The sequence below is a fragment of the Poeciliopsis prolifica genome, unplaced genomic scaffold (genome assembly GCF_027474105.1).
Source record: "Poeciliopsis prolifica strain line A6 unplaced genomic scaffold, Auburn_PproV2 SCAFFOLD016, whole genome shotgun sequence".
NCBI classification, from domain to species: Eukaryota; Metazoa; Chordata; class Actinopteri; order Cyprinodontiformes; family Poeciliidae; genus Poeciliopsis; species Poeciliopsis prolifica.
The window spans coordinates 9,066,895-9,135,482 of record NW_026562391.1 but is presented as its reverse complement, the minus strand read 5'-3'; the positions used below and the strand labels follow the sequence as shown (position 1 = coordinate 9,135,482).

Below are 68,588 nucleotides of genomic sequence, written 5' to 3'. Positions count from 1 at the left end.
GGAGCTGTGTGAAGACAAGGGGAAAGCAGAAATTGGGCAGCGACTCATCTCTGCCTCGCTCTTCCTTCGCTTCTTATGTCCTGCGATCCTGAGTCCTTCTCTTTTCGGACTGACACAGGCATATCCGGAGCCGAACACCCTGCGGACCCTCACCCTTACTGCCAAAGTTATCCAGAATCTGGCCAACTCCACCTTGTGAGTCGCATCTAGTCATCTAACTCATGCTGACAAACTCTACATGAGTGAAAGTTGAAATGTTTAAGCAAATGAAATGTTTTGTGTGGACTCAGGTTTGGGGAGAAGGAGGAGTACATGCTGTTCATGAACGAATTCCTGGATCAGCACTGGGATGGGATGAGGTGTTTCCTGCAAACCGTGTCCAATCAAGACACTGAAATCCCGATGACATCCTTTGACGGCTACGTAGACTTGCCCCTGCGTCTGGCTGTGCTGCACGGCCTCCTTGTGGACATCATCTATAAGAAGAATGAGGTGGGACGAAAAGTGATCCCCGTTTGGTTGATAATCATGAGCAAACGAGAGTCCATTATGGACCAGATGTTATTTTATTTTATAAAACTAACTTCAAGCTTTTCATTTTCAGGACACAATTGACAAGCTGCATCCTCTGCCTTCAATCCTGAACCAGATAAGTGATTCACTGGGTCCTGAAGCACCTCGGATCATTGTGAACAGGTAAGTTAGGGGCCTTGAGCCTCTTCCGTGAGCTTTATGCTGCTATTTTGACCGGCCTCTATTTTCCAGCGATACAAAACCATCCAAACCGGTGTACGTTCCTCCACGAGAGTTGAGAAAGTACAGTCCTCTGCAGTCTTCCCTCCAGAGACTGCCTTTGGACTCCAAAGGCCTACAAGACAGGTACTACATGACATCTGTGAACTTGTTAAATAATTCACAAGTAATGAAGATTATTTGAAATGTATAAAACTTATCAAAGGACTAAACGAATCATTTGAATAATTTGAAAACTGTTTTTTTTTTACAGTACAGTAATGGTTGAAATGGTGACATTATGACACACTGATCTGTTTATTTCGCAGTGAAAGCAGACCACGTAAGAACACGAGAGAGAGAAAACCAGTCGCCAGAACCCAGAGTGCTCCACACAGACGCCCCGGTCACGGCAAACAAGCCCTGAAGAGGCAGATCAGTTCCGAAGCTCTGCCGACATCAGACCACGAAGAGCAAGAGGCCGAGGTCAACGAGCCAGTTATCACGCGACCAGATACCGTGAGTAAAGCCTGGCCTCAGAGTGCGATACCTGCCAGTAAATCGATGCTATTTGACGTTTTCCAGAGATATTTTTTTGTTTTGCCAGTAAAACAAACCCAGCCGTCTCCTGTCTACTTTGTGCAGAGTGAAAGCATCAGGCGTGCTCCAGCACCAGTTCCATGGATCATCGTCAATCCCAACAGGGAGTCCGGTGAGATGAAAGCCGAGAACGAGCAGTTCAGCTTACTGGACCGGGTACGTTTCAACCATCCATCCGTCCCCAGAACTGGTTTCACACCGGGTTTCAATTTCCTGTATTTACATAAAAGTGTGATTCCCCTCCAGCACGCCCAGGAGCTGTCAGAGCTCCGTCTGGGGATAGAGCAGGTGACAGAGCGGGAGCTGGACATGGCCAAACGTCTCGAGGACTTCATCAGCCAAAGCCAGGACCAGAATGCAATGCTGCAAGCTGAGGTGTACGAGCTGAAGAACCTGCTGGCGGTGCGAGAGGAACAGCTCGCCAGTGCCACCTTCCGGTGAGATTGTATAAAATATTTTTGTTGCCTGCTAAAGCAATCTGGGATCAAATTGATGAGACAACTTCCCCACATGTTTTCTAGCTTCACCATGTTGCATGTTGCTGACCTCTCTGTGTTTGTTCCAGGTTGGGAGTGATTGAAGAGGAAAGGGAAGAAGATGAGAGAAGGCTCGGTGTTGCACTTGCTGCAGCCGAGAGAATGAATGTGCTGGTAAGGAAAGCAGAGACACAAGTATCAGTCAGTGAATTTAATTTAGATATTAAAATTATCTTCAAAATTAGAATGAATTTGAATGGACTTAAGTCAAATTTATTTGGTTAGCTGCACACAGTTTGAGCAAGAAAGCATGCAAATGCAGCATTTGTCAGTCCATCGAAATGCTAAACAATTTTTTATTGTTAAATGTAGGATGTTCTCAAACACGACTCAAATACATATATATATATTTTGCAGGCGAGCAAAATTTAAGAGAAGGAATTTAGCTCAAAGCTTGAAAACAAAGAAATAAATACAATACAAAATAAATATATAAATACAAATGGGTGTGTTTCAAAAAAATTTGTCTAGAAGCTTTACAAAAATGTCTTCTTGATCTTTTCTGGTGTCATGCATTCAGGTGCCAGGGGAGAAAGACAGAAACAATGATCTGAGAAACAAACTTTTACTCTCAATACAACTACTAAATCGTAGTAGTTGTACTGCAACTTGAAAAATTGCCTTTTTCCAAGACATTTTTTCATTCAAACACAAAACAGAACAATGTTTTCCTGGCAAGTTGAAAATATTCAAGACAGCTGCCAGTCTTCATAGAGGTGACTCGGACTCACATGGTCACATTCAAGTACAATTAGTAAACGAGTTTAACCTGTTTTGAAAGGTTGCCAGGAATTAGCCACTTCTCTGTAAGAGGAAAATGGCAACACCACTTACATCTGCAAAGCTGAATCTGAACAAAGGAAAGAAGTGTATGAAAGATGCAGGCATCATAATGGAGACTTGGCCTCAATGCGATCCACTATATGTTTGACAAAAATGAAGCAGCAGAAAAACCTGAAATCAATACTCAAGCATGGTAGTGAAGGGGTGGAGATATGGGCTCATTTTATAGTTTCTTGTTGTATTCGTTGGACCTGGATCCTAGAAGGAATTTGGTTTAAAAGTTTCAATTATATTTAAGAAGACGGCCATGTTAGAACCCGAGCGGACGACTCTTTCTTTAGTACAACTTTAAATGATGACCGTACATTAATGGCTGCTTTCACTTTGTTCTCAGGAGGAACAGTTTGCAGGCCTGATGAAGGACCTGCAGCAGCTCAACGAGGCCTACAGCAGCAGCAGCCAGAACAAGTCGGAGCACCCTGAAAAGCCCCACATCAACAGCACCTGAGCCCGGACAGACAGAACAAATATACACTTCTCATTTTGTGTAAATGCCTGTGCTAAACTCAACAAACCCACAAGGTTCATCAATATTTCCGCTTCTTTTTTGTACCGAAATGTCAAATATGTTTTACATATTTGACATTACATATATAAATATGTTTTATATATGTTTTGTGTGACAAATAAAAAAAAACAACTACAAAGAGACCCGTTTGACATTTTTAAATCTGACCCCATTAAAATAAATGCAACTTTATTTTTTGCTTACTATTTAAGTTCAGAAGAACATACAGGAACAGTTACTCTGTGATCCATGACTTTGTTTTCCCTTTGTTTCTGTGGCATGTAGACTAAATATAACCCTGACACTGAGTCTTATTTCTCTAGAATATCCTCTGTTAGAAATCTATAGCTGTATTTCAAAAACCTTGGTTCAGTCATCTGCTTCTGTTTTGTTTTGATAAGTCAAAATAAGTTTCAAACGAGAAATTATCAAATAGTTACCCACAAAAAAAGGCCCTGAAATAGCCCTTTAACATAGCAGTGGATTAAAAACTACAAATGAGATGTCGGATTAAACACCATTAAAATGTTGCAGTGTTTGGCCATATAAAGTGTCTATTGTTTGTTCAACACAAAAGTGCTACTGTTTGTCTGTAAGAGTGGGCATGTAAATGACTGCGGTTCAGGGCACAACAGACAGAAAACCTTTTGGAGAATGCCATCCCTCAACATCAGGGGTGGGCAATCCTGGTTCTTGAGGGCATGGCTCCCTGGGCCAATCAAATCACAATCACCTCCAAAGTGCAGTCAAGTTCTCCAGAGTCTGGCTAATGACCTCATTATTTGACTCAGGTGTGACCGGCCCACCCCTGCTCTACCTGATGCCGCCCTGGGTGGTGTGCCATACCTCCCACTTACCATTACACAGCAAAATTTGGCACGGCAGATGATGACGTAATTGGTCATATTTTCGAGGAGCCAATCACTTGTGTATGACTGCAACCCGCAGAGTTTTGAGTTGAGCGTTACGCCACACCTGCTGTTCAACAAAAGGGAGGAACTTTGCGTCGCGGTTCCACCCTAGTCTGAGACGGACTGCCGTGAAACCCCGACCAGAACTGAACTGGGCCCACCAACAAAAACCTTACGGTACAGTAAGAGACGTTTATTCTTCGTTAGTTTAACCTCGGTGCTCGCTTTCTGACGCCGTCCGGTCACGACAGCGTTCAACTAAAGGAGTTAAAGCTCCTAACAAGAACGACATATATTTGAACGCTTGTTTAAAAGCAGCCGACTGACACGAACTCGGTGCGTAGTATTTAAATTTTCTAACTTTTCTTGGTGAACGAGTCCCTACCAGCCGTCGTCTCTTACTTTCGTTTCTTTCCGGCGCCGCCTTTAAGTTTCGTTTTCTCCGTCTCTGCAGCGGCAGCTGCTGGTTTCACGATGGCCGAAGCCGACGAGTCCGAATTTTCCCTCATGAGCCTGGAGGACGAGCTGACCTGCAGCATCTGTCTGAGCACCTTCGACTGCCCGGTCACCATCCCCTGCGGACACAACTTCTGCCAGAACTGCCTGCTGGCCACCTGGAAGGACTCCTACAGCTGCCCCCAGTGTCGCACCCTGTTCGCCACCAGGCCGGAGCTGAAGAAGAACACGGTCCTCAGCACCGTGGTGGAGACCTTCCGGGTCAGGACCGGCAAGACCGAAGGGGCCGCTGCGAGCAAACCCGAGAAGAAGAAGAAGGACGTGGTCCGCTGTGACACCTGCATGGAGGCGGAGGCAGCCCAGACCTGTCTCACCTGCATGGCCTCCTTCTGCGAGGAGCACCTGCGGCCCCACCGGGAGAACCCCATTTTCCGCCTCCACCAGCTGACGTCCCCCGTCGGGGACCTGATGGAGCGGATCTGCACCGAGCACCACAAGCTGATGGAGCTCTTCTGCAGCCAACACCAGCGGCCGATCTGCAGCCTCTGCCTGCAGCAGGTCCACAAGGGCTGCACCTTCACCACTCCGGATGAGCAGCGGAGCAAGAAGGAGGTAGTTCAGTCTCATGCCAGTGCATCTTAGAAATATTCCTGGAATCATGAAAAAATAATTCCTTATATTCTCTGAATACAGTTTGGATGTGATGTGATCCAAAAATTCTGTTTTTCCAAAACGAACGATCACATTGACTAAGACAAAGCATTCAGAATTTAACACATTATAATCTCTACAGTCATAACCACTGTGCAGCAGATTTAAACCAACCACATGGAAGGTTTTCATGTTAAATAACCTCGTGGTTCACAGAGTGAACATTTCATTTCCCCTTAAGATCAGTAAAGCGTTTTTTTGAATTCGAATTGGATTTGTACATGAACACATTAACAGAAAGCTGAGTGGAAGGAAAAAAAGATGAAGATGCGCAAGTGTCGGATGTAAACAGCCTTGAGATGATTGTGAAGCTTAGTTTATTTACAAACATTTCTCTGCCGTAGTCATTTTTATCAGCCTGGAAAAATATGCTCCTGCTTTTATATAATAAAATTCCACTGCAACAATAGTGTTTAGTTTGCTTAAAAAGTAGCTCTGGTTGAAAATCAGAACTGCGTCTGCAAATTAGGAATCAGCCATTAACTGTATTTTTATATTTTGCACTACATCAAGTGCCTAAGTCTAAACATTAGTTCAATAATTTTTGTTTTAAAAAATATTTCAATTTAGAAGTAGCTATAGAAGATTAAACGAGCAATTTATTAACATTTGAAATCATCTTGTTAAGTGTTTATTGAAATATTTCATGGTTCACCCATGAGTTAGCTTAAACTGACTATGGGCAGATAGGTTAGAGGTCAGAAGGTGAATCACCTGAGCAGAGACTATGCGGTGAAGCAGACAATACACCAAAGTCAAAGACTTATGAGAGCAACCTGAGTTTATTACGTCATTAATGATTAACAAAGTAAATAAGCAGTAACAAATTATTAACTACTGAAACTCACCCGGTTGTTGTTGCACAGCTGGGATCTGATCATGTGCTGTTGAATTATTGACTTTGAGGTTAATATTTAATGCAATCAACTCTTTATTTCAGTCACAATGTTGTTGAATCCGAACAGGATTGACGAGTCAAATAAGCACTTCACCATGAAATGGGGAAATGTTGCAGCTACATAAACTGAATGCATATTTATCCAACCATACATAATGATACATGATGTGAATGAATGAGTCGTGTTTTCTCTGCTTACAGCTGGACCTGAAAGAGAAGTTGGTTTTTCTGGATGGAAAGCTCTCGAAGAATGAGAGTGTAATTTGTCAAATGAGGATCATGCAGAACAAGCTAAAGGTTTGTATCATTTGAATGATTAAAGCTTAAACGAAGAGCTCTAACGCTGTCGATTTCAGTTTGTTCTGCGGCTGTGGGGTTAATTTCTGCTGCTGTGGTCTTCACAAGGAGTCGGCCATCCACAGGAAAAGTGCCTTGTCGGCTGGGTATCAGCAGATGCGCGACATGATGTCCAGAGAGGAAGGCGAAGCCCTGAAGGCAATAGACAAAGAGGTGGAGACTGGCGATGCCAAAATCAGAGGTCTCATCTCAAAGTTCAGCGAGAACGTCGACAACATTGGCAAAGCTAAAGAGGAAATCCTCTGTCTGCTGGGCCAGTCCCAAACCCTGGCCTTCCTGCAGGTGGGATAACAGCAACATGAAAAATGAACAATGTGGCTCATTAAGTTTATAGCAGTTTTTCTTTTTTTTTCCCCCTTAAGTATTATAAGCTCATAGAAAACTGTTCAAGTCATAATTTTAAAATGAAAATTGTCTGACAGAATCGTACAAGCAGCTAACCGAACCATCATAGTTCTTGGGTTGCTGCAGATTGATGTGTGAAAATGGCACAAAGTCCTAAACCTAACTGAGAATCTTCGGTAAAACTTAAGTATTAGGTTTTACCAATTGGACTCTGAGATATTTTGGGGAAAAAATGGGCAAAACACACTTTGGTCTTCATTGCATTGTGATGAAGACATGTCACCATTGTTTCCCGAACAATTTATTGCTTTAATTGCAACACGTTTTTGACTTGCGTGGTTGACGTAACCATGTTAAGCCACACAACAATTAACTTCAACTTTGTGCTGGTCTCATAAATAAAATCACAATAAAACACATTGTGTATGGTTGTAATATGGTAAAATGCAAACCAATTTAAGGAATACATTTCTACCAAGTGAATGTTGTACACAAACATTCCCTTTTCTTCTACCCAACCATCTTCTTCATGCATAGGATAAAAAGAGAAACAAAATGCAAAATATTTCCTGCATGCACATGATGGCTGGTCATCAAAATACACATTTCTGAATGAACACCTCTCTGTTTTTCTGTCCCTGCAGACTTCATTTAACCTTCCCCAGGCTGTAAGCTTTGACCCTTACGCCCCTCGAATCACTCTGGATTCCAAGAAGGTTGTGCAAGTCGAGGCCTTTGCTTTGACATTTAAGAACTACCTGATAGAGCTCTTGAAGCAACCTGTGGAGGCCAGAATCCCGAAACTCATAGCAGGTAATTATGCAAGCACAGTTCTAAGCTGGTGGCTTCATCCTGTGCAGTTACATGATGAAAGCAAGTGAAGTAAATATCCAATTTTATTTCAGACATTAATACTGGCACATTTGCAGCAGGTGAGTGGTTTAAATATAAGAGGAAAAAACAGGAAACCAATCAAGACAAATACAAATGGTGCAGTGATTTAGTGAGGCGGTGTCTTGGAGGAAATGCATTTAATTATTTAGATGAAAGCATAAAAGGCTAAGTAACTAAACTCATGTTTCAGGTGAAAGAGCAGCTTCTGCCTCTGGGTTTCAACCTACAAGTTTTGGAACTAATCTGGAATCTGGTGTGTTTATTTCTCCAACACCTGTTTTCAATCTGCCAATTTATGTATCTGTAATCTATCTCATTCCAAAGAGATGCAGAATGAAATTGTATTTGTCATGTTTGTAACTTTCTTCAGAGCCAAACATCTCCCCAGTGAACCCTCGACTCCCCAGATCCCACAGTCCAGGTCCTCAGGCCAAACCGGCCCCAAAGAAGAAAACTCAAAGTAAGAAAAATCCAACTTTTTCCCTTCATTACGCAAACTACATTCCTAGAGTAATTTAATCAAACGGAAACTGAAATTGTACACCACTGGAGTATGTTTGTTAAGGTGAGATTGAAAACCTTGCCCTTTTTTTCTGCATTTTATCAGGCAAAACGATAAAGTCCCACATTTTTACATTAAAACTACAAGCTAATGGCTTTTTCTTGAGATTTTGTGATATACCAACACAGGTAGTACATAACTGTGAATCTTACAGCGGTTTTTGTTATAGTTGAGATGTAGAAAATTATGACTTATTTCTCTCTAGAAGCCGCAAAAAACCCTTCTCTGACCACCGAAAATAATCCAGGCAATAAGAAACTTGGAAAATCTATTGAAAACTTGCTGGAGTTTGGTGTGAAAGAAAAACCAAGGGGACGTCCTGCTGCTGCTGAAAACAAAGAAGTAACTGGTAGGTACCAGACTTAGATGTTGCAATGTGAATAACTGATAAATAATAACCTGTTTAATACAAAAGGATATTTCAGGTGTATGCTGACAAATAAGAACGTTCATTTGTTTCAATAATTCCATCACTGACACCTTCCAAAGGAAGTGTAATCCAAAAAGTTCATACTGTGTATTGTTCTAAGAAACTGGATTTTCATTAGCCATTTGCTAGAACCTTCAACAAAACACTTGAAATATAGAGCCATTAGAAACAGGCTGATACTTTTTGAATTGAATTGCTCACATAAAATTGACTTTTTGATGAGATTCTAATTTGAGATGCATTTGAAATGTGTTTTCCTGTCTCCCGTAACAGAGACTACAGACATTCCCTCAGAGATAAGCTCTGCTGAGAAACGAAGTGACCTTATGAAATGTAAGGAAACAAACGTCTTTCCCTCTTGTCCAATCAGCAGGTGTTTTGTCGTTAAAATTGTCTTTTGTTCCGTCTCCACTAGATGGCACTGTGCTCAATTTTGATCAAAGAACAGCCCATAAACGCATCGAACTAAGCGAGAATTACACTAAGGCCTCAGTGTCCGACGAGCACACAAACTACCCCGACTGCCCAGAGCGCTTTGCCGTCTGCTCTCAGGTCCTGGCCTCCAAGGGGTTCTCCGCAGGCCGCCATTACTGGGAGGTGCGACTGAGCAGCAACAACTTCATCGGCATCGGGCTGGCCTATGGCAGCATCGACCGCAAGGGCCCCACCAGCAGGCTCGGTCGCAACAGCAAGTCCTGGTGCGTCGAGTGGTTCAACGTGAAGCTGTCGGCCTGGCATAGCAGCTCTGAAGTGGTGCTGGTCAATCCGAACCCGAAGCGCGTCGGGGTGCTGTTGGATTGTGAGGAGGGCAAGATTACGTTCTATAACGTGGCAGACAGGGCGTATCCCTTCCATTCGTTTAGTTTTCAGATCACTGAGGCCATCTACCCAGCCTTCTGGATTTTCTCCAGTGGCTCTCACATCACTCTGTGCAAGCTTCAGTAAAGTTCGACATGCAGTTAAAATGTGAAAACTGCATGCGTTTACAATGAAGCATGAGAAAGATGGCAGGCTGACTGGTGTGTCATTCAACACTGGTTAGTCTGGAATGAGGATGTGGAAATAAAACATTAATCTAAGTAAGGATCCTTATTAGCCCAACTAAAATGTTGGGTTAATAATGATAATGTCAGATTTAAACTACATACCAAGCATTGCCAGTATATTTACTTGATACTTCATCATCACACTTTAATCACAACACACTTCATCATATTCAACAATTTCGCTCATTATTGTCACTTTCTCCGAGGTGCCAAGATTCCTCTTGGTTTAAAGGTGTACTACGCAGCTAATATTTCTAAACTCAAAGTTTCTAGTTTCCATTGAACTGTACTTTGCAAGACAAAACTCATTCTGAGATATCTTATTGTTTTAATATCACAAGATCCAGAAACAAACATATGTACAAGTTAAGTGAAAGCTAAAACGATATGAAAAAGTGGGGAGTCAGTGATGTAGTGGTCAGTTGGTTTTACTTCAAGTCTTCCCCAGATGAATTGGCAACAAGACGAGGAGTTCCTGCACAGTTGGACACGATGACACATTAAGGTTAAGTTTAGCTATACCTTGCGTAGTATACCTTTAAACACTTCTTTCTTGGTTATTTTATTTCCCTAGTCAGTAAAGATGGTCCATGGTGTTCTCACCTATATGTGGATCTTCTTTATTTTGGTTGGGCCATTCCTTTATGCCCTGTCATCAGGTGATTCTTACAAAAGGATTATTGAGGTTATGATTCTGTGCTGACTGACTAAGCAGACAGATGAAAGCCTTAATACATAAATGGATGGGAAGGGCTGAGGGTGGATCATAATAAAGCGCTTGGCTCTTGGTGGATGTTGTGGGAGTTTCTGTTTTGGTCATATGGCTGAAAGAGAAGCTGGTATTGGTTTTTGGTTTAGAGTAAAAGCTGCCGAAGCATTTTACTCAAGTGTTTGGATTTGGTGATTGGGACTAGATTCTGTGTTTTGTTCCTAATTATGGGATGTATTTAAAGGAAAACATTTGATTTTTAAAACATCCAATGTAATCAAGGAATAAGACTTGGCTGTCTTTCAATCAGTGTGGATTGGAGATGGACACACTTTTCTCTTTTTTGTTTCCTAATCTGAAACAGAAAATGTACAGCAGGACAGGAGCTGAGCTTGTGGCAGTGGACCAGATTATTATCTCTTAAAATATGATAATCTGGGTTCAGATTTGGATTTTCAGACCTGTTTACAGAATTCCTGCACGAGATCAGAGAATCGCTCGCAATATTGTGAAATACTGCAGTGATTATTTCAGTTGCGACAAATCCACAGTGATTTTACCACACTTCAGGTTAAGGAGTGTACTGATGGATTCAGAAACTTTAAACGCCCCGTTTCTCTGGTGTTGCTCTGTCCTTTTAAGACATCCAGCAGCAAATCGTTTTGGACAAACACCTGTAAAGTCTTTACTTTTGATTGCTTGGTGTTTGCTTCCTATCAACACGCAGGTTCTTTCAGCTTCCACTTTGTTCAGGGAGAAGTTGAGAAGCTTGATATCGAGGCTTTGGTGTCTGGAAATGGGAAGAAAAGAGTTGTATCCCAAAAATACATCCAACATGTGTCTGATAAAGTACTATTCAATAAAATAACCTTTTACCACAAAAAAAGCTATTTTAAGTTACTAAATCTTGTTTAAATTGTGAAAATGAATCACTTGTCTTTTTAGGTGCAGTGTTTTGATATTAAGCATGTGTTTTAAAACCTGCTTTTATTTGTAGATGAAGCTATAAAGACCATGGAAAGTCGCAGCAAAAAAAGTATGACGAGATGAAAATATAACTTGTGCACACTATTCCAAATCTAAGAAATCAGAGGAAATGAATGAGATGACTTTGTCGCCTCGTGTGTTGACATCATTTCTTTGTTTACAGCAGACGTCACATAGAGTCTGTTTTACTAAAGAAATGAAACATCCGTCTCTCTTCTGTTCACCTGTAAGACTTTTTGGCTTCACTGGTGGAGTTTGGATGAGGAAACGATGGCGGAGAACGGAGATATTCAGCAACAGTCCAGGTCCAGATTTGAACTTGGTTCTGTTGTGTTTTTAAGCCTCACAGAGATGAAACACTTTAGTTTCCTCTGGAAGTTGGGAAACTAAATGGCTCATTGGCTTATCTGTTGACTTATTGTGAGCTACTGGAAGGAGGGAAGATTTCCAATTTATTAAGTTTGATGTTGCATGATGCTTAGCTTAAGTCATTTGTTTCTGCAGTGTATTAGGACAAGCTGTAGCATTCAGATTCTGTTTTTAACACCATACCTGTTCTAAACCTATAACTGTTGTTATCTATAACAACTTCTAGGGATCTTCCCAGGGTCCCTAGAAGTTTGCTTGGGTATAAATGTTCTTCTGCTTTAATTTTTTTTTGTCATGTTTAATCAAAGCTTTCTTTGAGTCGTGTTCTCTGCTGTTTGGACATATTCAGCCAAAACTGACCTGGAATAAATCTATTCTACTGTTTTGAGCCTGAAAAATCATTTTAAGTAAGATATTTTAATGGGAATAAACAACATTGAAATGCAATGTAATTTTTCTTTTGGGTTAATAAAGTATAATCGATTGATTGAATACACTTTGTTTTTGGTTTCTGTCTGTGCTGTTTATGTACTGGTTGTAACAAATCTTTATTGTTAGCAGTCAGCTGTGTCCAAAATCTACAGCAGATGCAAATAAAATTATGTAAAAGAGAAATGTCACTAAATGAATAAGCAATCCAACATTCTCTAAGGTGATGTTACAGGAAAGATCAACTTGTCAGTGTTTGTTTTATTCAGGGACTGTTAACATTCCAGGAATTAATAGCTAACACAGTGTAATAAACTTGTTGGTGGCCTCACCTGTTTATGATTCCACTGATGACTTTACAATATTATCTGTGCAGAAGTCCTCAGCAAATAAAATACAGGCTTTTTGTGCTACATATCAATGTTCCTTCCTGTGTTACAACACTTTGTACAGCTGAAAATTAGATAATCATCAAAATGTTATTTTATTTTAATAACTCAAATCAGACAGTGAAACATAAACCGCGCTACATAAAATACAAAAAGATTGGAAAGGCAAAAAAAAAGAAGCCAGTCTGGTGTTGTGTTTGGAAATGATAAATATGATCATGTTGATGATTTTTCAATCTATTTTACTTTTATATCTAATATCCATTTGCCAAAGTAAATAGAGCCCCACAGAACAGTATGTCAAGGTTTTGTATCTGTACAAAATCTATTGAAACGTGCAAAGAGTCTGTTTTTTTATTTTAAAAAGCTAAAATAATAGAGGCACATCTAATGGAATATTTACATATTCACATTTTTGCCAAAGGACGGATGTTAAATGACAATGTTTCAATCGGAAAAATTGTCAATTCTGTAGCAAGAATTGCAATTTTCAGCAGGAACCACTATAGGCAGTTGAAAAAATTAGAACTTGAACTTGCTGGTGTGAATATTCAGAACACTGGTGAGTCGGTCAGAACTCCACAGAACGCAGAGTCGTACTCCCGGTGATTCAACTCGTACTTGCCGTTTATTTAGGTAATTGTGTGTGGTTCTAGAAAATAAACAACAATACAGCATCAGTGTCTGTATAACATGACTGAAATAACATCACACATACTGAACAACTGCACTCTCAATGATTCTAAACACGTTTCTACATACACGCCACAAAACCCACCGTGTATAACTCTAAAGTGTGCTTGCTATTAATTAAGCGTAAAACTAAAATACTCCGCTAAATAAACAATATTATTAACAGCTAACATCACTTACTTGTATTTCCACGCACACACATCAAGGAAGGTAACAATAAACAGCAGCCGGTTAAACGAACAGATGCGAAAGTAACTATACTCCTTTTTCACTCTTTTTTTCTCTTTCTTCGTCTGCATGCTGCAGCTGCTCTAAGCCCTTAACCCCTAATGGCTCAGCATGGCAGTTTGTTATACAGCCTTTTTCACAGCAGTCATGTTGGGAGGAAGCCAGAGAGTGGTTGATAATCTCACACAGTCTCTCTTGGAAAAAACAAACTGGGTTATAAATGGACACTTTTACTTTTTTTCTCCCTCTCTCTATTTTGTTTTAATAAATTGCGGAGGGCCCCCTGTCGGTCAGGGGCCCTTGCAATTGTCATAACCTTCCCCTCCCTGATGGCCGCACATCACTTTGTTTATCTCCTCTGTGGTCTACTGACTGGGAGTGGCTTTAACTCGTGGCTGGTTGTGAGGACGTCAAGTTTCCTGGAGTTAATCCCAGCAAATTGCTGACAGCAGAGGCGGAACAACTTCATGAGAATAAACACTGTTGTCGGGTAAAATTAATTTCTGTGGCTCGGTGACAACACCGGGTCAAGCGCGAACGTTTCATCTCAGTTTTCTACTCTGAACCGAGTTTTTGTTTTTTTAGTTTGTTTTTTGTGGGCGTGCTCAGTTTCGTTTCTTTCGCACAGTTTTGTCGCAGACTGTGAGTCGGGTCAGATGGCCGACCTGGACGAGTCCGGCTTTTCCCTCATGAGCCTGGAGGACGAGCTGACCTGCAGCATCTGTCTGAGCACCTTCGACTGCCCGGTCACCATCCCCTGCGGACACAACTTCTGCCAGAACTGCCTGCTGTCCTCCTGGACCGACTCCTACAGCTGCCCCCAGTGTCGCACCCACTTCGCCACCAGGCCAGAGCTGAAGAAGAACACGGTCCTCAGCACCGTGGTGGAGACCTTCCGGGTCAAGTCCGGCAAGACCGAAGAAGAAGAAGGGGAGGAGGATGAGGACGAGGAGGATGAGGACGAGGAGGATGAAGATGAGGAGGATGAAGATGCGAGGGATGACGCGGTCCGCTGTGACACCTGCATGGAGGCGGAGGCAGCCCAGACCTGTCTCACCTGCATGGCCTCCTTCTGCGAGGAGCACCTGCGGCCCCACCGGGAGAACCCCGTGTTCCGCCTCCACCAGCTGACGTTCCCCCTCGGGGACCTGGAGGAGCGGATCTGCAGCGAGCACCACAAGATGATGGAGCTCTTCTGCACCGACCACGGCCGCCTGATCTGCAGCCTCTGCCTGCAGCAGGTCCACAAGGGCTGCGGCTTCACCTCTCCGGAGGAGCAGCGGAGCAAGAAGGAGGTGAGGCAGAGCTGAGGGTCACTGAGTTTATTTGCATTTGCTGCGCGTTTCAAAATGAGACGATGCATTTTGGACCGCGCTTTAAGCACAATCATCAATAATCACACTTCACAACTTCCTTTTAACTTTCTGTTTTGCTTGGCTGTTATCTAGATTAGATTTTTTTATGTTGCCACTTCATGTTTGTTCTTTTTAAGCTCTTCCTTGTCTGGTTGTTTCTGCTGTTCATCTAACCTGTTCTTCCTCATGATTGCGAGGTCACACGGCCCTCATAAATTAATTCAGAGAGCCGTCAATAGCCGTCAGAGCACAAAACAATGTTATTATCATCAATATTAATGAAGTGTGTGGAGACGAATTAAGTATAATCATAAAAATAAATCGGGGAAAAGGCAAAGCATAAAAGTAACAAATAAATAAATAAATATAAAAAATGCTTAAGTGTCATTAAGTGATATAAGTATTGGATCCGTTTGTCACAGTCTGAGCCAGAACTTGGTGGAGAAACGTTTCTGGGTATATGTGTTTTCTGGAGGAGCTCTCCTGTTTTTCACAAATCTTAGGAGGGATTTTGACACTATCTTCTTCACAGAAACCAAGTTGTTTGGGTTTGTTTTCTTACACAGTTTTTCCTTCCACATAACTTTCTACTAGCACACATGGAAACCAACTTTTTTAGCTGTGACCTTTGGTGGTTGACTGGCTGCTGATCAGCTGTCAAGTCAACAGCCTTCCTCACGAATGTGTAGGTCAGAACATGATTAAGATGTAGTTTACCTTTCAGAAACAAATGCCTATTATTTTTGTCCATATATTAAAAAAAACACACAACTCAGTTCAAACGTTACTCCTGGCAGGCCACATGTCCTCAGCTGTGACTCAAAAGAACCTTTGGGGAGAAAAGGGAAGGACACAGAACATCTCATATGTCTGAACCTCAGCACTGTTCACTTTGAGCTGACCTTCGTTTCTCATTTCTTCCTCTGCAGTCTGAATTCAGGGACAAGTTGGACATTCTGAACTTGAAGATTGACAGGACCGACGTCATCGTGCTTCAGATGAACGAGCTGCAGGGCAAGCTCAAGGTAAGTTTTGCACCGCACATGTCGGCGTTCGCAAAGCCCAGGTGAATCAGCCTGCTCGTCTCCAGGACGCAGCGAGCAAGAGGAAGATGGCGCTGGCTGCTGTGTACCAGCAGATCGGGGAGATGTTGGCTCAGGACGAGCGCGTGGCCCAGCATGAGGTGGACTGTGAGCTGGAGGCTAGTCTGGCCAGACTTCGCGACCTCACAACAAAGTTCGTTGACAACAGCGAGAGGATGACGAAAGCCAGAGAGAAGATCGACAGTCTTTTGAGTCAGGCGGGGACGCCGGCCTTTCTGCAGGTGGGGCTAAAACACACTTCCTCTTTCAGTAGCAGTACTAAAGGCGCTTTTCCACTGGCAAGTCGCGCACTAACCGGTTAGCGTGCGGTTCGGTTTTACCCAAGGTGGTGAGCTTTTCCACTATACGCTCTGTTCCTCGTTATGGTGGGCGGGCCTTGAGCGCACTGTGGTCAACACGCAGTAACATTCAGCAATGGAGAACCTCGAGGTTCTGATGGACTCAGATAAACCCAGATATGTCCTAGAAATTCATTGCTGGCTTAAACATGATAAGTAAGACTCAGATCAGCTGATTATTTTTGCCATATATGTAGATATATATTTTTTTAATCCAAAGGAAAAATAAATTTCACATCACAAGCTAACATTACGTGTCTCTGGTGTTTCACACTGTCTGAGTAAAACTGCAGATGCGTCAGAAAGCTGACCACAGCGTCACTGTTTGTCTCTTCTTCATTGCGGCCTGTTCTTCACTGAGACGTGCAGCCAGCAGCAAAACAAATGGAAAATTTGTTTTGCCGGGGTGGACTGAGACGGAACCGGTTAGCGGCGGTCTGGTGGAAAAGCGCCTTGAGAAACGCCTCTCACTAAATCCCACAATAATAGTGATAAAATTCTTACGTTCTTCACTTGCTCCTCGCAGGCTTCATTCGAGTTGCCCCGGGTGGTTAAGTTTGACCCCCACACCCCTCGAATTAACCTGGACTCCAAAAGGGTGATGGCAACACAGAGCTTTGCTGCCACCCTGCAGGAGAACCTGATGACGCTCTTCACTCAGCCGTTTGAGGCCAGAGTACCACTGCTAAAACCAGGTAAACATGCAGGCACCCTAAAATGAGAAATGTCCCACTCGTCTTCTTAATACGAAGGTTGAATAAAGCCAGTAATGTTCGGTTACAGCCTAACGCTGGGTATGCTGCGTCTGGTGGGTTGATGTCATGCAGAAAACGGCCAAAATGAATTCTGATTACTCTTGCATAGATGCGCGTGCAAACCCTGGTGTGAAATTTGTAGTGAAATAGTATTAAAAGACAGTTTTTTTTCCGTGTTTGAAAATGGAGCCACTTTGCCTTTTTCAGGACAAGCAGAAACTTCTTTCTCTGGAGCTGCAGGAGGAGAAAACAGTCCAGCCTCGGCCCCCGAGTCTCGTATGTAATGTTCTACTAATTGTTGCCTGCAAGCGTTTTTAAAAGTGAAATCTGTGCTCATATCAGGTTCCTTGCAAAAGTATTAAGGCAATTTATGTTTTTGTGATGGGTTAACTAGTAAATCAACCCCAATTTTCTTGATTTTGGAAGATCAGCAATTTGTCAATATCTGGATGACTAAATGATCACATAAAGAAAGCTTACTTACTGCAAAGGCCTAAAAAAAAGAAAAAATCAGCCACCGTTGTGCTCTGCTGTGAGATAGAGGTGAGTGATAGACCCGCCCACCAGCTCATGTCTGTTCATGTCCCACTTTTGCCAGCTGACTTACCTTGAGGCTATATTTAATGCTTTCTCTGTGAAAGAAAATTGGTGTTGCCGCATCAGGCTTTTTAAAAATCGACGATCAGCCTGAACACTGCAATCAGTGCACCCCTGGTTTTTATACTGCAGAGTCAGACCACTTCTTTGTGCCGCTCCCAATGAAATAGATTGAATTTTAAGGCCGTAACGTGACGTAGGTTCAAGAGGCATGAATACTTTTTGCAATGATTTACATGCATCATTTAAATGCACGTAAATGATTTATTTCTCTGATATTCGCCATCTCTTTTTCAGATTCCTCAAAGCCTCCAGAGCAAAGACCTCCACCCAGCTCCCATAGTCCAGGTCGTCCACCTGTCCCGAGCTACTACCAAGCCGCCCATTTTCCTTTTTACATACAGGCAAAGCCATCATGGAGTCTGCAGCAGAATCAACCTTCTGGTTTTTCCAGGCCTGCGTTCTTCCACGAACAGAAACCACGTACGTAGCATAAAACATCACACGCAACTATTTACTCTTTGTATTAATTTGACTTAATTTTTGCTTGGCCACAAAGAGGGAAACTAATTAAGGGCAAAACCAACATCTATAGCAAATTAAATGAACAACGCATCTTAACAATGGCAGAATGGTACTGTATTCTCTTAATTTATAAGCAACAACAACAAAAAAAAACAGTTTACAGATTTCTCCAAACTTCAGCTTCTCAGAAAAGTCCCGGAGGAATGTCTAAGAAAGCAGTAGGAAAACCAGTCGGTAAACCAGTCGGTAAACCAGTCCACAAAGTGGTACCGAGTCGGGGTGGAGACGGGAAGCATCCGCCCCAAAGCAAAGGTAAAAGACGACCCAAAACCAAGCACTGCCTGGACAAGCAGCCGACCGTCTGTAGCTCTACGTTTTTACTTCTGTCCAGATGTCTTTGTTCATCACCTTATTTTCCTCTATGAAGGTTTATTCTGTTGGACTTACTAAGTACTGCTTAACGTGTAAATTATGTAATCTAGTTTGTTAGGGTTTCCAGTTGAAACCTTAACAAATGTTTTGTTTCTATTCATTACCATCTGGTTAACGCAAGGAGTTTTAACAACCCGCCAGGGGTGAAACATTTTGAAAGTACGGCTAAAAAGAAAAGGGCCGCAGGAAGAAGAGCAGCCTCTCCTCTTCATTGAGGACAGAAGGAAAGTTGAACAGATTGTTCATTCATTAACCACAAATCTCAAATACTTCTAAAAATCTTGCATCTAAATAATAATAAAAAACAAACAAAAAAAATCAGGTAACAGGACCTGCAAAGCAATTGTTAAACTTCTAATTCACGTTTATTTCTTTGAATTGGTTATATAACAGTTTTGGGTTTCTTTTTAAATTATTTATTTTGTTTTGTTTTTCTTTCCACCAGAAGCCTTTTATCAGCTATTTGCATTGTCAGGGTTGATCCAGGGAACACGTAGATCAGCTTGTTGTCTTTGGAAAGGTTTCATGTGGGGCTCATTGATCGATGGGTGGTTTGGAAAACATGTTTGATCAGAACCTTGCTTTATATTGTTGTTTTGAAGAAAAAAAATGATATACTTATATAAATAGCAACATTACATTTTTAAATAGCGATAGTGTGAAAAAATAAATAAATTAAACTATGCCACAGAAAAAGAACGGATCAGAGATTTTCAGATTGAATACATTTGGACAGTGAAATCACAGTGAACGCGTTTAAAACGTCTTTCACATGTTACTGTTTGTTTCGCCTTTCAGACAAGAAGGCTGACGGTGGCCACCAAGGCTCTCAAAGTAAGTTATTTAAATTGGTATTCTGTTTGCAGATTCGTCATGTACCAACCCGGCATCAGGCATGAGGATTTTTAGACTGTTGGTCTTTGGCAAATTTAATTGGTGTAATAGATAGGGCCCTGGAGCATCTAAGATATTTTGTCACTTTATCATAAACTTTTATGGCTTCAATTTAGTCTTCTATGTAAAAGACCAACAGGAAGTTGTCTACATTATTGGTTTGTGTATCTGAATTGAGTGAAAAACAACATATCTCACACTTTGAGCTTTCTATTTGTGTGAAATATGGGACATTTTATTACCAAACACTTCAATGGTGCGATACAAATACTTGCTATATTTTCAGATTTTAATGAGGGGGGGAAAAAATTGTAAACAACACACTTGTTCCTGAAACTTCGGATCAGTTGATTAATTTGCATTGATCTGTCACATAAAATCCTAAAAGTTTTCAGCCAGAGTTGAGTTTCTATGAAGGCTTGCTGAGTTCAGCATCCAGCTGTTTGTCAGGTGGTGACCGTGTGTCTGCAGTCAGTTGTGCTCAGGACGAAGTTCAAACATACTTTGGCCAATAAAAACAGTAGCTTCTCTCAAACCTGAATAACCACTTTTAATGTTCAGGCCTTGTAAGTTTTCCTCTTGGGCCTCTTCCAATGCAACCGACGGGCGTGTTTTAAAAACTTTCATTTCAGCAGTTTGTCTGTTCTGCTGCAGAGAGAGAGAGAGAGAGAGAGAAAAGAAAGCATTCTGCACTTTGTTTCAGAGCAAGGCAAAAAGCCACCAAGTGCACAAGGAGGACAGAAGCCTGGGGGGAAAAGACCCGACTCTGCTAAGAAAGACAAGCCGAAAGGACAGCCGCCGTCAGGGAAACCGGCCAGGCCCAACCCACATCCGAGAAAAAATAAGTAGCGGTGAGCGTCGGAGTTCATCAGCAGAACCTGAAGGGACTGATGGACCTACGCACAGTAACACTGTTGTGATTGTTATTAAATGAAACTGTTTGCTTCATGTTTTATTTGGGGTATTAAACTTAACCAGCCTTTACTCCTTATTCAAATATAACTATAGTTATAAACTCAGTTAGTCATTTATGACTTGCTAAGTAATTCTTATAATCTCATCTGACCTGAATGAAATTATAAACTTTGCATGCACCTTATCTGCGCTGTTGTGTGGCATCTGTGCGTAGATCCTGCCACCTGCTTTATAACGCGAAGCGTCGATATTTAAAAGTTAGATATCACATTTTTAACTGTATATTGAACTGTAGAAACACGAGAATATGTTCATCTGTTTAAAAAGAACACAAATGGAGGAAAAAAGGCTCATCACTGCATTAGTCACGATTTTGTATGTGAAAACATGGAATATCCAACTTCAAAGAAGAACAACACAAAAAATCTCAAAGTTTAATTTCCACTTCAGGGATTGAGGTGATGCATCCCAAACCGCTTTCCAAGCTCTATTGCCATCAGAAATGTAAATGTTAATTTATTCTTCGTCTCATCGATTGAACTGAATGAAAACACAGAAACACCTCGGCTATGTATGAAAATATTTATGGGAATGTCTTCAAATTCAAAACATCATCTCTTTACATTCATCTCAATCAAAGTTGGTTCTTGTCACATTTTGTAAACAGCCATTCTTTCATGATTGTTGGCATTAAACGCTTGTTTTCCTCTGAGCTCAGTTTCTTGGTAGTTTGTGGTAAAGTGGGATCACACAAGTCTTCCTAAAGTTGCTGATTATCATTATAGCAGATAATGATAATCAATTTTGACAGCAGAGAAGTAAGTCGATTATACAAGTATTTCAAGTCTTTTAGTCGCGTTTTTAAAGCTTAAGCTGCTTTTCTGAAATTTTAGCTTTAAAATCAATACTGTTTACAAGCCATCTTAAAGTCTCACAAATGCACAAGACTGCCCAAGCAATGACAATGTCAGTCCTGCAATAAAACACGTCAAATCAGCTTGAAAAATTAAAACTTAGAGGGAGAATCATGCGGTTTGAGCTTCATAAAAGCTGCTTCATCACAACACAAAGCTCTGCTAAACGCCTATGAAAGGTAAAGCAGGTGTCGTCCGGCAAGCCATCACCATGCCCAGTTACTGATGCTGCTCAACCTTAAAGCCTGCTGCAGCAAACCCTTAACCAGACATCCGACAGACTTCTCCTGATGTGGCTCGGAGCGCCAGGAATCCCGCCAGCACCAGGATCTCCGACAAACACGAAGTGCAACAGCCTCATCCGAGCAACACCTGGACAGATGCTGCAACTACACCTGGACAGATGCTGCAACTACACCTGGACAGATGCTGCAACTACACCTGGACAGATGCTGCAACTACACCTGGACAGATGCTGCAACTACTGAACTAAACTGGTCTGAAAAGCTCCACCTCTGAATACTCTCCTCAGCCTGCCCCCTTGTGGTGAGAACAGGTAAAACATGAGAAGCTGAAGGATTGCTTTGCACAATGGAAAATCTCATCAGCAGGTGTAATAACTTATGGCAGTAACATGGATAGGAGCTACGCTCAAGTGCAACATAAAGTATGTAAACAGTTTGAAAAGATGAGGAAATATGTTTTTGTTTTTTTTTACATGTTGGCAAAGTAGTTCCATATTGACTTGGCAGTGCTTTCATATTGACCCTCAACAAGTCAGCCATTTTCCTGCAGGGACATCTAGTGGATCTGAATATCTGAATATATATATCTGAATATATCTAGTGACTGAATATTCAGCACATGAGGAAAGCTTCTCAAACTGCTCCAAAGATGCAAACTAAAGGAGCAGTGTCGCATGATTAAACAGATGGTCACTTCCAAAGGTGAAAATTGTAACATTTCCAACTTGAGTATGTTTTATTGTGGTTTGATGTAATAGGCCAACAGAAAGAGTTAAATGGGGTTAGATGCGGGAGAGGCGGCGCCCAAACGACTGGAAGCACAGCCCCTTTATCCAGGGTTATGAATACAAATGTATTCCCAGCATTTTATACTTTCAGGAACATTTTGAAAACTCTCCCACTTCCCTTCCACTTCATAGTTATGCTGGACTTTCTGCTTGTCTATCACATTGAATCCCAATAAAACCCACTGACGTTTCTCATTGTGACTTGACAAAATGTGGAAAGCTCCAAGGTGCAAGAATACGTCTGCAAGTCACTGGATCTCGGAGGTGGCCATTATGTCATCTTCATGGGTCTTTTAGCAAACGTTCAAAGTTTCAGCAATAAACACAAGAGAGAGCTTTCTTTTGTGCTTGGTTTAGACCATTAACTGAGAGTTGATGTCATCTCTTATACGACTTTTCCTTGTATCAGCTTTTCGTGGCCTGCTGCAGGTTTGGCATGGCTTTTGGAGGGCGTGGAGGACGAGATACATTTGTCTCACGAAAAGGAGCACTTAGTTTTAAATATAGCAGAATAAATACAGCACAGTTATCTCTAGATTCTACAATCTATACGGCACGAGGGATCAGTGCAAATAAACAGAAAGCTTTCCTCAACACGTTCGCGGCCACCTGGCTGCTCCAGATAGTCAATGCCTGAGCTCTCAGCTGCAACAAATAAAGGATAAAGGACAAAGAACACAAAACGAGGATTCAAAACTGACTCAGCATATGAAGTGGAGACAAACTCAAGCAGACAGTGGACCAGTGAAGTCGGACTGTAAAACTGGAACCATAATAAGAGGCGTTTAGGGTCACGTGACGCCCGAGGCGCGTCACGCTTGCACAGCAGTCAACCACGGGGGCCTGGGCGAGTCGTGAGGGGTCGGGCTCTCCGGCTCGGAGGCGCTGGACTCGTCATCGTCATCGTCTGTCTGCTCTGCGCTGTGGTACAGCATGCAGGTCTGGGTCTTATGGGTGATGGTGATGGTGCAGGGCCCCTGAGCCCAGGGCTCCCCGTCCACCTGCATGGGCATGGTGGAGCTCTTCAGAACCAGCTGCAGGTTGAAAATCCCACAGGTTAGAATATCACACCCACCGATCCACAAGGACGTTTTAGTGCATAATACGCATCTTTCAGCAAATAATCCTGAGGAAAATATATATATATACAGTACATAATTGATCAAAAGTGTAGCTCCCAGAAAAATTATGAATATAGTAGGGGTGTACTGATTTATTGGTGTCGATTTGCTTAGTTTTGGGAGATCGGTGATCGGCAAATACTTACATGTGAAGCCGATCTTATCTATCGGTGTTTGATCCAAAAATCAAACACTGTCCAGTTCTGCTCTCCTGTGAGAAAGGCTCGACTGACAGACCGGCCCACCAGGTCATGTCTGCACGTTTGCAGCAACAATAGTCGCCCCAGCCAACTCAGTGACTTTCTTGCTGATATTTCAGACGAAACAAACTTATATCGACCCAAGTCAGAATTGGTAGGTGAAGCTTTTTAAAGATTAGAAATTGGCGACCAGCCAGAAAAGTGCAATCAGTGCACCCCTATAATATAGTTCCATAAAATAAAGAATATATTCAGAAAGGTATAAAAATTTATAATTTTTTTCTCTACATTTTGCCAATTAAATAACTAAATTGATAACTACTTTGGTTAGAAACTCGAGATTTTTTTTTGGAACTTATTTATGGAGTAAAATATTCTGGACAATAAATACAGTTTATTATTAACACTAGACAGAAAAATAAAAGTCCTTCTCTAAAAATGCTCCTAAATGCAACAGACAGGCCTGATAATGCTGTCATTCAGATGTGTGAGGGTGTGTGTAGGGGGAAGAGGGGCATGCTCTCACCCTGACAGTGTGTGCCTGTCCCAGTCGCACAGGGTTGGCCAACTTGACCTGGATCTGAGCGCAGTGGAAAGAACCGAACACTCCCACCACCTCCAGCAGCCCGTCGTCCAGCCTGCGGGATCGGGGCATCCGTCACATGAGCCCCCCTCAAAAATTTGCGTTCTTCTCCTTACATTTTCACGCCTAAGCGGGTCTCACCGAGTCGGGGGGCAGGGTTCGTCTCCCATCCCCTCCCAGAGCCGGCAGCCTCCTCCCCAGTAGCCGATGTTGCAAACGATGATGCCCTCCAGGCTGGGCAGCGCCACCCGCTCCCCATCCAGCTCCAGCTGTGGTGGCAAACGCCATCAACAAATAAAGTCACAAAAACGATGGCTCCATAATTAACACTTTGGTTCCGTCTTTGCTTGATAATGATACCAAATTATTTAAGCGTTTACTTTCAAACGACAATCTTCACCATTTCAGGTGAGAGAGTTCAACATCTTCTGTAACCTGTGCCATAATGTGGAAATGAATTCATATTTAAGTCAGAGATGATTCATCGATGGATCAATCCTCAGCGTTTTGGTTTATTTCTTATGAAGCAGTGGTTGATTACAGATTACAGCTGCAGGAGGGTTAGTTTAAACACATTCAAAAAAATTATTTTTTTGAATGCAAGCGACACACGATGTCCAAAAGGCATTATGAGACTCCTTAAATTTGCATAATTATGCTGCTATCATATTTGTAGAGGTCCAAGATTTCCAAAGAGAATTGAACGATTTTGGAGTTGTTCTAGGAATTGGCAAAGTTTAGATCGGTTGATTTCCTGACACGATTATGGCTTTTCATAGTTCCTAAATTTTCAATCAGGTTGAGGTTGAAGCCAACCAAATCATTGCAGTTGTTGAAACTGAACCGCAGTGGAGTCTTTCCAGTTAAAAGGCGCTCCACAGCCTTTCACTGCACTTAGAAAAGCTTTAGTTGAATATGGGCATTACATTTGGATGCAATGTGGATTGTTTTTAAAGATTCAGACCCAAAGATCGTTTTTAAAAATTATTTATGTTCGTTCTATAAAATTCCTCCTTTAAAATACTGTGGCTTAAATAAATCCGAAAAGTTTAACATTCATACCCAGGAACAGCAGCTGTAGTTCAGTGAGGCTGACTGAGGTGGTTGTTTGATGGGTTGCAGGGTTGTGTGATGGCATTTGCTCCCTTTAGATAAAATCTATTTTGTTAGTTTCACTACTTTAGATTTTCATAAGCTGCAAATCACAGACAATGTCCTTTATCCATTTCGCATTTTATTACAACTCTACCATAAAAATGGACCCTTTAACTCATCTAACTGCATGCATTTGTAAATTTACTTACAGGCTTAGTTTCACTTTAAATAAAAGAAGATGACAGTAGCCTGGCTCAGCTGAAGCTCACTGCTTTTTTGCTTCACTAGGTGAGATTATATTGTGCTCCTTTCAGCAGCTTTATTGTGTCAAATAAAAAACACATCAGGGCCAATCTACAATGACAGAGCTTACCATACCTCAATCCTTTTATCCAGATCTTTGCATTCCTGCACTAAACAATCTTTGGTGCCATACAGGAAGTACACGGCCTGAGGGAGGACAAATAAAAGCAAAGCCACCAAATTTACAACCAGCAGCTGTGTATTCATATGAAAATACGTGTGGTCAAGTTTGAACGGGATTTGCGTGTTCAAACGAGTCGCTGGGACCTTGTTTATGATGCGGCTGGAGAAGAATGAGGGCGTTTTCTCACGATGGGCGTGGAAGTTGAGCGCCATCAGAGCATCCGGCCCCACAGAGAAGTAGTTGTTCATGGACAGAACCTGGAGGGGGGGAGAAGATCAGCGGGTCAGCTTTGACTTGTAAACATGTTTGCACGGAAATACAAAGCCGTGTGTTTGAAAAACGTAACAATATATCACCTTTGGCTTCCGAAAGTAGACCCCCTTTGACGCTACTTGGACCTTCCATCTGAAAATTGCCATTGTGCAGATCAGCAGCATTGAAACGACCAGGAAGAGCATCCGCATTCACATTCAAACTGTTCAACTGAACTATTTTAATTTTTAAAAAAAACTAAAAATATGCAGTTCTGAACCCCTACCTGTCCATTTTGACCACCTCTGCGTCCAGAACGTTACGGAGAACCTGCTCCACTGGGATCTCCCCAGCGTACCCGGCGCCCCAGCCTAGAGTGTTGGAAAGGTCATTTCCTGTCCCTAGAGGAAGGATGGTCACCCTGGGGATAAACTGATCTTGGTCCTGAAAGAAAAGCAGCATAATAAAAAATATAAAATTTTTTTTAAAAAAAGTTGACATATGCTGCTTTGAAAAAAAAAAAGCTCAATTTGTAAAATTTTAACCATAAACATTTTGGTTTTATTTAGATTTCATATGATAGATCATCACAAAATAGCGCATTACCGTGGTTTTCCCTTTTTATTTTTTTTTTTAATTGTACCTTTCTCGTTCATTTTTCTTCCAAAAACCAGACTCCTTATTTGGGGAACGGGGAGGGGATTTCTGAAAAGCTCCAGACTTCATCAAAGCTGAACAAAATCATCATACCTTGAGTTTCATTGCATCTATTGCATCCAGGACCCAGCCCACAGTGCCGTCACCTCCACACACCAACACCCGGACTCTGCCTGGGGGCAGCAGGGTGCACAGCTGGAGGGCTTTGGAAGGAGTCAGCTCGGAAAGGTCAAACACCTGGAAAAGGACGGAGCCGCTCTGATCAAATCTGAGGCTGACACACCTGAAGTCGGCCTGACACGACAAAAATTTTTGCTACACAATAAATTGTCCCATTGCGACAAAAGTTAATGCTTTTCACAGACAATTTTTAAGTAATATATTGATAATGGCTTAATAAAGAATGTTTTGCTCTCTCAAAAAACACAATTAACTTTAAAACTTTGTAAAGAACACTTTAGACTAGAACTGGAATCAAAAACAATTCATAAACCAGAAATAAAGAAATGAAAAAATGCTTCAAACTGAAGCCATGAATAAAATGGATTCTAAAGTCTGTAAACAAAAATATCAATAATCAGAATGGAAAATACCGAGCTCATTTTAATTTATCATGCAATTAACTGATTAAATGGCTCAACCTGGAGGAAGGCAGAAGCTGACCTGCACAGGGTTGAGGAGCGTTCGAAACTCTCCCAGCAGAGCCTCCCCCATGTTGTTGCCGCTCCGTGTGTTGGCCAACACCAACACAGGTGTCCAGCTTCTGCCACAGGAAGCGCCCAGCTGCAGGAAAAACAAACAAAAAGAAAACAGCCATGAAACCTTCTAGGTAAAGGAAGCGACTCGGGCGATCCACGTCAGATTCGTGGCACCTTGGTGAACTCGTCGGGGTGCCGGCGGCGCAGCTTGTTGACACGGTAGAGGTAGTGAGGAGGGATGATGAGGCTGTGGAACTCGCCCAGGTCACACGTTTCTGCGTCCGCTAAGCTGCCCATGCAGTCGTCGTGGACTGTGGTCTGACACCAGACGCACCTGGAAAGGAGGCGCAGAGGGAGACGCACCATGACGGTTTGGAGTCAAACCACGGATGGGGAATTGAGAAGAGCAACGGCAAGCCTGCGCACGTTTGAAAACTGCAGTTCATCAGACGGGCAGGAAGAGAGAGCGGTTTCCACTCAACCCGATTCTGACCTCAGACTTACCTCTTTAAATTACCAACTTTTTTATATTTCATTTTATTTCTGCACAACCTAATCTTGTTGTTTAAATTCTTCCAAATGCGTTATGCATTCTTTTTCTAACATGCCTTCTGATTTGTAAGGTAAGCATACGCTGAGCTAGAAATAAGGTGGAACGTCTTTCCAGTGAAACCGTGTTTGTTCTCCGGCTGTCAGACGAGTTCTGTCAACATCCCAGGAGTAGATGAAAACCAGACGTCAGAGAAGCTCGAAAGCATAAACAGTGAAGCTTCACATGCAGCATTGGTGAAAAGTCATGAACATTAAAATTTAGAAATATCTCTGCTCATCACCCGGTAAAACCAAGGATATATTGGTTATGTATTAATAGGAAAGACTAAAAAGACAACAAATGTCTTCAGGAAACATTTTGGTGTTATAGGATGTCTATCATTAATAATCTTGTTTTTGCTTCATTTTTATTGAAGGTTTAATGTGAGACCACGACATTCCAATTTGTTTGAGAAGTAGAATTTAAATCACATTTTCAAAAAATAAAAAATGTAGAAAATTCCTAAACATGTAACTTTTTGGAGTAGCTTTGCTGGGATCGATTTTTACCGTACTAGTATCGATTTGACACCTATGAATGGTTATCGATATTTTGGATCATCTGCTGATCTTAATGGACTGAAAGATTAATGTAAATTAATGCACACGTGTGACTATTTTTTATGTGCGTATATAACTAACGTTTCACTCATTATCTGTATGTTTCATCTAAAACCATGAAAGGCTGGTGCTTCATGAGGTCACGGTGATGTGTTCAATCTACTTGTTTGGTCATCATTTCTGGTACCTGAGGTCGCAGAGCTTCGGCTGAGTCCCACACTGCTGCTTGCAGACAGCACAGTAACTGGCCAGCGGCACGTTGCCGCGGACCCAGCGGTGCTCCGTGGATCCGTCAGGGCGAGACGGGGCCACTATCTCTTTGCACGGGAGGCTCCTGTCGGCCCGGCGCAGGCACTGCTCGTCTGCGCACACGCCGCAGCAGTCGCAGAAAGCCCCGTGCAGGATGTGCTGCGAGCAGACGCAGCAGTAGGTGGGCTTGTTGAACAGGTCCGTGTAGTGCCAGCCGTGTTTGCTCTTCCTGAAGAACTCCTTCATGTGGGTCTTCCTCTTGGAGCGCCGCGCGCTGCACCACAGCGTCAGGATGACCGGGACGATGACGGCCAGAGAGGTCCAGAACAGCAGCGTCCACTCCTCCCGGGAGCCGCAGTCCTCCCTCGCCTCGCCCCCTTGCTGGCACATCGCGGCCGCGGTCCGCACACGAGCGACGGGCTTTCAAGGCGCGCAGACGGGGGGAGAGAAGCGCAGAGACCCCGCCGAGCTCATGTTCACTGGCATCAACAGGATGCTGCTCTGTAGTTTGAAGATGAAAACTACAAACAGGAAGAGGACGGCATCACGTCAAGACACGAAGCTATGACGCTGACGTAACTCCTGCAAAGAGTCTTTACACGCGAAGATGGTTCACCCGTACGAATTCAATTCAGTTACAAGAAATGGCAAAGTTACGTTTCCTGTCAGTATTATTGACATAATTATTGATTATTAGTAAACTCTTAAAAGCCATTTTTAAACCTTACTTTTGGTGTTTGCTTAATAATGTTTATAAATAAATATATATATCCTAAATTTTCATAATTCAGCTTGAAAAATAATGGGGAAATATTTTAAATATATATGTTTATATTTTTGAACAATTGGTATGTCTTTTTTATTATTATTATTTCCAAGATATTGACCAGAATAAAAATATTCCAGGTGACGCAATGAAACAAAATAATGAAAACCTGGTTAAAACACAATTCGAGCGAGCACTGACGTCATCACAGACCTCGTCCCATAAATTATCATTGGGGCGCTTGCCTGAGGTCAAGCTTGCGCATGCGCCGTGTTGAGCTCACAGTGACACATTCACACAATGAGAGGACAACATCTGCGGTCTCCTGCTTCCGCAGAATTAATCACGGGTATTAAACTACCAAACGCTTCTGGAAACAACGATGAGGGAGAAAACCGCGAGATGTGGAAACGATCGCGATGACACAAGAAGACGTTTTCCGGAGTGCTCGTTCATTCTCGTTTGACACACACAACAAAACTACTCGCATAGAAATGTTTTAAATCTTAACAAACGTTTCACTTTTGTTTATAATCCCAGTTTTAATGAGCTATGAAGGTAGTATTTCTCCTCAGATGGTGTTTCATATAAATCATTTCATGAATCAAATACATTCTCAGAAAAAACGCATCAAGTGTGTGTGTGTGGGAGGGGGGGGGTGTGGGTGTGGGTGTGTGTGTGTATGTATGTGTTAGCACTGCCATCTAGTGGACACTCCTCCACACTGTTGCAATTCGTCACTCCCCTAATAAAATGACGTTTTTCTGTTTTTTTTTTTCTCACTTTCAATATTTTTATTAAATCAGTGTGTTATATTGTTCACTTGACTTACTGAAATTTGTATAAATTATGTTTTTACTAACCCAATCCTCTATTTCACTGAGCAAAAGACTTGTACCACAACTTATTTCTTTGCGGTTTTGCTCCTAATAAGTCAGAGTTGTGCTTAAGGTCTTGACAGCAGGTTTTTTTTTTTTGGTTCACTTTAATTCAGTACCTAAACTTGGCCATGCTGTCCTATTTGTGCTACAAAAAATGTTGATGAAAAAATAAATATTTGTTAAAAAAAAAAAAAAAAAGATGCACTAAGCATCATATGTAGGAGACGAGCAGGACAATGGACTTTATCGGGTCAAATTTGCCTGCTCTGAGTTGGACCCTCTTTTGCAGACAGAGCTGCCTTATTCCTTAGTTTGGTAAGGTATTGGAATTGTGCCACATACGTTTGGATCCAGATTGATTAAAAAGTTATGCAATGCTTTTGGATTTCGGTATACATGCATAATCTTCACTAAGTCCTATTTTATTCTCATTCTAAAGCATCATTATCGTTTCAGCAAGTCGTCTTTGCCTCTTTCAACAGATGAGCCTAATAAAGTGACTACAGACTGTTATTGACAGAGCCCTGAGTTGATAAAGGTCACAGTGACAAACAAGGAGTGGATTTATATGTCACTGATATAATTTAAATTTAGGGTAGAGGTACAGATCTGTTAACATTTTTTTAAAAATTAGGAATATTTCTCAAAACCTATATAGCCTGCTTGTGTGGAATTAAATACAGTTGAAACAAGAAATGTATGTTCACCGAATAAAAAGGCAAATTTGTGGGCGAGGAGAAGGGGGAGGAAGACAGGGAGGAGAAATTTCCCCCCTCCACACCTTCTGAGCTGCAGTGTGGAGCTAAGAGCCGAGAAGACTCAGGCAGGAAAGATGAAGGAGCTGGTGGTGTTTCTGCTTTGCCTCGTCCTGCTGGCCACTGAAACAGGTAGGACTGCATCTCTGAATAAAGCTGAAGGTATAATCAGATCAAAGTCACAGAGAAAAGCAGATAGATATTAGCACTATTTAATATACTTATTGTGTATCTTAACTGTATTTTTTTCCCCAGCAACTGGGAAACAGATTGTGAAGAAAAAAGGTTGTTTTTTTTGTTTTTTTTTACAAGACTGTTTATTTTTGAAGACAGATGGAATTAGTAACAACATATTTTTTATTTTTGCTTAAATAAACAAGGCTACTGTTTATTTTTGAGGACAGATGGAATTAGTAACATATTTTTTATTTTTGCTCAAATAAACAAGGCTAGTTACTTTATTATCCAAAGCATGTTTTTTTTTCCTTTCTCAAAAATCACTAAGACTCCTGGATTTCAGATTGTGTGTGTTTTTTTGTATTGCCCATATTTATGGACGAGAAAATTGCCACGTATTGCTGTGAGGCCCCAGCTGCAGCAGAACCTGCACCAGACGGGGCCCCGATGTTGACAGAAGTATAGGTGCCGTTCCCCTGCAGCTCGCTCATGCGCCAGAAGAAGACAGAGCCTCCCTGACCGACTGCGTGCTGGGGTCACGTGCTGCTGGGAGTCCCTCTCCAGGGAGTGTGAAGGATGAATGAGCACTTTGTTACCTACCCGGCCTCCAAACACAGCCCTGGGTTAAGAAAGAGAGAGAGAGAGAGAGAGAGAGAGAAAGAGAGGGGACAGAGAGTCCTCATTCTGCAGAGACCAGTGTTTACAGGAGCAGCTCCCCTGGGATTGGCTGTGGGGGTAAAAAAAAAAAAAAAAAGCAAAAAACAGCCTCACATCAGCGCTAGAGCTAAATAGCTCTCTCTTTCAGCTGCCCTGGTTGAGAAAGGATGTTGTTCTGATTGGCCAATACCCAGCTGTGACAAAAACAGCTGCCATGTTTATGGAAAGACAAACAAAAACAGGCTGAGGTTAAACTGCGAGCTGGTAATACCAGGAGGAAGCACTCTGACTCACATCCACACAGCCAGGAGCCGAAAACTGCTGTCCTGTTTGGAAACTGCTTCAGCCAGAGCCAGAGAGTGGGTGGAGGGGGGGTAGAGTGATGGGGGGTGGTGAGTGTATCACAAGACAATGAACTGTGCAGACAAACTGTTTGTTTCCTCCTCAGTTGCCAATCCTGTCATCAGGGAGAAGTTTGCCAAGCAGCTTCTTCGCAGCAAGAGGCAGGACTGGCCGGTGAAGGCCGGCCACCCCGACGAACCAATGAGGGTAAGATGAGAAACAAGAAAAAGCCAATCATAAAATATCTCACATTACAGAATACATTTCACTGTCTAACATTTCTTTATAGCTCAGGCGTTATTTTACTGAGTGGATCAGATCATTCAAAACTTGTAAATCATTATGGGCTATGTTGTTTATGTGATACTGAGGTGGGTCAGTTTCTTGTATTTTGTTCTTCAAAATGGGAAAGACAAGTGAGCATGATGTCCAGATGAGTGGGTCAGATGAATTATATAGCAATTTCAAACAACTGGAGTCGGATGAGGCACCAGGTAGAGTGAGGAGGACGGCAAGGGAGAGAAAAGAAAAAGCTTCAAAGCTACTGGGAACTTCAGAACTGCGGATGGTGGGAAAGAAAAAGCTGTTCAGCTGCGAGGTTGTGTTTGCAGAATAAATCGCTGAGGACCAAAATGTTGCCATCAGACTAAACGAAGAGAAGGAAGCACGAAAGAAGACCCAGCACTGTGGAGTATCCAGAGAGAAGTGGGGAAATTAAGAATACTGAAAGATCCCTCTCTCAGAATGTCCCAAAATTGTTGTAGAAGAAAACTAAGCGTTATCCCATTTGCAAAACAGGTTTTATTGACATGTTGTCATTATAAAACCCCTCAAATCCCAACTGAATAAACATGCTCAACTTACAGGATGGATTCTCTATGATTTCCACTGTAGAAATTTGCTTTCTGATCTTTTTTTCCTCACATTTCATGAAGCCGGTAACTGTAGAAAGTGCTGTGGGGAAAGCCATCTTTTCCCCAAATGCATGAACCGTTTATTAAGTCTTAATTTAACTAAATTACAGTGAACCTTAGTTTAATACTTAGAATTTTTTTTTTGTACGACTAATAACATGGGTGATGTGGCTCATTGCCCAGGGCGGCACAGCCTGTGTGGGTGGTCCAAGCTTATTGATTTTTGCACATCCAGTGAAAGTGGAATGTGTTTTTTTCCCTCCAGTGTTGTGCGCAGTGTAAACACTGTCACAAAACACACCATTCACGGAGAAAGGCTAATTACACTCAAAATAGTGTCAGACTGGAAGTCTCTGAAATTAACATTGAACAAATAAATACCTCTTTGTGTGCATGATTACGAAGTTGTGTTTTACAGAACTGGCTTTCTCGAGGGAGTTTCTTCTACATTTATTTGTCTGTGCGGGAGCAGGAGGCAAAAAGGCGTCCAGGGAGTAATTCAAGGAAGAAGTCCCACTGGCCCTGCTATTAATAATAATAATAATAATAAGAATAAGAATAAGAATAAGAATAAGAATAAGAATAATAAATGCATAACATGGAGTCTTCAAATGTAATGCAATATGTGTATTTGCAGTAAACCGCATCAGAACGAGAAACAGTGTTTGGTGCGTTGAGTTGCTGTGAGCTGTGAAAGTGAATCCCAGTATTTGTTTGTTTGCTCGGAAACTTTAAATTACGGCCATGTTTGTTTCTGGAAGCAGTGAAACGTCCGTTTGAGTTTGACGCGTCCACTTGACGTCTTTCTTCCCCATCCCGTCACTGGATGCCAGTTTGAGATCAGACCTCATTCACTTATGGGAAAGTTAGTTTTTTTTTTTGTTTGTTTGGTTTTTTTCCCCCGTATCTGCAGCAGTTTACTTTCATCGTTTAGTACTTTTACACTGTTTAGTATTTTTACAAACCTATAATAATAATAATAATAATAATAATAATAATAATAATAATAATAATAATAATAATAATAATAATAATAATAAAAACTCTCATGCTTTCCTGCACTGAATCTCTCTGCCTCCTGTTGAAACTTCAGTGCAGCATCGTCTCCTCCAGGTGACTCTGCCTCTCTCCCGCAGGAGCATCTGCTCCGCATGCAGGCGCTGGACCAGCGGGCCCAGGAGACCAACATGGAGTACTGGCTGAACCCGCACTGCCCCCCGCGCTGCGACCGCAACTACGGACAGCCGGTCTGAGCGCCAAGGTCTCCTCCAGTCTTCCTCACGTCCAGTTCTTCGGATCCGATCCGCGCGCTGCTTAAACTGATAAAAGTCAAAGGCTTTATTGCATCGTTTGCAGGCCTATTGAAACGTTTCAGTCCTCGCGAGGCCACAGCAGAGCTTGCAGTCAAATGATCCTCTTCTTCGTGGACTTCGTTGTATACAAAGAAAACTTGTCCCTAGCTTTCTTCAGTGACGTTTTTTTGTTTTGTTTTTTGTTTGTTTGTTCAATCTGTAGTTGCGTTTAAGGCTCAGCTCAGTTCAGATGAACCTTTCTCGGGTCCAGTTTGGAAACAAAGTCCCGTGTGACGTGCCGTTTATTAAACCTAGTTAAAAAAAATAAAAATAAAAAAAAACGACACACACGTAAAAAAAAACGACACACACGTCACATCGCGTCGCGAATCCGTCTGCTCGTTTTCGCGTTGATCAAACACGATCCTGTATTAATTTTTTTGTTCTGTTGTTTTTTTTTCTCCCCTCCTCTCTGCTTGCAGAAAAACGACCAGGAACGACGCGATCACGAACTTCACGAAGGGATGTTTAAAAAAAAAAAGAAGAAAAAATGAGAGAAATAAACTTTTCTTCCTGTTATCGTCCTTCAAACTCCACATGAAGACAAACTAACACAAAAATGTTTTCTGGTGTATCAGAGTGTAGTTCACGTATTTTCCTAGTTGTAGAATATTTTTTTCTTCTTCTGAGTAACAGCAAAATAAAATAAAAATAAAACAACTAATAAATACCCGTGTTCAAACCCCTTTAGTACTATTATGTATACATCATGCTTACAAATCAAACCACATACTTTTTTATGAATAGACAGCGTGGAGTAAAGCGGCATGAAATAAGGCATGCATGCGCTGCACACAGTCTGAGATGCAGCAGAAACGTTTTGTGAAAACACTTTAATGCCCCATTGAAGAAAATACACAGCAGCAGGTAACTTTAAGTGATGCGGGTTCAATTCGGTTTTCGGTTTAAGAAGCCTAAAAATAAAGCTCCACCTTCTGTCGCTGGTTTGATTAAATCTAACCTGGACTAAACTGCTTCAGGAAAGCGATAAGAATTTATTAAGACATTTGTGACCATTTCAATTTCAGGGGACTTGTGAGCCTTCAGGCCTCGGCACCTCTACATTTATTTGTTTGGTAGGAGAAGAAAAAAAAAATCCCCAAACAATCCATAATCCTGATAGATTATGGATTGGGAAAAAAAAAACAGACCATAATACTCAAAGATATCAGAAACTCAACTGATTTATTGAAAAGCATCTAAAAAGCAATCTGAAAACTTTCTGTTACGGCAAACATATCTATGAAAAATGTAAAATGATGTATATTCTTGGGGAAAAAAATGTTAAATGTGCCTTGAAGGCAAAAAAAGGGTTTAATTTAAAAGATTTTTTTTTTTTAAATACAAGATGTTACAAAACTCTTTAGGACAACAAAACAATTTTTCTTTAATACTACTGTATTCAAAGTGCTCCAGTTTGTTTATTTTTTCATATATACTGTTGGAATAACCAGCTCAAGCAATAGATTAAATATAGGACATGGGCATCTTTTTGTTTTGAACTCAGCTTGGAAGATATGAGGGGGGGAAAAAATACATTCTAGCTGATTTTAGGTGAAAAAATAGTGAAATTTCGGAGCTCTGTACAGAAAGCAGCATTCTGCTGCAAAGGAAACGTCACATTCACCAACACCGCAGGTAAAACGGACCTCATATCATTTGGTCAAAACATTAAATATATGCAACTTTTTAATATATATGAACGTTATTATGTCATACTCCTTTATACATTACATACAAAAACCGCTTTGCCTAAATATCTCAGAAACTTCCAGAATCATCTTTTGTCCTTGAAGAAGCCCTTGGAGGTGCTGCTCTCCTTGATGGTGACGGTCAGGAAGTTGGCGGTCACGTCCGTCACCAGCACCTTCTCCACGTTGCTGAGGCACGGCCTCCAGGCCGTTTGGTCGCGGCTGTCGTCAAACCTGGTCGGAGACCGCCTGTCCAGAAAGTAAGGCTTCTCCATCGGTGGGAGCTCGGTGGGTCGGCCGCGGCTCGCTTTGTGGTGGTGCTTGAAGTGCGCCGCCACCAGGTAGCTGGAGCCGTCTTTAGTCCTGTGCGGCTCCGTGCTGCGGTGAGAGTGGAGCTGCTTGTGGGAACTCCCGCGGGTGACTTTCGGTGTGTGGTGGTGATGATGATGATGATAATAGTGGTGGTGATGGTGGTGTTTGTGGTTCTCTGAGTGTCTGTGGGCCAGCTTCTGCAACCTCATCTCCCCACCTCCTTGGAACTTGGACAGTTTGTGAGAACTGTGTCTCTCCTCTTCTTCTTCTTCTTCCTCTTCTTCTTCTTCTTCCTCGTCCTCCTCGTCCTCATCCTCTTCTTCCTCCTCCTCCTCCTCTTCCTCCTCCATTCTTCTCTTGTGTGGCTCGGAGATGACCGGGCTGAAGTCGTCGTCTACAAAGCGGGGCTTTGGCTTCGGACCCCTTTTTTTGGGTGTTTGGACGGTGCCGTCTGAATCAGTTTGTTGTCGCTGGTGCTCGTGGAGACTCAGTTCAGAAGGTCGCACGCGCATGCTTTCTCCACGGTTGACAGCGCTCGGTGGGAAGATGGTGGGAACGACAGCCCTCAGGCCTTCTCTGGCCCTGGGGGTGAAGACCGGCTCTGGGGTTGGGTACGTAATGTGCATCCCTCGGACGGCATCGCTCCTGAACTCGTACGACTTGGTTTTACCCGTAGCCTGCGCCTAGAAGAAAATATTGAAGCATTTTTAAGTTACGCAAATAGAAAATCTTTTATTTTATTTTTTACTAAACGACATGACAATAATGTTGGTGTTTTATCAAGGAAATCTTCAAATGTCAGGGTATCTTTTCTATTTTGCACCACTATAATATTACAAGACACAACATCGTCAACTCTGAGACAAACATATTTTCTGTTTCGATTAAATCACGGATTAAATTAAAGCAAGTGCAACAAAAGCTTTCCTTACAAATGATTAATTAAGCTTTTTTGTTTTTCTTCAGTTGCCATGACAGCAAGCTGCTACATTTTGACAAGTTTCACAAAGTATGATTTCAGCTCTCACATCATTGACAGACAAGAAACATTTAAGGTGCACTTTAACTGAATTACTGATAAGTAATGCAAAAAAACTAACAGCTTTTTAAGGTGGTTTATAGCAAGAATATAGCAACAGTTAGACTTTCCTCTTAAAAAAAAGTAATTAAAAGGATTTTAAAAAAAAACAAAAACAAAAAAACACAACCATCGTAGAGTTAATCTAATGTGAACAATTATTACATTTCATCTTCAAGAAATAGTTTTAAAAAATTCTTCTTAAGATTAAGAGAAAATAAACTGACCCCAAGAATAGCTTGAATTAATTTTGTATTTGTAGATTACGAAAGAAATGAAGGGAAATCCAGTGGGAACATTTTAACCTTGTGCTAAGCACATTGAGCTCAGGAAAGACTGATAGAATTACAACAGAAATTAAGAAAGAAGGTATATCAAATGAGGACTTCATCCCAGCTTCAACTGACTTAATAAAATTAAACAGTTATTGGTTCTCTAGTTGTAAACCAGTCTGTGCTGCATGTAGAAATAACCAAGGCTGAAATTTTTTTAATTGAGGTCAAAGGTGCCTGTGGTGGTGAACCTCCAAAAGAAATTCCTCTTATTTATGCGAGTTATGATTACTTATATTTATGCTGAAAAACTGGTAAGGGCAAAAACGCCGTTATGAAGTCACCTTAAGCAGAAACGTCTTTGGTTTCGGTCCCCTCTTCTTGGGCCCATACAGCTCTCGCTCACGCTCTCTGCGGAGAGAAAACACCAGCAGACATCCACAATGAAGCGTCATGGGAGCAAAGTGCACGGAGCACAGCGTCTGCAGATATTGTGCTCACTGGTTGGATCCAGATATGCTAACAGACGCTGTCATATCATATTACCTCTGTTCGAAAGCGGCAAACAAACGGGAGTCCAGAATGTTCTCCTCCGGCTCCCAAGTGCTGTATCTGCGGAGCGGAGCGTTAAATCAGACTGACAGCTCTGTGAGCGGACTCGTTAGCCCCGCAGCTAAAACCCACGGAGTTGATTTTAATCCCGCTAGCCTCGGCAAGCTAACCACGGTCAGTGCGCAGACAGCTCCGCGGCGGCTAGAAGACATGTATAAGAGGCGGTGTGGCGGTACTTACTTGGGCGACCATCCTTTCCATTTCACCAGGTACTCAATCCGACCCTGCGTGCCATCAGAAACAGAGCAGGACTCGGTTAGCTTGCAGAGGCAACCGCAGTATTACACTACGCTGATGTTACCGCCGTGTTCGGCTCTCCATTAGAGGAGAGCAGAGCAGATATACCTCCCTCCTACCTTCCTGATCCTCCGCTTGATGATCGACTCGGCCGCGAAGACCCTCTCCCCGACGGCGGACAGCTCCATGTTTACTCCAGTGCTACCTACCGTTAGCCTGATGGGCGCTAGTACCCCCTCCTCTCGCTGCACTTCACTGCCCTCCCTCCTCCAGAATTCCCGACAGACCATAATAGTACCGAACAGAATGGACGTCAGCGCATTTTTTTTGTACCGTTGCTAAGGAACCGCCGTCTGAGGAACCACGAGCTGGATGGCCATTGGCTCAGCCGTTGCTACGTGAATATGGTTTCTAAGCGGAGGAGGAGCCGGGGTGTTGTTGTTTTTTTTCTGGAGTAAAATGGTGGCCTATTTATTTTTTATTTATTTTTTTTTATCCTCGCAGCGAGTGAATTGTCTCACTAAACTTATGTAACGCAAACAATACAAATAAATAAAGAAAAAAAATTAATAAAAAGAAAAATAATGGGGGAAAAGTCAATAACCATGAACGTGATGGTATTGCAAAAAACAAACAAACAAAAAAAAACACACACAAAAAAAAGCAAACAAAAACAAAAAACTACAACAAAACAAGCAAAAAAAAAAAAAACAGGCGGAAACTGAATAAGTGTCTGCTATGTGTTTAATAAAAATGTTAGACATTTTGACAATAGGAACCCACTCATTTATTTACTTTAGAAAATTATCGGTAGGCTATCACTTAACCGCAGTAACCATGGAAATAGCCTATGTTTGCAAAACATTTGCATCTTTATTATTGTCATTAATTTTTTGCATTTACTGTGTACACAGCATTTTACACGTAAACATCTGTCATTAGTCAGGAGTCAGTTAGGGCATGAAAGCTTCGGTCTACATTCCACAAGTGATACTATTTGGCATTTTTGCTTAAAAAAATAAAATAAAGAAAGAAAGAAAATAGAAAAATTAAACAAAGAAAATTGTACTGAATAACACACATTTAAAAATAAACGATTTCAGTCATTTAAAATAAAAATGAGACAAGAAGCTACAGGTTGATTCTAAAATGAGAATGAAATGTTTTCGGTCGATCGTTTGTCCTATGCGGACATAACAACTTCAAATGATGCTTGACAAAATGTGGCAACGGTTGTTTCAGTTTCCCGTGTCATTCTGCACCACGGAATTAGACATGAACTGCGCTCACATTTGGCTGCCGACGAACTATTTCTCTTTCTGACCGGGAATAGAAAATAGGCCTTTTCCCTTCTCCTTGTTTGGCATTTTCATTTAGATATTGTTTTTGTTTTATTTTCTGGTGAATAAACGTGAGAGGAGACTTTTTAAAATCAAAATTGGATCAGAGCAATAAAACTGAATTCCTTTTCCTCAATTAGCTACCATCAATAGGCATAGATACATAATAATAATAATAATAATAATAATAATAATAATAATAATAATAATAATAATAATAATAATAATAATAATAATAATAATAATAACAACTTATTGCAGTGTGTTTCTTTTCTGTTCTGTCTCTTTTGTTCTGCCTTTAACTCCACATCATTGCGCAGTGACCGTGGACGTGATCCGCTGCGGCGTGACTCGATCGAACGTAAACGGACGACGCGTGAAAACAGACACGCTTCAGACATCTGCACGTCTCCGCCTTTCATCTGCACAGAAAGCTCGCGTGGAGGAATTCCCGCGTGATGGTTCCGCAAGGGCCTCGCGCTGCGAACGAGCAACCGAACTGAGTTCGCAATAAATGGGCCACGATGTCTTTGATTTCCACCAAAAAAAAAAAAAAAAAAAAAAACCCGAACAGCTGTGGGTCTTCTCTTGAGGAATAAACGATCTACATTCAGTCTTAGCGCCGGATCCAAAAGAAGGCCCTGATGTGTGTGATCAAATTTCTTTAAAAAAAATTTTTTTTCATTCCTTCTCTACCAGATGATGTTTGCAGACTAAAACAAACTGAAGCTTATGTTTTTCTTTTTTTTTTTAATTATCGTGCATCTGCTCAGTCAAATATGGACACAAAAAATAATGAGCTTCTCACTTTAGGCAAAACAAATACAATTGAATTCCAGTTACCACAGCTATTATCTAGGCGTCTAAAAACGTTCACTATTGATAGATGTTCTTAAATGACTATCGGTGATGCTGAACTCCCTTCACTGCCCACTAATATCGCTAATAACTCCAAATCGACATATTAAAATTCCGAACGTTATCTGTCGCAAATCGTTTTCTTTACTGCGGCTGTGGCGTTTCATTGAATGGAAGCCTTTTGGATTATTGTTTCCGCAATATGATTTCTGAGTTTATTACAAATCGCGTCAACGGGAAATGTGGCCAATTTGATGGATTGAGGCTTTAGAGCGTCCAGTTCATCTAAACCTCTTTACAGCCTAAAATATTAATATAAAAATCTGCTGTTAACCAGGAGCAGACGAACCAAAATGCGTCACGATGTTCTGCTCGGCTGCATTCTCTGCAGGTTGGGTTACAAATCCGTGCCTCAAATCCAACGAGCATTTATCCCTTCAAAACTAATCACGAAAAATATGTTTAAAAAATGAATAGCCTAATGATAAAACCTGGGAGAAAACCATTTTCAACAAAACATTTTTCCCAAACATAATTTGCGTCACGGACGCACGAAAACCAGGTGCGTCGGAGCGACCGGCTTTCAGTGCGTCACCGAAATGACGTTTTAATGAATTATCTCGACTTTCCACAAGAAAATGTTGCGCGCAAGCTGAACGAACAAAATGTCAGGCAGAAGGAGGAAGATGGGCGCAGCTCAGACAGCGGCTGCGATTGGTTTCGGCGTGCCTGCAGTGCAGCACCGCTGCCGCGTCCAAACGCCATTGGCTGGCTTGTATCTGGGCAAAGACGCGCGGGCTGCCGGTGCGCACAGACTGAGGGGAGAAAAAATAAACTGCGCTCACAAACCCCACGGGCAATAATAGCTACAGAAAATATGGCCAGTGAAATAAGCACACGCAGCTTAACAATTAGCTACATTATTGTTCCGACGAAACCCGTGGCGCCACGAAGTACCACTGACATTGTTTCTTTTTTTATTTATTTTTATTTTATTTTATTCCTTGAGAGAAATCCAGTTCTAATTTTACGATGGTCTAAAACAAGACAAACAAACGACCAAAACAAACCCCGGTCGGCACCATGGTTTCATTACACCACACAATAGGATGTAAATTTAAGTGTTTTGCGCCTCGGCTGCCAAGAAAGCGGAAAACTTCCACCGCATGCAGGCTGCCAGGTCGGCGAAACAACAGGGCCGACTAAAGAGGAGTCAGAGCAGAGGAGAAGCAAGCAGAGCCGACTCAGATTTATCTAGGGCCCTAATCAGGATTTCATTTGGGGCCCCAATTCCGGTCGACATTATTTATTGAATAAAACAGCACTTTGGGAAGAAGGTTTTATCTGATCAACCTCTTTGGTTGGCAGTCAGTCAGTCTTTTTTGGGATAGCCTCAATAGAGCAGAGAAAGAGAGAATAAACGTATTTGTTGATGAGGTTGTGGTGGCATTGCTAACGACAAACACCAGAGCAGCAACGACGACTATTCACCCAACAACCTTAAATTGTGACTGTTAACATGTGTGTCAGAGTGTCAGTGTTTTCCTTTGATTCCACAAATCCAAAACACATTCAGCTGTTACATTTGGAAGGACTTCAAAGTAACAATGATACATTTCCAGGGATTCAGATCCAGAACAGATCTGTGTTCTGCATGTGAGGCTAGGCACTATCTGTTGCCTCTTTGTGACCTGAGCTGGGTAAAACTTAACAGCAGCCTAGTTCGCATGTTCCTCGGGCCGGCTACGCATTTACTTTGCGCCGTGTTTGCATTCTCAACACGGCGCAAAGAAGGAGAAAAAACATGTTCGAGAAAAACTTCCTAGTTCATTTTCAAGCCTTTAAGAATACGTTTTTGTTTTGTTTTGTTTTGTTTTGTTTTTGGCAGGTTCGGTTCTGAATACGCGACCGTCGGCGGGCCTCCCTCAGTCATGCATGCGCAAATTCAGCCTCAGTTGGCACGAAGGAGCGTCGAGATGTGACAACTCGGTTTCTGTCTGTAATCATCACATGACACAAACGTCTTTATTTATGCCGTCACAAACTGCACATTGCGCAAAACCTGCAGCTGCTGAACTGCGCCGGGATTCTGTTGCGGGTCCATAAACTGAGAGGCGTTTTTTTTTTCTTGAATAGAAAGTGCACAGAGGAGGGAGAGCGAGGACAGCCATTTTCTCTGTCGTTGCTCACATTAATGCGCACGGAGAGCAGTTTCACCGGCAGCGAAGGGAAATGGTCGAACTGCCGCTGCACACAGATCACACCGATTGTCCCGACAAACTGCTTTGGTACATTGAGGCACATCAGTCACCAGTTGCTTATAAGTGTCTGGCGATCCAGATGGGGGATTTCTTCCTCTGCTTTTTTTTTTTTTTTTTTGGACAAGATTCGCGCAGAAGAGCGCCCAAGTGCGCTGCGCATCTTATGCTCAATGAGCAACTGCTGTCTGACGCAATCCATACACTAATCGATTGGCAGACAGTGAAGCTGAGATGCTGCTTTGTATATATGACAGACCCACGCAGAACACGTCGGTCACCCTCCTGCATGCAGATGTCGACAAAACGCGTGTCTGGAAGAGCTGCTCGGGTCAACGTCCAGCTTTGCGTCAGGGGTTACTGACTCATCAGCTCTCGTCACAGTGTTTGCTGACATGCACAGGTGGATCTCAAGTTGAGTCAATATTATTTAAAAAAAAAAGGGTCAAATTCAACAACCTGCACAAGGAGTGATATTTATTGTGTTTGAATTTTAATGACCTACTGCTCTTGAAAATTGAATCCAGTTTCTCATAAAAAGAAGAAAAATAAATACATAAATTTAGACCAATCATTAAAAAACAAAACAAACAATACAATTAGGGAAATGTGATGACAGTTTTACAGTCTGCACAATCATAGATTGCCGACTTAACTGCTGTCTCCTTGTTGACATTTTCCACAAGGAGGGCAAGGAACTGGTTGTTCCAAGAGTCTGGAGGGAGATTGGACATCGACTGGCTTGAGGTCCAGTGATACGTTTCCACAGTCAGCGATGATTTGAGGAGCCATGTCGTCTGTTGGTGTTGGCCAACTTTCTTAGACCGATTCGACAGGCTTTGTAGAGATGCTGAATGCCAGAGAAGTGGTTTCCACACATCCACAGCTGTTGACCCATGTGGAGAATTTATGTCGCACTACAGAGGAAACGGCGAGAGACACCAGGTGCAGCAATGCAGACAAACTGAAGGCTGCGACCTGGTGCTCCACAACGCCTCAGCATGATTACTGCCATGTCGAACTGATCCAGTAATTCAAGCACAGACAGCCCAGACCAGCGAAAGCATCAACTCTGCAGTATATGGAAATACTTTACAGCAAGCTGACATCTGTTAAAACCCCCCCCCCAAAAAACTATTTACTTTTTTGCAATACTTCGATTGAAAAATTCAGTTTTGAGTTTTCTTTATCTTTGAGCCTCGATTTAAAATCAACAGAAAAAAAAAAAAAACCTGAAACGTGTTGGTATGTGTGGGATGAAAGGATATGCTAGCTTCACATTTGGAATGATTTATTCAAATAATTAACTTTTCAGTTATAGTCAAATCTACTAAGTTAGACCTGTGCACCGTAGTACAGACCGGTCCTGCAAAACCTGATCGGATTGATGATACTCTTTTCAAAGAAACACTCATACGCCAATCAGCCAGGTATAAATTTGGCCTCTAAACCACATCATGGTTTGAGGTCACATTAGTTCAAGCATTCAGTCACAAAGCCAAGCGTTACGGAAAAATGACCACTTACAGATTCTCTTGCAAAACATTTTTATTGCAATTAGTATCATAGGAAACCTCCTGTTCTTAGTCTGCACATATAAGTGCTCACGTTCTCTCAAAGCACCTCAGATCCCATGCAGCCAGAAGGACAAAATGTTGTCTGAAATGGGCTTGTGACACACTTAAAATGGCTGCTGTTTTCTCCAAAGTTGGTTATGCCTGATGTTCCACTAAAACAAGATGCTGTCAGTGGGTTAAACAGACACCGCAAGCTTAATGGGAGTGACTTGTGCTCAGTTTAAGTTCCCAGGGGTTGTGAATAAAGAGAAGTCTTTCAAACAGATCAAACGGTGACCACAGATGGTCTTCTGTTTCTATGACACAAATTGACAGTGAAGGTGCTTCATTTTTCTGTATCTGCCTGTCTAAGCATGCCTAATGGCATCATCGACATCCAAGCAGCACGCATCCTTTTTAAAAACAGTCCACCTCACACTCACGCACGCACGCACGCACTCTGACACAGTGTAATGTACCTTGATTTAATATAATTTTCTTCCTTACAAAAACTCCCTTTAAAGCCTACATTTATCTGTAATCTGAAAGTAGACAGGTAGAGAGTACAAATCATTTCACATCCATAGAAAAACGAAGACTGTCTACAAAAGTAAGTGCATGTCAGGCAAGAGTTTCATCAATTATTTCATAAAATTTTGCAGCTTGGATTAGGTTGGAAATTTGAAATACCAACAGGTTGGGTTTATACTTCGAAAATATGCAAGAAGAGAACTGAGAGTCTTTGTCTTTTTACCCTTGTGTTTAGATCTGAGTTTTACAAAATGAAAACAACATCAACGCTTCATTTGTACATTCAGGAATCAGAAAATACAAATATATCATATGTCAGTCCCTCAGGTGGTGTCCATCTGTGTTATGCCGTTACGTATTCCTTAAAGGTAACGGTGAGGCAGTTGGCAGTAATGTCTGTGATGACTATATTCCCAAGGCATGGCTGGAAAGAAGGAAACGCCTCGTCTTTTTTTGCTTGGTGGTTGGAGTCAGACACAATGTCAGCGCTCTCCTCCTCTGACGGACTGTGTGTTTCAGTCTGGCTCTCTGTTTGTGTGTCTGTCTGTGTTCGACTGTCATCTGGTGGATGTGCTGGCTCCTCAGCTCGCGTCTCCGGCTCAGTCCCCACACAGACTGAAGACGTGGGCCTCGATTTGACTATGCTGAGGTCCATGGGTTCCTCTTGGTCTGCGTAGCCATAGTCGTGCAGTAAAGCAGGACTCTGTTGTTCATTTCTGTCAACAACGAGACTCTGGGAAGGCGAGGAATCTGTGTGGGGAACGCTGACGCTCCTGCAACTTAGAAACCTCTTAGCCAGTCCTTGTTCTTCAGCGTCTGTGTCGGAAAGGTGTCGCTTTAGTCCGTGATGGCCGTTCTGGATTTCTCTTTTGTCTGGAACCTCCCTCTCTGAGGGCAGGGGCAGTTCGTCAGGCTTATTTGTCAGCTGTAATGGCTTATCCTGTGGAAACTGCCCCTCGGCACCTTTGTCCTGTTCCATTACAGTCTGCTCTGTTTGAGCGGACAGTTCTTTCTCTTTGCAACAATCTGCTTTTATCCCAGAACTAGGAACAGTTGGGTTGTCTTTGGGTTGCTTCGAGAAACCGTTTATGAGGCCAAGCTTTTTGACGAGCTTCATCTTTGCCAGGTGCCTCTCCACGCTGCTCTCTGCTCCTTGCAGTGACCTTTCAGCGCCTTCACAATCACTGCTTTTGATTTTAGCAGTCTGCATGCCGTTTTCCATGTACTTGCTCATGACAATGACAATCCGCCCGTTTTTGTTCTTGTTCTTAACAATCTTTAGCTTACTGCTGCTGACACTGTTGGAGTGTGTTGAGGCATCCTCTTTCGGTTTCGCTCTCTCCGGCTCCTTCTGTCCTTTAAGGTCGGCTGGAATTTTCTTTAGCTCCATAGTGATGTCTTTTACTTTAGTCAGGCAGCCTGAGTCTTTGTCCCGGACCCACTTTTGCTGCAGCACCGCTGGGAGGTTGTATCCTTTGTTCGACAGCTCGGGAGCTTTGACGTCCCTTGGCTTAGCAAAAACAGGTTCATGTTGCTTCAGGTCCGGTTGATAGTGGTGGTGCTTCTTGCTGTTGAGCTCGTAGAAGAATTTCTTGCCGTTGGACTGCTGCTCGGCATCACACTCCCTGATCAGGGGCTGGTACTGGTGAAGTTTCTTGCTGTTCAGCTGGAACTGCTGGGCCTGGGGGCATATCATCTGGATAGAGCCGGACTTCTGACAGCTGTTGCCTTCCAAGGAAGCCTCCTGAAGGTTCGCCAGGATGTTGGACCTCCTGGCAAACGATGGCACCTGCAAAACAATACATCAATTACTCCAACGGCACAATAATAGGATGGATGATTCGAATGGGATTTTTTTTTTTATTTGAGAGAGAGAGATGCAACAGCAAAGCCATTGCTTTGGTGGTGCTGCTACAGAGATGCTGAGATAGGAATGTGTGGCAGGTTTCTAGTGAGGCCCAAATGAGTGGATGGTTTATTTCAGGGGCCTTGAGCCCATCATCATACGGGCTCCCTGCTGGTCCAGTGTAGCTCTCTGAGCCACCGGCTGGAGATCAGAGTGACATTTCAAAGTGTCTCCTGTGGCTGTGACCTCAGCTTGGAGGAATGTCCCTTGCAGCTTTGCGTATCCTCGCTGACTTTATGTCATGTGTTACCAAAACACCCTCCTGAGAGGAATAAAGACACGCCTCTGAGGGGATCCTTTGGCCTTTCTGAAGTCTTGATTGATACATTAAACAAATGATTTGGCCCATTTAGTAGCATGTATACATTTGGTAATCTGGGGAGTTAATAAACAAAAAAACAAAAACATTGTTCAAACGCCGTTTAAACAATGTTTTAAACAAAGTTGCTGTTGGTAACTTTGCTTGTGCTTCTCACTACAAAAAGTATTTACGTCCCTTTGCATTTTTTTTCGCTCCAAAGCCAAAAAGATTCCAGGTATTTTCTTTGGCTGTTGTGTGACAGACCAACACAAAGTGGTGCATCATTTTGAAGAGTAAGGAAAGGAAAGCCTGAATGGTGTTCATTAACAAAATAAAAACTTGAGAAGTTAGGCATGTATTTATATTCAGCTAGGCTAAGTCAACATTTTCTTAAACTGTCTTTCAGTAAGACTGCTGCCTTTTGGATTATCTTTGTTGTCTTGCCACTCTTCCAGAGGGACAGATTTGTGGATTTCACAACTAAGATGTGTGCTGTAAGCAGATTGTCCCACCTAAGCTGTGGATTATCTTCCAGAGTTGTCAGTTTTGATCTTTGTTAATGTCTTGGAAGGTTTGCTGCTGTGCCATACTCTCATTTTCAAAAGATGGATTGAACAGGTGTTGAATATTAGATAAACCAAACCCTCATTTAAACTTCACCAGTGATTTGTCCCTGCCCATTCTGCTGTTTCCTTGCCATTTATGAGCCAATTTGTTTCATCGAATTTCTCTAACAAACCTCAGAGGCATTCGCAGAACAGATCGATTTAACTTGAGTTCAACCAACAAATGCTCAGACTTAAGTTAGTAACTAGGTTTCTGAAAATCTGAAAGGTGTTAGTTCGCTCTATTCTGTTCAGGGAAAGCGGATCTAAAGTGACTGAATTTTTTTTTGTAAAATATCTTAAAAGCGCTTATTTATGCTTTCCCTTCAACTTAATAGTTTTGCAGTTGGTTTACCAAGTAAAACCCCAATCGAATGCGCTGCAGTTCAGATTTGTCTCACCTGAACCAGAAGGTGCTTTGGCTTGGGTCCTCTCTTGCGGTATCCCATCAGCTGCTCCTGACGTTCCCTGTGGGAGTGGAGACCGGCAGGCAGTCAGTCACTGTTGCATGGCAACAAAGCGTCACGGGTGTCCTCCTCAGGCTCAGCCAGGAAACTGAGTATTTCCTAGTATTTCCTGCTATAACTTGGACTGACACTTGCTATGTAAATCCTCCTCACCCATCCTCACTTTCTTTGCAGAGAATCAAATGGTTATCTCTCCGGAGGCTTGTTCTCATCATTACTTTGAAATGAAGGTTGATCTTAAATATCGGCTCAGTCATGCAAATCCTACTCAAAGGTGAACGAAACGCCCCCCCTGTTAGAGTTTCCTTAGGTTTCCTCCAGCTCAATGGGAGCCTCTCCAAAAGCAGTAACTGAACACGGTAGACAGGAGTGATGTCAGAGTCCTCCCCTGCTTTCCCCCCAATCACCTCTAATTACAATGACGACTCGCTGTATTTTCATAGCCTGGCGTTCAGGCGATTTAGCTCCCTGGAGGGATGCATAATTAGTTTCAATAAAACCCCCCTCCTCCGCTTTGTAACAGAGGGCTGGTGATAATTGCAAAAACAGAGGTGGAGTTTGCTCTGCAATGTGTGACCTGTACCTTAAAGGTTGCTGAGGCTGAGAGAAAAGCCAGTGACAGTTTAATGCGGCGCACAGTCGAGAAATTCAATTACAAAGTCCTGCAGCGGAAAGACCACACACTCAGGGTATGATTAGAAAGTCGCCAGTATAAAACGAAGTTTAGAGGGTTTTTTAACACTTTTAATTTAGTTGTAATACTATAATTACAAACATATTATGTTGTCTTGTATGGTCATGAGTTTTGCTTTTCTTTTGCAACAGAGGCATGTGAGTTTGGAACTTTGAATGGACTGAATCTGAATCTTGATGAGTGTCTCATGATCCTTAGGAAGTGTTTCCATGCTCTATGTACATCTGATTTGTTTAGACTCGGTCTCAAGCTGCACATCCTGTCATGCTATACTGATGACATTCAACTATTCGCTACTTTTAAACCTTGGCATATCTCCGAATGATCAGTTCTACAAATTTATTAAAATGTAAAATCTTGCTTTTTAGCTGAGCTACAGATTTATTTTTGCCTCAGTGAGAATTCCCAGGATTTACAGCTTGTCCAAAATGAAACTGTTAAAGTTTTTGACCAGCTCTTGCAAGTGGATTCTTTGCTCTGGTTTCTCACATTGCAGTTTGAGTTTCTGTTTTGGATCCTCGTGTCTTTCTGGTCTTTTTTTTCCAGATTAATTTATCAGAATGTAGACTAACCAGGGTTTGTTATCTGCCTCTAAAGCAGTGTAAAAACTAAAACATAAACCAGATCTAAGCATTTACCTAAATCAAAGTTCATCATACTGTTCCTATGGTTTAAAGTTTTTTTTTTTTTTTTTTTTTTTGAGGAAGTGCCAGGTAGCATGTCTGGAGTTCGACCTGGCTGTCTGGAAGATGGAGCCAGCTCTCACCATCATACCACTTTTCACTTGCTTATAGGAAAGCTGATTGCAGGCTCAGCAGAGCAGATAGCCTGACTGATAAACAGGATTACCGACATCAACCAGCAGAACTGAGACATATATTTTGAAGTAGTAATAGAACTCTCTTGTAATTTTCCATTGACTTCAAACCTCTCTCAAAGAATTTTCCATGCATTGTTTTCTGCGCCATAGTTCTTAAAATTTAGAAATGTAAGGACCATGCTTAAGGAATATCTAGAACTGAAAAGCCCTAATGGGTTATTTCTGGTACCGCCCAGAATAAATCTACAACTAATGGCCTCAACGTGACCCCTGTTGTGGTTCACCTCTGGCATGTCCTGAAGAAGAAACATGTGAGGGTTAAAAGACCACCAATGTACGATGACCTGACTCTGACTCTCAGCTAACAACCAGGTGCCAGAAAGTGTAGCTGCTTAACAAAGTGGCTTCGTTTGTCCAAGTAACCTGACACCATGATAAATCCTAAACTAAACACAATGATAAATCCAGTTTCTGAACTTTCAGCATCTCTGAATGACAAGCTATGTGGCTAGATCAACAAGGGATCATCCAGGAATCCAAGCTTTCACCAAGCACACAGGGCGTTCCAATGGATGGCGGTAAAGGTCAAGTGTTCCGACTGGAACAGGAAATATGGGAAACCGAGCACTTATAAACCAGATTTTTTTTTTTTTTTTACTTGCTGGTACCATTACTTGTGAAGCTGGTTTCTCCAATTCTGAACTCACCTGTCTTGGAAAGCATCAAGCAGCCTTGGATCCAGGATGTTTTCCTCTGGTTCCCATGTGTTGTATCTGCACAGAAAGGAGGAGGAGGAGGAGATAAAGCAGTTGGGACAAACTGGTCTGAAAAGGCTGACTCAGACAGGCACTGGTCGTCACTAATTCAGCATATAATTTATGAGCCCTCATATCCCTCTTATAGCAGGTCTGTACATGAGTTAACACGCTGAGACACTCGTCCCTTCCTCGGTGGATACAAGTGTTATAAATCAGGAGCAACTTTTACGCGCTTGGATACAGATCGCAAATCCACATCGATGGGCGGTTCTTCAACATCGCCCCCAATTACAGACGCGTCGTTGTCTAATTGGCATACGGGGGATTGCACAGATCGTAAAACCACATCCATCGTCGGGGCCAACGAGTCAGGCGCCCAGAAGCAAGCACGCGCAAACCGCCCATCTGCGCGCCCACGCTCGCAAAAATTCTTCTATTCTCTTGCCTGCTCTTCATTTATTTTATTTTATTTTATTTTATTTTTTTGTTGTTGATGTGGTCGTGATGTTGTTTCCGTTCAGTGGCGGACTCACCTTGGAGACCATCCTCTCCACTTGACCAAATACTCGACCCTCCCCTGTGGCAGAGAGAGAGAGAGACAGAGAGAGAGCGCAAACGGGAAAAGGTTACTATATATATATATATATATATATATATATATATAATATATATATATATATATATATATATATATATATATATATATATATATATATAAGGCGAAATAAACATGCAGTCAATAACAGCAAAAAAGAGGAGACCAGTCAGTCCCATTTACGCATGTGCGTAAAAAGCGAACCTTTCTGCTGCGCTTCTTCTCGATGCTCTCCACCGCAAATACGTGCTCTCCAGCGGCGGGTAGCTCCATTTTCCAGCGCAAGAGAGTCGCTCTCCAGTTTCTCTCAGCGCCGACACCTGATCTATTCTGTCAGGTTTTGCTTTATTATTTCCTTTTTTACCCACTCCTGCTTCTTCTATAATGTGAAGGATCCCCCTCCTCCTCCGCCTCCTCCTGCTTTCGCTGCGTCTCTTCCCTCGCTTTCAGCCCTCGGAGACTCGCTCTGCAGGCGAGTTGGAGCTGCAGCACGAAAACACTTCATGCAAATAGCCGTGGATGTGACGTTTCGCCACGGGGGCGGTGACTGGGCGGGGTTTGATCGCTTTGCTGCTTTCGAGGGCTGTGGGAAAATAGAGAAACAACGAATTCAGACATCTGGCGAGAGAAAAGGTTTAGGCTATGAGACATTAATTTCTGTTTTTGCTGTTTTTTGTTTTGTTTTTACGTTTTTCAAGTCAAAATTAACTTTCAGAATATGGAAATCAGTTCAAGGTCATAAAATATCGGCTGGAGAGCAAAAAAATGAAATAATTGTTAGCTAGTCAGCTAGCTAACTAGATAGCTGGTCAGCTAGCTCATTAGATAGATAGATAGATAGATAGATAGATAGATAGATAGATAGATAGATAGATAGATAGATAGATAGATAGATAGATAGATAGATAGATAGAAGCTCTGCCCTGTAAAGTCAATGACAAATAGCACAGGACATGAAGAGCTAATGCTACCAGCTATTGGTAGCCAGTTGCTGTACTCTGGTTCTGCAAATGTTTTGCATGTTGTCTCTCATATCTATTGTTTTTGTTCCACTGCACATGCTGACTAGTAAACCATTGAAATAATGTAGTAGAAGATTATTCAGTGTTTCAGCTGCTGTTACATTTTCTACTATAAATAAGAGTTTAAAACAAATCTTCAGGGTGTAAACTTAAAGCACTTGCTTTATTTCTGATGTAATAATGACACAGGTTTATTTAACCCAACCAAACCAGACAGCCATTGGTAAGCTATCTGCAATTTAACATCAAAGCCAACTTTTGGAAAAAATAAAAAAGAACCTCAGAAAATAATAAATAATGATTTGATTTTATTAACCTTTAAATTCTTGTCATGATTGAATGAAATGGTTATTTACATGGAAGAGGATTTTTCTATGGGAATCAAAGGTCTACTTTGATTCCCATAGAATCAGTCTTCTACTGATTCTATGGGAATCAGTAGAAGGTGGTCCATCCTATTTTAGATCCTATTATTTTTTACCAGACTATTGGTGGGAGTCTGCTACTTATTCCCAGCAGCTATTGGGAGAGACACACAGACATACACAGACAACAGGGCGATTTAGAGACACCGGTAAACCTAATTGGTGTTTTTGGACTAGAACCAGTGTAGAAGCAGGGAGAACATGCACACTCCACGGGAAAAAGACTCTGGCTGGATTTGAACTCATCACCTGCTCAGGCAACATTGCTACCAACACTGACAGAGTAATGGTCCGATTCAAATGAAAAGCTGTGCAAAAAGCAAGAATGCTGGAGGTTTATGTGTACTCTGTTTCATTCCCTTCTCTTCCCCTGGAAATACTTTACATATTTGGTTCTCAGTACCAAATATCAAATTGAATTATCTTCCTTCACGCAGGAAGACGATTAAAGGTGCGAAGCCTCAATTACTTCTATACACAACGACAAGCGTTTGTGTGAATGTGACAGCAGTTTAAAGGTTTATAAAATAGTCATCACATTAATTTGAAGGCTTTTGGTCTTAGCTCGTTTTAGATTAGACAGTAGCTTTGTCCTCCAGGACCAGCGAACCTGGCTGAGTTTTCTATCCAAGTGAAATATTAACTTCTTAAATACTTTCATCTGAAAATCACTATTAGTAATTGTCTTGTGCCCATCAAACACAACAGTGACAGACTAAAAGTCCTCAGGGTTCTGAGGCTGCAAGCCTTTATTCTTTCACAGCTCCTGTTTGTAGAAGCGACTGTTGGATCCAACGTGCACAAGTCTGATAAAATACGACCTAAGAACAGACCCTGAAGGCAGCATCTGTCCTTGCTCAGTGGCTGGATGTGGAGCAGTGCTATGAACGGTGACTGCATTATTCTTACGTTCACCTTTATTTAGGCCTCTTTATTTTATTGGTTACTCTGAGTTAGGTCACATCAAAAAGATTGGATCCGTCTGAGATATTTGTAATTTTTGAATCCCAACTCGTTTATAGTGATTCGAGGTCCTTTTCCTATCTGAAAAAAACAAAACAAAAAAAAAAAAAACAAAAAAAAAACAACAACAACATATATATATATATATATATATATATATATATATATATATATATATATATATATATATTATATATATATATATATATATATATATATATATATATATATATAAACTTTATAGTGACAAACGTGGGATCACTCTACACGAGTGTGGAGGACAGGCCCAGCCACCGTCAGGGCCACGGTGGGTGTTTGACATTGATTGATTGGAGGCCTTCTCTGCTCTCGGGTCTAATCCCAGAAACACAGAGAAACGCGCTGCAAGCTGAAGCTCCCCGGTGTGGATAACACGGCGATAATGCGGCATAAATCCCGGGTCCGGCCGCAGCCCCGGGAGATGCGCATCACAATGAACACATTTCCATATCCTCCATGAGTCAAGGTCACACAAAGACAAAGCGCCGCGGATGGCGGGGGTTAAAGTCAGGCTCCCGCTTCAGCAAAAGTCGATAGAGGTCATCATTGTCTCCAATAAAAACGCGCGCCTCTATTTACAGGCTACATTAAAACACACAATTGGGACAATCATAGGTCAGTCACTTATCTCTCATAGCTGATTTCTACCTGTGACTTTGACTCTCATAGAGCTGTCCTGTTATGTTGTGCATCTAAAAAAAAAAGGGATGTTCGCCATATAAGTAGGCTTGGAGCATGAAGACAAACGGCGCTGCCTTGCATTGTTTCATACAGACGAAACCAAATTAAATTCAGCATTGAACGGGTTAAAACGCACACGGCTCCCTGCAGGCTGCAGCCGCTCGGCCTATAGCAGAAAGGCACGACTGTCTTTCCTTATAAGGCAAGGGACTCAAAGCGGCGGCGAAACATCGCCAGAAACAAGCGGCCGCGGCGCCGTCCCGCTCGACCATCCGCGCAATAAAACCCAGCCCTGATGACGGGAGGCATGTAGTTTCGAAAATCACGTGCGATCCGTTCAAGGTATCCCCGTGTGCTCGTGCGCGGCGGTCGGCAGCGCGCGCTCGGAGTGGCGGGTGCACATGCGGCGTCTGCTCGTTTCAGCTGCGTCACTCCTAAATTGGAGACGAACAGCGGGCATTAATTTGGCAAAATAAAATAAATAAATAAATAAATAAAAGGGTAAAGTGGAAGCACCGCAGCGCTTCCAGGATCTAAGCAGTTTGTGACAGCGGTCAGGTTTCTTCATGACCCCTTCATCTTCATCATAACGCTCTTAACACCCGCTGCGATCATATGCTAGTTCGACATCCCCGCAGGACCACAACGTCTCGTGGGACCCAAAACAGCTCACGCGGCGAGTTTATGGCGCCAGAAATGTGGCACGTGCACTGGGCACGGATGGGATTTTGGCGTGCGTGCGTGCGCGCGCGCTCGGTCTCTCTCAAGGAGAATTTACCTGAGCGGCGACGTGCGACGTGCTCTGTCGGTTCTGTGCTGCCACGTTTCATCTGTGACAATTTTTTTTTTTTTTTTTTTTTTTTTTTTTACGATGAGGCAGAACGGCTTCGGAAAATTGTGGGGGGAATAAACTGATCGATGAATCACATCAGGTGACGCACAGACTCCAACAAACACGTCTGAATTAACAGTTGTCAAATTTGGCAGGGAATTAACAGTTGTCAATATCAAATAAAAAAGATCCAAAATTCAGGCAGGGGGGAAGTGAGAGGTGAAGTTACAAAATCATCAAGTTCTATTTGAATGACAGGCCTCTTCCTAAATCTCAGTTATTACATCCCATCACTGAATTACATTACTGCACCCTTTGAACAATTAGGTTATGATTTGCCTTCAAACTTTCTTCTTTAGATGAGCAAATAATGCATCTAAACTCCACGCAATGAAAGCATTTGTCATACAGGGTGTGAAGATTATTCACCTGTATTTCAGATACACCAGTTCACATCATGAAAGCAAAATAAAAGGTGAGAAACAAAACAATCACATCTCTCAGGGATGCAGCTACAGGTGCAGATGCCTTGTTACAGCAATATTTTCCATCACTTTGGGCTATCTTCATTAAAATCCAAACATCATATATATATATTTTTTTTTTGGTCAAGAAATTAAAACATGTAAATATCAAAGGTCCATTTTAAATCATTTAATAATCCAAGACAAACATTTGAGTTGGACTTGTGCATCTTGGAGGATGAAGGAAAGCTCTAAATGCAACAGGATTTTATCACTCACACTTTACTGTAATGACACCTCAGGCGAATAATTATTTATTGTTTCTTAATGACAGGAGAAGAAGTGAAAAAAAACAAAAACACCCAGAGTAACATGGAAACCTACGTGAGCTGATGTTCATGAACTTCAGTCAGCGAATCCGAGGCTCTGATTACGCTGCTACATTGTGTGAGGATCATCTGATCATGACATGAACATTTTCTACACGACAGAAACAAAGCAGTTCCTGCATCTCTGGATGCTCCGATCACATGTGGGGAAACGTTAAAATGACACATTTTCTCTAAAAGATATCAAATAGTGAGTAAAATTAGAGTAGTTCACAGAAATCAGACAGTGCTTTTAATTTATTTTTATTCTAAGGATCCACAGATAGAATATACCAAGACCAAAAAGTAAGTAATTGCAAACGTCATCATAAGACAGTTTTTGTAACACTAAGATGCAAATGTATTTTTATTATACTCTCACTGTTTTACTATTGGGTGTAATTTCCGGGTTTGTTGCCCGACGTTTCAGTGCATTGCAGCTGTTGCTGTTCAGAACCTGACTTCCCAAACTGTCATCACTCTTTCTTCACTGCCTCAGCTGGGACTCAAAGCAGCTTGTCTTTTACAAAGATGAACCGAGTGAGTCACTGCTGCAGAACACACAGGTTTTTTACAGGATTTAAAAAAACAGCTCACTGACATTTTTATGACGGCTTCAGTAGCGTAAAGTGGAGGGTGAGACAAAGGAGGCAGCCTCTAAAGTGTCGTAAAGCCAACACACTGTTCAGATGGCTTAAGAATTAGGATCAGCCCAAGTCATTTGACCTTTCACCGTGACGCCGTCTTTGAAAAGTGCGATTCACTCAGAGATTTCAAAAATTTCATTCAAAAAAAACCTAATCAAAATTACAGAGATTAAAAATGACAACCTCGTGAACACCTTTTAAAGTTGTTCCTCTTGCAGCTGATCTGCATTCAGAAATTAAGAGCAACAAGTCCCTATCAGAGAATCTGGTTTCCGCAAATTCTCTCAACATTTTATTACTTTTTTTAAAAAGTGAATAAACAATCTCTTTGTATCACAGTGGATTAACAAAATATGAGGAAATCAAATCACTCATACAGTTTCTAAGCAGATTGTGCAGAGAAGTGCTACATTTAAAAATGTGTCTATTCATACCCAATGCTGAGAACTCTATTATGAAAGTTCTTGCTTTGGAGAAAATAAATAAGGGACAGAGTTTCTACACAACTTTAACCTTTAATGGTAGTTGAAAAGATAAGATCAGTGAAATAAAACAGACTTTAAGTCTAGGACATACATCTAGTTTCAACGGAGCAGCAACAACTGAACATGGCATAAATCATTTTTCTGTGTTTTTATGTGGCAAGGAAGAGTTATAAATACAAATTATTTGTGTATAATTTGTATTTAGAAAAATTCCAGCACTTAGTATAGTTATTCAGAGGGGCAAAACTCCACCCAAAGGAATCTTTTAAAACTAAATTCTCATATTCCAATAACCATACCCAAACATTTGTTTTGTCATTCACGACTTTCCGTTTCCTTGGGGTATACGTATCCTGCCACACACAGCCTAATTTCTTCAACATCACAAAAAAAGTAAACATATCATTCAACTATGGCGGATGTGTGTTGAACTTTCTAAGATGCTGCACAAAAACAGCTAGTCACTACAGATCGTTCACATCTACCAGCAGAGCAAAAGTGTAAAAAAAGAGGTAAGTATGTCAAACCGCATTTGAGGAAGACGTGTTTATCTTCCGGTAACTCTTAAAATTTGACATTGTTCCTTTATGACAGTCTATCAGGTTGTTAAAATGACTTCATGACGAGTATAAACCAGTTTCTATCTGAAAGGTCCACTAAAACTTGCTGACTCATGTGAACACCCCCTGTGTTCACCAGTAATCCGACATTCACCCATCTGCTTCCTCTCAGTTCATCTCACTTTCAAACATTCATAAAATAAATAAATAAATAAAAGGAACATATAAATGCCATCCATTGGATCCTGTGTCTTAACCTTCACTGTCTGACCTTTCAGCTTCCTGTTAAAATATTTTGACTGGCTATGAATTTCATTAGCGCTAGGACAGGTCAGACTGCAGAGACGACCAGGGCCTCTGCAAGCGCGACCATTCTTAGGTAAAATAAGCGCTTTCTTATGCACCCATGTCACATTTTTCATAACGTCTGTTAGAATAAATCCTCTGACAAAGTATGAAGGTTGCCTTCAGTCGCCAAACAGTTGAAGCAAATAACCCTCTTGCATGTTTAGTTTGACCTGTGACGAAATTTTTCTTTATGTTTTAGCAAAATGAAGGGGCGATGATTCGTCTGCAGCTGGTGTCTGGGTTCATACACCACCACTTTAACTTCCCCTTCATGCACCACACATGCGGTGTAGCCTTAGCTTAACCACATATTGTGTAAAGAGTAACTATAGACAGGCTCCATCTTTCTGACTTGAGTTTGAGTGACGTGACATGTTCTCTGAATATCAGTTGACGTTTGCGCTACTGTAAAGTGGTTAAACCCTTTAAAATATGGATTGATTATGTGTTGAAAAGTGAGACTAATTTGAGCAGATAATTGTGGAGAGAGAATTAGATTGCTGGTGCACACACACCTGTGCACATCAGAGTAACGATGCTGATCAGAACCAGTTCAGAAGTTGCAACTTTTTCTTGAACAATGCCAGAGTAGTTGTGCCTTGAACACCAGTTTTTGATGAGCAACAGTCATTTAATTGCAAACAGGCTGATCTTGCCATTGATCTATTTTAAATGAATCGGCTGTGTGCTGGGTTGTTTTGCTCAAAGCTGCTGGTCTCAAACAACAATTCTCCCGATTTTCTCGTTCGCATAAGAATAATAATAAAAAAAAAGATCACATAAATATTTAATTTATAAATTCCAAGTCGAGCTGAACTTTTCTATCACTTGCATATTTTTGGGTAACCAAAGAATGGCGCTCCTTACATAAGCTCATTTTTTGCTGTTTCCACTGTATTCGGTAGCGTTCTTGGCTGCCAAATGCTTGGCTTTTTTATTTGACCATTTTTAACATAATTCTCAGTTAATATGACCACAGTGAACCTAAGAAGAACTGAAAAGGAAAAGTTGCAAAAGTAGTGTTTTCAGCCCCTTTAAGTGTATTTTTCCATTTGACATGTTGCAGCAAACAAAAGTACAGTGAAACTACGTTCCAGCTGCAGGGCAGAAGGTTTCCATCATTGCAAATGAGGATTTTCGAGAGTGACGAAACAGTGCTGAGATGAACGCACGCATGCACAGATTCATCTCGGTAGAAGTTATCAAAGCCGAATGTAATCTGCAGTGGCGCCTCTGCAGAATGAGATTTTTCAGAGTGTGTTGGCGTGTAACTAATGTGTTTAACCTGCAGAGGTGACAGAGTCAATTCTGCTGGATTCATGGAGTCACACTTATTGTCTCCTGCTCTGAATGCATACTCGAAGGCACAAATGAATGCTCTGAGCATAAATCTCCAGCACACAATTAAAGTTTCACGGCGCAGTCCTGATATTGACGTTATTTTTATCAGGCTTGTAATGACGTGGAGGTTAATGGGTGGTGTATGACTAACGGGTGAGACGACTCTCCTGGGAGGCTGATTTGCTCAAATGCTTACGTCAGACTGCGCCGCCTGCTCGTGATGCTGGCTGCCTCGTCTTCTGAGTGTTTGGAAAGAGAGTGGGGAAGATGTGGCCCTCCATCCCACTGACTCACACTGCAATGTGCTGTCGATGAGTATGTCTTCTGTCCATGTGTGTGTGTGTGTGTGTGCGTCAAAGACAGGTAGCATTGGGGAGCGATGGCTGCTCCGCTCAGTGATTCACAGATTGGGAGTCAGAGTCAGTGGTTTGTGAGCTGATCATGACGCAGGTCCATCCACCCTCTTACAGGAAGCTATTAGAATGTGGTCAAGTAAGATGCAATTCAAAGAGCTCCTATCAAGTCTATAAAAATCTGGAATTGGATTTAAATACTTACTGGGATTTGATTAGTCTTGTTTTAGTATGGGAAAACAAAGATTAGAAAATGTTTTTATTTCATTGTTTTAAAGTTGACTCCATTCTTCTGGACTTCCATCCTTCCTTGTGTCCTTTCTTCATTTGTCTTCCCCTTGTGTTTTTTTGTGTCCTCCCATTCTCTTCTGCATCCTTTTTCATATCCTATTTGTTTTCCTATGTCCTTTCCAGGATCCTTCCTTCTTTCCTCTCTTGTGTCTGTCCTTCATCGCTTTGAGTTCAGTTATTCATGATGCTGCTTGTTCATTGATGTTTTCTAACAGACATCTGAAGTTTTGTCTTCTCACTGCCATTTGTTCATCATTTTCTCTTCTGTCCTTTGTTCTGTTCCTGTATGCTTTCCTTCCTTATTTCCTTAGTGCCTTGTGTCATTTTCTCTCACTGTCTCTCTTGTAACTTCATGTCCTTGGATTGTTATCTAAAAATGAGGAGTGGACTGAAGAGCCAGGGATTTTGACTCTGGTAAAGCCATCTTCACATGAAAGATGTTTTGACATTTGAATGGGTTCCACTTTACCTGTTCAGCTCATGAGAACAAGACGTCCAACAATCAGCACACCAAAATCAGCTTGAGCTGAAAAGCGGCTCACACCACGCCATTTCCCCTGATGCGGAAAGTTCAAGAAAGCAGCGTGTCATTTTTGGTTTCACGTCTGCTGCTCCTGTGATGTCAGCGGTGCCAGTGGGAAGAAGCATAATTATGTATCTGGCAGTGAGTGGTGGAGCCGACATGTGTGTTGTTAGCGGGGAGGCTGGAGGTGGGACAGAAACGGCAGCTGAGAGGGGTGATGTGGAGCCCGGCGGTGGGGCTGACACACGGTTTCATCTCTTGAGCAGGTCAACAGGTCAACACGAGGCGGGTGAACTGACCCCGACCAACCCAATGTGGGACAGAGACTGATCTTGACAATGCCACAGGTTTTTCTTGGGGGTGGAGGGAAGGTGTCATATAAATAAACAAAATGGGTAAGATTTCAATTGAATTGAACTTCAGAGTTTTCATGTTACAGTTCAGGCTTATGATTGTAGGAACTAAACAAATGTTCAGACTTTGGATGCAGCTCCACTGAAAACCCCGACTGGAGTCATTGGTTGCTTTTCTTCTAGTACTGGACCAATTCCACACTTTGCAAAGTTTACCACATGCTGGCTCTTCCTAATGCTAACATTTACTGTGGCTTATAAATGTATTTATGATCCTGGAATACGCTCATTCACATCAGATCCACAAATGTCAAAGTGGATTAAGGGACTGATCAAAACACAGTAGCAGATATTTCAAGCAATGAATTTGTGTTTAGACTTCTTAATTCAGAAATGTCTAAATAAAAATTATTGCCACCTATTTACTCTGGAAATTACTAAATGAGTTCACAGGTTTCAGCTGGGAATAATGTTATCCTGGCATATGATGACAAGATTAAAGACACAACAATCCAATTATGAGGACAATTTTGTCTAAAGATCGAAACAATAAAAGTGGTACCAGCTGCTGATGTGCTGGTTTACAACACAAAGATTTACTAAGCAATAGACCGAAACATTTGACCCATTTGAAAATGACTTTATATTTTCTTAATTTAGAACTCACTAAATAAATGGATCCCAATTTCTTCATTTTGGAAGCACTTAAGAAAACTGAAACTCCGTGAAAACTGAAGCACACTTGAAAACCCAAGTTTGATGTACAAAATAAATGCCGTCTAATGATTTAAAGAGCATTACATTTTGTTTTTCCTACAACTGTCAAGTCCAATCATCCTGCCAGAATCCACATCTGGCATCAATGATGAATGCCAATTGTTCATATTGCATTATTAATAGCTGCTACAGTTGAAATCCCCTGGAGAATATTAAGCCATCCAATAAATATGAAAAATACAAATTATGATAATAGCTGATCTGCTTCCTAATTACTGATTTCTCTGCATCAGGGAATTCAATGTTGAACTGCGGTCTGCTTTCTTCTAAAATATTAATTTTTTTCTGCTTTTTTTTTTTACAGACTGCCACCTTTAGTTACTGAATCCGACACATGAACAGATTTAAGACGAACTGAACTGAACTAAATTTGACTTGAAAGAAGCAGCACATTTGAACCTGATTGAATTTCTAAATGCAGCGACTTGTTTCAGTTTGAGTAACATCTTTTGGAAAATCTCAAACCACATATCATCCTTTTTTAGGGTGCAAAAGAAAAAGCCTTGCTTGTAAAGCAATTTGTTTAGTATTTCTCTGTGCATCCTGGTGCAGCTCTGGCTGAAAGCTTGCCTCGGAGGAACCTTGAAGTTGCCCACATGAGAGGACGCCGATATGAGAGCGACCTCGCCTCTGGCTCCTCTGGCTGCTCCATAAGCTGCTAAAGCAGCTGGAGGCCAGAGCAGCTTGGAGAAACGGTGGGAAGGAGCCGTGTGAGGAGGGAGTGGGACAGCTACCATCTCCCTCGGCCCTCAGGATGTAGCCCCATCCAAGGAAATCCATCCAAGGTGACAGCGAGAGGCGTGTTGTTGTTTGCCGGGCCCTGGGCAGAGAGAGGGGAGGCAGGAGCAGATTTTCTCAACTACAGGCTTGTGTTTATGGCGTGTGTTAGTGTGATCATTTGGTGTAAATGTTAAGAGCGGCCTACAGCCATTCTGATCGTGCTCTGCATGGTGTGATTAGGGCTGAGCCATCCGTCTCTCGGGCAGACTCAGCACAGCGGTGGAGGCTGGTAGGAGGAGAGAGAAGGGGCCCTGTTTGGAAGACAGAAAAAAAGGGGGGTGGGGGGGGGGTAATGCTAATTAGCTGGTAGCTTTATAGCATGCTGTTTTCCATCTCATCATCGCTGCGTGTCCGGGGGCTGATTGGAGGAAATGAAATGGTATTTTGGATTGTTTGAGGAGAAAATGATAAAAGTAGCACATGGCTGCGAGCTAGAACGTAGATATCAAATACCACCAACTACAAGGTGTTCTTCTTGGAGAGGGATAAGTGACACTCAGTGTGAGTGGCAATATAAAGTGCTGTGTGAGGCCGTCAGAAGGAAGACTGAAGTAGTCTGGTCTGGTGAGGGATTTAAAGTGTTGAATCCTCTTCCAACATAACCAGATCTGGCAGGCCAAGCTAGCTCACCCTAAAAGTCGACCACGAGATGCTGAAAGGAAACCCTAACGTCATCATGGGACTGACAGCAGGCTCTGGATGGTGCTGATGTGAAAGCTTACACCTGTACAATCAGAAAGGGACTGAACAATTTGAACTTTGATAACTAAAGAATTCATTTCTTTTCTTGCATCATTCTCATATTCTGCTACGAGGATTTGTAGTTATTTTATTTAAATCAGTGAATTAGGTGCTACCTATAGGCAGTATGTTGGAGTTGCTGTGGTTGGATCAGAAGTCAGATTATCTTCATCAAAATGAAGTGACCCAAACAGGAATCAGAACGAATGGGATGCAACATGAAATCTTTCGAAAATAACATTCAGTTGAATCAAATGAGCCTTAAATTACAAATTTTCCATGATCATTTTTGTACTATATTGCATCAGAAAACATCCAAAGGCAAAGAAAAATAAACTTCTCTATGAGAATTAACTGTGAAACATGAGAAGCCACTGTCCATGAGCATGAACTGGCAAAGAAAAATATCTTTCACCGTGAAATCAGCTCAACACCATCAGGTGTGACTCATTCCTTTTCATCTGGAAAAACGCAATAATGTTAATTATTTATCATCACATTACAAATAAGCATGAAAATGCAGCGTTATTGACAGAAGTGTGTTTACCTCGGTGCTCTAAGGTTTACAATGTAATTTGGTAACATTGAGGATCTATCACTTCCTCTAATGTAACAGTAAAGTATCGCTGTAATAAAGGCTCATGTAAGTTTTTTCTCCAAGCCCAAAACTTGGAGTTTATATATCTGAGTAACTGAGCTATCTTTGCAAAGTTAATCATGACACTATTTCTAGAAGGGTGTTAAGAATATTTTTAGTAAAGGTTAAATCCAACTCCAAACTTTCTGTGAAGATGTTTTACATTAAACTTTCAGCCTGAAATCACAATAATCTGAAACCTTTAATCAAAAGTCTGCATGATTTAAAAGATGATATTCTCTCTAAGAGCATCAGTTCAATCATATGACAATATTACATTACATTTATGTCATTTTAGTGTATTAATGCTGACAAAGCATATCAATACTGATAAGAAAAATATATAGAGCTCAGGTAGCTCATTTACACATCCATTGCCACTTAATCATGCGGCAACGCTTTAAATTCTGAATCCTAAAAGATTTCATCTTTTGTCACGTTGGAGCAAAAAAATTAGAGACCTGATGTTCAGCCGACTTCGTGTCATCAGTCTGTTTTTTGCAGCACTCAGCCGGAGTGTTGCGTCTTGTTTCACTGAGCCGCAGCCGTTTCTCTCCGCGATGAATGCGACCGTGGCGTGTTAGTGACTGAGTGTCGTGCTTAGCTGGATGAATGGCACGGGTAGCTCTGCGTTTTATGCCTCATTGCTTCGTAATGAGTCTCCTAGTGTCATTGTCAGGGTGCGCAGGGAAAGGGAGGATCTTTATCTCTGTTTATTCCCGCTCGTAGCCTTTTCTCTCTGTGTGGTGCGGTAGCTCGATGGGCCCCTCCGCGCCCTCCCCTTGCCTCTCTCACCCTGCCAGCCTTTCTCCCCATGCCTCTCCCCCTCGTTACCGCCTCCCCGCCGCTGCTGGAGCGGGGGGATGGGAGATGGAGGAAGGATGGAGGACAGGAGGGAAGGAGAGGAGGAGGAGGAGGGAGGCGGCGGCGGCGGTGGTATTCTGCAGGTTGCCAGTCGATGGTGCATCGAGGCACTTGGCTGCTGCACCCTCTCACTGCCCTTCACCTGATACACAGAGGAGAGAGACAGAGGACGGCGGGTTGTGGATCTAATGTTCACAAGGCCCCTTCCTCCCCCGGCTACTGTTGCTATGCCTGCCAAGCTTCCTCCTCAGCCTTGGCCTGCATGAAGCCTGAATTAATAACAGTAGCAAATTCACCAGCGGAAATCAGCAGCTCGTTCTGAAACAATAGCTTCCTGATTAAAGACAAATGCAAACCACTCCTTTGTAGGACAAAAAGAGAAGAGGTTTTAAAGAAAGTCAGGGTAATTATGCCGATTATAGTTAATTTTGTAAAGCATTTTATTGATCTATCATTTTGTTTATCGCAACAGAGGGGACGAAACACATTTCTTAGATTTTGAAGGAAGGTGGACAAAAAAAAAGCAGCATCAGTCTGCTTCTACAGATGACAACCAAAGACAGACGAGAGGGACGAGAAGTGGACATGGCTCTCCGGTTCGGTTCAGTTCTGGATGTTCTGATGTGATGAAAGCTCTGCGATTGGGAAAGCCTGAGACTGTTTCCTCTCAGACAAAACACAGAACATCTTTACAAGGAAATATTTGAGGACAATTGTTTTTTTTGATTGACTTATTTTTGGGGGATTTTTGATTATAAATTCACATTTTTCATGGTTACTCAAGGTTTTATTTGATCTCTTTTTCACGAGTTGCCATTTGCATTGTTGCATTGCATTTCAGAAACTTTAAGTGGACTTGTGACAGTGAATTTGCATAAAGACATTAATAGGCTGCTATATTTTCAGCTTCCCTCACATCGACTGGAAACTAACAGCAAACCTCTGAATTTTTGGTTTTGCTGGGCATTAAATTAATTATGTAGTAACTGCAACTATTTACCTCCCCAAGCCCCGAGTTAAAAACTGTCAGCTATATTTACTCTTACTGGAAACAGAAGCATTCACACGCCAGCTAAATATTTGCAGAACAAACACAAAGAAACCATTTTCTGTTCACCGTCAGCGACTCGCAGGAGCAGAGAGGAACCAGAGCATGTTGTGGCGACATGAAGCCAAATTCATTTTCTGTGAAAAACTTCTCATCCGTGTATCAAAATGCATGCTTTCAGTATAATTTCTCTTCCCACGTGTCCACATCACGCCTTTGAATATATATATATATGTTTTTAATATATACTATGAAGTGCAATAGGAGCATGATAATGATACGGAAATTGTATTTGAGAGAAACTGAGGGAGACTCTCTGCGAACGTGTCGAATATCATGCAAATTACAAGCCGACTCTGGAGGAACAAGGCCATTGATTGGAGTACCTTCCACTGTCGTTGCGTGACACTTAATGGAATCCCTGAGGGGGAGAAAATTGTGCTTGTAGTGATTGAATTTTAATGTTTTTGGAGGGTGATAGTCAACGCAGGGCAAAGGAACAGAAACTGAACAAGAGAAGTAATGAATCAATGAATGTTAATGAACGAATGCAGACTGCTGCTTGCCGTGACGCGGCTTCAAACGGGGTCAGCACTTTATGTTTTCTTATTTTTATTTATTTTTTTCAGTCATTCTTGCTGAGAATCATAGAGGCTTAATTGTTTGCTCTTTTGCCTCACGACAAAGCGGATCTGGGTTTGAAATCCCAGTCAGGGCCTCTCTGTGTGGAGTTTGTTGGTTTTCTCTGTGGATGTCCGGAGCTTCTCCAGTTTCCCTCTTTATAGGTTTATGTTTGAGTAAAACGAACGTTGTTCTTTTATTCCATAAACTACTGACAGCACGTCTCTGAAATTTCAAGCCTAAATGTAGGATTTATTTGCAGAAAATGAGAAATGGTCAAAAATACAGAAAAAGATGCAGTGCTTTCAGAAAACAAGTTCATACTCATTTAGAAACAACAATACAGTTTATTTTGTAACTCAGGAAGAGTTCAGAGATCAGTATGTGATGGAACACAATGAGGTTTTCTGTGGGGTTCACTGTAATGACCTCTTAATTTTTTCCAGCTCCGACTTAATATGCTTTGTTTTTAAATTTCTGTGTGATTCTGTGCATCTTTTGAAACGTCTCGGTGCTTTAAGGCTTTTTGTGAAATGCTGAGTGTTCATGTCATTACATTGTGTTTTTCTTCCTGTAAATGTGGCATAATCTAGATAATTGCTTTTTCTGGGATATCAAATGTGTCTGACTTGAGATTCTCTTTCCTAGAGTTACAAATGAGAAATCAGGCATCCATATGTGACCAAATTTTAATAAAGAACTGAAAATTTCACAAGGTGCTCTATTTTTTTACATGACTAATGTGATGTACTTGTGTGTATTTACTTTGTATCTTTGACAACATTTTGAAATGTTTTAGCAATTGTTTTCTCTGACAAATCTGATTATGAATTAGGTTTTTTTTGTGTTTAGTGTATTCTGTAATTTCCTTTTTCTGCACCTCTGAGTGATTGTTGTTTGCTCCCTTTGAAAGAGACTAGAGATTTTAGGCCCAGTGAAATGTTTCCACATTTTCAGACAGAGAAGCGAAAACATGTAGCACATAATTACAGAAACCTTTCCTCTTTAAGAAACCCTGAGATGAAATCACATTTTATCTCAGGACTCTAATTCCACACTGATACATTTAATTTGAAATCATTTAATTAGCTGTGAGGAAGAACTGGGAAGATTTTGTTTTCATCGTCCCTGGAGCCACTTTTCTTGGCATCTTTATCAAAAAGCTAAAAGCTGGAGCTACTCACACTGTGATGGATTATAAATACATATTTCCAATGGGAAATGAAAGATGAAATGGTTTCTGCTAGCAGTGCCCTTTCATTGCCTCTGCCTCCCTCTTCCTCTATGGTCACAGCTCTGCTCTTAACCCTCTCTCCACTTTGTTCAAGCTGACCTTCTTCTTTTTCCCTGAACCCTTGAAACCTTTTGATACGAGGGAAGACTTTCTCTGACCAGACATCTCGCAGCTTCCTAGAGAAAGGAAGGAACGCGAGAGACAAAGTGTGTCAAAGCCAAAATGAGACCGTCTGATGGAAAAGACAAGTGTGGACAAATGCAATTTGCAGAATCGAACCCACGGAATGATAATATGAGAGTAACCAGAACGATATATGTCCATACTGACTTTTATAAAAAAGAAGAAAAAAAAAATCCCTTTCCCGGCGACTTTATTCGGTCACATTATCCCGAGGATTCCTCCCCTGCTCTCACTCTCACCATTTACAGGGAGTCACAGACGAGTGAGAGATGGAGAGGAAGGGATCACCCGAGAGGAAATGCCGGCACTGGATCTTCTTAAATACACATTAGAGTGGGAGGCAGT

General features: G+C 41.8%; 7 protein-coding genes and 1 long non-coding RNA gene across 12 annotated transcripts in view; 4 read left to right on the top strand and 4 right to left on the bottom strand.

The window, feature by feature from the left end:
- Positions 1-3,705, top strand: part of rasal3 (RAS protein activator like 3) — a 13,005-nt gene extending 9,300 nt beyond the window's left edge. Inside the window, exons 11-19 of the mRNA XM_055040836.1 lie at positions 1-195; positions 291-492; positions 605-696; positions 766-879; positions 1,062-1,251; positions 1,378-1,488; positions 1,579-1,769; positions 1,898-1,982; positions 3,046-3,705. The exon at positions 1-195 is cut by the window's left edge and continues 42 nt beyond it. Coding sequence (XP_054896811.1) covers positions 1-195; positions 291-492; positions 605-696; positions 766-879; positions 1,062-1,251; positions 1,378-1,488; positions 1,579-1,769; positions 1,898-1,982; positions 3,046-3,159 — 1,294 coding nt within the window. The 3' untranslated portion in view covers positions 3,160-3,705. The remainder of the gene's footprint in view (positions 196-290; positions 493-604; positions 697-765; positions 880-1,061; positions 1,252-1,377; positions 1,489-1,578; positions 1,770-1,897; positions 1,983-3,045) is intronic.
- LOC129366800 (uncharacterized) overlaps positions 1-4,676 on the bottom strand; it is an 11,780-nt gene extending 7,104 nt beyond the window's left edge. Inside the window, exon 1 of the long non-coding RNA XR_008606652.1 lies at positions 4,533-4,676. This is a non-coding gene — a long non-coding RNA (uncharacterized LOC129366800). The remainder of the gene's footprint in view (positions 1-4,532) is intronic.
- Positions 4,109-11,651, top strand: trim25 (tripartite motif containing 25). 4 transcript variants are annotated; one of them, XM_055040838.1, is made up of 11 exons: positions 4,109-4,466; positions 4,585-5,198; positions 6,397-6,492; positions 6,601-6,834; positions 7,542-7,710; positions 7,803-7,829; positions 7,982-8,044; positions 8,162-8,251; positions 8,559-8,702; positions 9,057-9,116; positions 9,199-11,651. In XM_055040838.1, exons 2-11 carry the CDS (start codon positions 4,605-4,607, stop codon positions 9,726-9,728), a joined length of 2,007 nt encoding a protein of 668 aa, XP_054896813.1. In that variant the 5' UTR covers positions 4,109-4,466; positions 4,585-4,604; the 3' UTR covers positions 9,729-11,651. The 4 variants fall into 4 exon arrangements, with proteins under 4 accessions (XP_054896813.1, XP_054896812.1, XP_054896814.1 ...); XM_055040837.1 differs by having other exon boundaries at positions 4,110-4,307; XM_055040839.1 differs by lacking the exon at positions 7,803-7,829 and having other exon boundaries at positions 4,110-4,307.
- Positions 11,652-14,021: 2,370 nt separating this feature from the next.
- On the top strand, positions 14,022-21,259 carry LOC129366796 (E3 ubiquitin/ISG15 ligase TRIM25-like). Of its 2 annotated transcripts, XM_055040834.1 has the most exons (9): positions 14,022-14,928; positions 15,918-16,013; positions 16,079-16,312; positions 16,956-17,124; positions 17,392-17,460; positions 18,079-18,264; positions 18,487-18,618; positions 19,537-19,572; positions 20,336-21,259. In XM_055040834.1, exons 1-9 carry the CDS (start codon positions 14,290-14,292, stop codon positions 20,479-20,481), a joined length of 1,707 nt encoding a protein of 568 aa, XP_054896809.1. In that variant the 5' UTR covers positions 14,022-14,289; the 3' UTR covers positions 20,482-21,259. The 2 variants fall into 2 exon arrangements, with proteins under 2 accessions (XP_054896809.1, XP_054896810.1); XM_055040835.1 differs by lacking the exon at positions 18,487-18,618 and having other exon boundaries at positions 14,023-14,928.
- Positions 21,116-29,441, bottom strand: dgke (diacylglycerol kinase, epsilon). The gene is made up of 11 exons (XM_055040833.1): positions 28,867-29,441; positions 27,702-27,861; positions 27,493-27,612; positions 26,923-27,066; positions 26,459-26,616; positions 26,277-26,325; positions 26,064-26,177; positions 25,872-25,943; positions 24,540-24,667; positions 24,342-24,453; positions 21,116-23,528 (listed from the first exon to the last, which is right to left on the bottom strand). Exons 1-11 carry the CDS (start codon positions 29,316-29,318, stop codon positions 23,307-23,309), a joined length of 1,731 nt encoding a protein of 576 aa, XP_054896808.1. The 5' UTR covers positions 29,319-29,441; the 3' UTR covers positions 21,116-23,306.
- A 1,931-nt stretch (positions 29,442-31,372) lies between these two features.
- cunh17orf67 (chromosome unknown C17orf67 homolog) lies at positions 31,373-34,681 on the top strand. Its single transcript, XM_055041672.1, has 3 exons — positions 31,373-31,462; positions 32,613-32,713; positions 34,557-34,681. The coding sequence occupies exons 1-3, from the start codon at positions 31,408-31,410 to the stop codon at positions 34,671-34,673; spliced, it is 273 nt and encodes a 90-aa protein (XP_054897647.1). The 5' UTR covers positions 31,373-31,407; the 3' UTR covers positions 34,674-34,681.
- Positions 34,682-35,940: 1,259 nt separating this feature from the next.
- cbx8b (chromobox homolog 8b) lies at positions 35,941-39,274 on the bottom strand. Its single transcript, XM_055041671.1, has 5 exons — positions 39,094-39,274; positions 38,918-38,961; positions 38,672-38,737; positions 38,470-38,536; positions 35,941-37,458 (listed from the first exon to the last, which is right to left on the bottom strand). Exons 1-5 carry the CDS (start codon positions 39,262-39,264, stop codon positions 36,550-36,552), a joined length of 1,257 nt encoding a protein of 418 aa, XP_054897646.1. The 5' UTR covers positions 39,265-39,274; the 3' UTR covers positions 35,941-36,549.
- Positions 39,275-43,904: 4,630 nt separating this feature from the next.
- Positions 43,905-52,157, bottom strand: LOC129367259 (E3 SUMO-protein ligase CBX4-like). The gene is made up of 5 exons (XM_055041571.1): positions 51,868-52,157; positions 51,602-51,645; positions 51,018-51,083; positions 48,731-48,797; positions 43,905-47,306 (listed from the first exon to the last, which is right to left on the bottom strand). Exons 1-5 carry the CDS (start codon positions 51,934-51,936, stop codon positions 45,861-45,863), a joined length of 1,692 nt encoding a protein of 563 aa, XP_054897546.1. The 5' UTR covers positions 51,937-52,157; the 3' UTR covers positions 43,905-45,860.
- Between the last annotated feature and the right edge of the window lie 16,431 nt (positions 52,158-68,588).

Coding starts and splice junctions, on each gene's coding strand:
- trim25 (XM_055040838.1), top strand. CDS start 4,605: ATGGCCGAAGCCGACGAGTCCGAATTTTCCCTCATGAGCCTGGAGGAC. Junction 6,493..6,600: donor TCATGCAGAACAAGCTAAAG/GTTTGTATCATT, acceptor GGTCTTCACAAG/GAGTCGGCCATCCACAGGAA. Junction 7,711..7,802: donor AATCCCGAAACTCATAGCAG/GTAATTATGCAA, acceptor ATTTTATTTCAG/ACATTAATACTGGCACATTT.
- LOC129366796 (XM_055040834.1), top strand. CDS start 14,290: ATGGCCGACCTGGACGAGTCCGGCTTTTCCCTCATGAGCCTGGAGGAC. Junction 17,461..18,078: donor AGCCTCGGCCCCCGAGTCTC/GTATGTAATGTT, acceptor TCTCTTTTTCAG/ATTCCTCAAAGCCTCCAGAG. Junction 18,265..18,486: donor CTTCCACGAACAGAAACCAC/GTACGTAGCATA, acceptor TCCAAACTTCAG/CTTCTCAGAAAAGTCCCGGA.
- dgke (XM_055040833.1), bottom strand. CDS start 29,318: ATGTGCCAGCAAGGGGGCGAGGCGAGGGAGGACTGCGGCTCCCGGGAG. Junction 27,862..28,866: donor CCGAAGCTCTGCGACCTCAG/GTACCAGAAATG, acceptor CCTCCTTTCCAG/GTGCGTCTGGTGTCAGACCA. Junction 24,454..24,539: donor GAACCCTGCCCCCCGACTCG/GTGAGACCCGCT, acceptor CCGATCCCGCAG/GCTGGACGACGGGCTGCTGG.
- cunh17orf67 (XM_055041672.1), top strand. CDS start 31,408: ATGAAGGAGCTGGTGGTGTTTCTGCTTTGCCTCGTCCTGCTGGCCACT. Junction 31,463..32,612: donor CCTGCTGGCCACTGAAACAG/GTAGGACTGCAT, acceptor TTTCCTCCTCAG/TTGCCAATCCTGTCATCAGG. Junction 32,714..34,556: donor ACCCCGACGAACCAATGAGG/GTAAGATGAGAA, acceptor TCTCTCCCGCAG/GAGCATCTGCTCCGCATGCA.
- cbx8b (XM_055041671.1), bottom strand. CDS start 39,264: ATGGTCTGTCGGGAATTCTGGAGGAGGGAGGGCAGTGAAGTGCAGCGA. Junction 38,738..38,917: donor TGGAAAGGATGGTCGCCCAA/GTAAGTACCGCC, acceptor TCCGCTCCGCAG/ATACAGCACTTGGGAGCCGG. Junction 38,537..38,671: donor TTTGCCGCTTTCGAACAGAG/GTAATATGATAT, acceptor TTCTCTCCGCAG/AGAGCGTGAGCGAGAGCTGT.
- LOC129367259 (XM_055041571.1), bottom strand. CDS start 51,936: ATGGAGCTACCCGCCGCTGGAGAGCACGTATTTGCGGTGGAGAGCATC. Junction 51,646..51,867: donor AGAAGAAGCGCAGCAGAAAG/GTTCGCTTTTTA, acceptor TCTCTGCCACAG/GGGAGGGTCGAGTATTTGGT. Junction 47,307..48,730: donor CAAAGCACCTTCTGGTTCAG/GTGAGACAAATC, acceptor ATTGTTTTGCAG/GTGCCATCGTTTGCCAGGAG.